This window comes from Strongylocentrotus purpuratus, unplaced genomic scaffold (assembly GCF_000002235.5).
Source record: "Strongylocentrotus purpuratus isolate Spur 01 unplaced genomic scaffold, Spur_5.0 spur5_scaffold_16, whole genome shotgun sequence".
NCBI lineage: Eukaryota > Metazoa > Echinodermata > Echinoidea > Camarodonta > Strongylocentrotidae > Strongylocentrotus > Strongylocentrotus purpuratus.
Genome location: NW_022145601.1, coordinates 4,599,624 through 4,671,712, shown reverse-complemented (window position 1 = coordinate 4,671,712; position 72,089 = coordinate 4,599,624). Strand labels below are relative to the sequence as shown.

Genomic DNA, 72,089 nt, shown 5'->3' with positions numbered 1-72,089 from the left:
CTGAAAGGTTGGATTGTTGTACCTTTCTCTTCCTTGCGACATTCAGTAGGAGAACTGACTATTTGATAGGTGCTATTATTGTGATCAGTTAATGAGTTAAGCTTACATTCAATGGTTCCTAATCTGTCAGGGATGGCAACACAGCTTTGACATAGGGGTTTGTCATAGTCACTGTCAGTGGGCGAGCCACACCAAATGCATTGTGTGTCATCTTTCGTTTCCCCTTCTTTAGAGATTTCTTTGGTCTGTGGATCACACAGGCCTTCAATAAGACTGTCATCGTTTTCAAGATGGCGGTCGTCATCCTCTTCACATTCCATCAACAAATCATCCAATGGCTACTCATCAATATCAGTCACAAGAGCAAAATGTCTGCAAATTTTCCTTTGTACGTTTGGCATAATTCGGGATAATTCATTTTCAATGAAATCAGATTCAATTGTGACCTTCCGAGGTATAATGCTATACGACTGATGAATGTGATATATGGCTATTGTCAAACTTGTCTTCGTGATATACTTAGGCGAGGCGTCAAAAATATCGATACCAGCAGGCTGCCGCCTCACGTATTGGCGCATCGAGGCTGCAATTACGGCCGAAGCCTGGCTGGGGCAATTATTTTTCACTTATTAACCCAGCCGGCTTGCGCCAGGCTGGGATCTGAGGCTCGGTTTCCATTCGAAAGGCGGCAGCCGGCGCATGCTTTTGAATGCCATTTCCTACCGCCAGCGGTAGCCGGCTGAGCTAATTAAAAAAAATGCAGCCAGGACGCACAAGTGCAGTTAGCTGCCGCTGGCTGGTATATTTATTTTTGACGCCTCGCCTTAGGCAACTTATATTTGAAGTTTGTATGACCAGGAATACCTTTACTCGAGTTCATCTTCAGTTGTTTGGCCATTTGATATCACTTTATATCCGTTTAAGGAGAGAAACAGGATTGAGTATATATATTTGTATTTGTATTTATTAACATTTATTTCCTTCTCAACAGCACAATATAAAACACAATGTATATATACATGATATATGTAACAATTATTTCAACATAGAGTATACAGTAATTAATTCAGATACGGAAGGAGGCGAAAACCCGGAAAGCGTAGCTTGAGTTGGGAACGCCCATAATAAATTAACACAGTTACCGAAAGAACATTATAGATATTATTATGAAAATATATATATAACAAAAGTTGATCGATAAGTCATATAGCTATTTCTCACCATTGCAATTTGCCAATATGGGTCGTCATGAGTCCAGTGTTCCATGCCGTGTACACATGGGACTATGGTGGTGTCCAAGGTTCGTACGGAGTATGATCGCACACATAGAAAACATATGTCCTAGCTCAAAAATATTCTCCAAATCACTTCTGGCAGGTATGATGATGATAGTTCACCGATTAGCCAATGTTTGGTCCAGTATAATGCGATAAGATTAACTTTTTAAGCAGGATCCGTTGGTTTGAGGGTTAGAACCGGCGTGCACGTAAATAACTATGATAGGTATTATGAATAGCGATCCTCTACTCCTATTATGAAAGGCGAACCTCATTTCGTATTATGAATAGTGACCCTATTATGAATAGCGAACCTCTATTCCTATTATGAATAGCGAATCCCTACTTCTATTATGAATAGCGACCCTCTGCTCCTATTATGAATAGCGGCCCTCATTTCATATTACAAATAGCAACCCTCTATTCCTATTATGGATAGCGACCCTCATTTCGTATTATGAATAGTGACCCCAATATGAATAGCGAACCTCTATTCCTATTATGAATAGCAAATCCCTACTTATATTATGAATAGCGACCCTCATTTCATATTACAAATAGCAACCCTCTATTCATATTATGGATAGCGACCCTCATTTCGTATTATGAATAGTGACTCTAATATGAATAGCGAACCTCTATTCCTATTATGAATAGCAAATCCCTACTTATATTATGAATAGCGACCCTCTGCTCCTATTGTGAATAGCGACCCTCATTTCGTATTACAAATAGCGACCCTCATTTCGTATTATGAATAGCGACCCTCATTTCATATTATGAATAGCGAATCTCATTTCGTATTGTGAATAGCGAATCTCTACTTCTATTATGAATAGCGACCCCATACTCCTATTATGAATAGCGGCCCTTATTTCATATTATATACCTCATTTTAAGATTCTTTACTAATCCTGTCTTCTGATTGGTTGAAAATGCAGTCATGTTCTTAACCATGCCCGCTAATTGAAATTCATAGTCATTTTTCCCGGCTCTACCGGTTTATATCCATTTTTCATAGCACTTTTTCCATGGCTGTGAAACGTGACGTCATTTTGCTGCGATCCCCATTTTGGTTTACGTGTTACCGTATAAGTTTCTTTTGTGCGATGACCGATGCGCAATACCGTTAACGGTGTTTGAGTGCAATTCGATTTTGGTCGCTGCATTCAGGCGACGAATCTACCGATCCACGCAGCGCAGACGACCGATCGCCATTTTGTGTACTAGTCACAAAAGTTACTGTTCGTGTAAACGTGTTTGGTATTCCCTGTTCTACTGGAGCACAGCTTGTTGGATTTCATACTGTACACAAGTTATTGTTGGTGTTAATATTCATGACTTCAAAGAGATGGAAACCTAAATGGGTGAGTCAACATTTTCCTTTTTCTCGGTATATAAAATATATATTGACTGCTTTTAATATTCGAGGCATAGTTGTTTCTATAGGGTCTCGGGAAACTCACAACCTGCTATGACCCAAGCGCCTTGTGGTCATAGCAGGTTGTGAGTTTCCCTTGACCCTATAGAAACCACTATGCCTCTCAAAGCAGTCAATATATCCTTATTATGAATAGCGAACCTCTACTCCTATTATGAATAGCGACCCTCATTTCATATTATGAATAGCGAATCTCATTTCGTATTGTGAATAGCGAATCTCTACTTCTATTATGATTAGCGACCCTCTATTCCTATTATAAATAGCGAACCTCTTCTGTTATTATGAATAGCGAACCTCTGCTCGTATTATGAATAGCGAACCTCTACTCCTATTGTGAATAGGGACCATATTATGAATAGCGACCCTCATTTTATGTAATATGAATAGCGACCCTCATTTCGTATTATGAATAGCGAACCTCTTCTCGTATTATGAATAGCGACCCTCTACTCCTATTATGAATAGCGACCCTTATGAATAATGAACCTTATGAATAGAGACCCTCAGTACGCATTATGAATAGTGACCCTCATTTCCTATTATGAATAGCGACCCTTAGGAATAACGACCCCGATTTTGCATTATGAATAGCGACCCTCTTCTCATATTATGAATACCGACCCTCTTCTCTGATTATGAATAGCGGTCCTTATGAATAACGAACTTTATGAATAATGACCCTTTTCTCAAATTATGAAAAGCGGTCCTTATGAATAGCGGTCCTTTTGAATAACGGACCTTATGAATAGCGGACCTTATGAATAGCGGTCCTTATGAATAGCGACATTGACCCATTTGTTTTCCCACCTCCTTACGTTTACCAAGCGTATTCGACCGTATGTTTTACTAATATTAAGTGGTCAGTGAAATTAATAGTGCGTCAAGTGATTAACATACAGATTATTATTAATCGTTTATCGACCTCAGACAAGTAAATCTTGATGTCGAAGCAATGCTTGGCAGGTTGGAGCTTTCCTGCGATATTTTTTCCCGCTTTGCAGTTTTAGCAGGTTTTCAACCAATCCTGGGGTAAGGGTCGGGACCTCTTTCGTCTCCGCACTAGCGCCGCGGCGGCTTTTTCGTCGCACTTAGGATGCCAGTTCGAAAGAGGGCGTGCGATTCTTTATGTTGGCCGAACTCGTCCATGGCGAGTGACGATGGGCCGTCCCGGGCTGGGGCGCAATCGATGGTGGTACCGATTACGGGGTTGTCATAGATTAACTATGACAACTCTTCGTCCAAACTCCTTTTCCCCTTTTGGTTTGGGAAATTGTCATTTTTGCATCTTCGCATATATGTGTGTATGTGTATACATATAAAGGTTATTATGTGTATTACACACTGCTGCAAAATACCTTATGGGAAGGTTGTGTTTTTGAGAACACGAATTGGATTATTTTAATTGGCCATTGTATCTTGCAGAGCTCAATATTGATTGGTTTCCGGTTTGGGCCCCGATGATAACAAGCATTCCGTCCAGTCGTTTATTTATAACATGCACCCACCTGTAAATTAGGCATCTGTTCGCCTGTCTAATGCAGTGGAACTGTTTGCCTTCTTTGTATGCAGAGGCGTTATACGTATAGCCTACTTTATGGTACTCACAGTTCCAAATGAGAAAGTTAACTCTGTTCGCCATCTTTAATGCAGGAAACAGTGTCGCCAATTTACGGGATGTGGGGGTTGTACACAAGTTCTTGTCTGCTGGTGGCCCTGATGCAGAGAGTACTTTGGATTGGACAAGCCGGCTCCATCCAGTTTTTTCAGGTGCAGATACTTGTATAAATTGATCAAAGTTTCGAAAGTAATACCCGGGTCCTTCCCTGGGGCGGATTGGAGCAGTGTAACGTTTAAAGTAAGAGTATTCTATATTCAGTTGGGAAAGTTTGTGTCGTAGTTGTCGTTATTGTCATGATGTTGATATTCAGGGTAACAAGATTCCGTCCTCTATTAAATCTCAAGTACCCGCAAAAACGTATTCCGTTTCATTTTGTTACTGTGAATGTAAAATGAGGAGTAACACGTACATGAGCACTTGTCTACATTAATAACCCACAACTTATTATGGCCAGAATTAAACTTATTGAATCTTTGTGCAGTACAAAACGTACAACCATTTGATAAAAAAGGTCTGAAAATCAGACTATTACTTAGATGATTGCAATAACTTAAGTCAATTCGATAACTAATGGTCGTTATTTCCAAATACAAGCAAGTTTCAAGCCTTTTTGTTTTGAGGGAGTTTTTAAATTAGTATTGTCTTTTTAATAAATGCCGTTGGAATTTAACCTTTTCATTTTTTGGCCTGCAAATGGAACATAGTACCTTTAAACGAATTTCAAGATTTTGAGGCAAACTTAAAGTTGATATAGTCCTGTATACGTATTGGTAGTTCGTAATGTTTAGGTTCATATAAAAGAACCTATTACCTAAAACTACAAATCTAGTTTCTTAACGCTGTCACTGAAAACGGGCATTTTTATCAAATGCCACCTCATATCCAAGATATTTGACTACCATTTAATGTATAAGTAGAAAATGCTGTAAACACTTTTTATATCATTAATTTTGGTTAAAAAGCGGATTTTGGCGGACATTTTGTGTGACGTTACTTATCTCAAATTGCTTAATGCTGACAGAGAGCCAGCAATCGAATTCTTTAAATTGATGGTCTAAGGAACTATAATCCCAAAAAAATATATATAGACCCTAAAACAAGGTATATCGAGATTGCTGCCGGACTAAATGGGCGTGGTTAGAGCAAAAACAAAGGACGAGATGAAGAAAGAAAAACAATTGTCATCAATTTTAAATAGTTGGAAGAAAGTCAGTGTTTTTTGAAGCAAAATAAAAGTGTTTTATCCGTCTCTTTACCATGCACATGAAGAATTAATTTCATGCGACTATTTACAAAATTCAAATGTTTTTTCAATATAGAATGCGAAATATTATTTGTAGAATACGTGCCTTTAAAACACACTTCGATATGCTTTTATATCATTATGACATCAAAGTTCATTCTATTTACAGGACTCTTGTTCCTTGTCAGCATAGCCAAACTATTTGTAATATTGATATGAGAGTACTCGCAACTAATACAAATATGTAATTATTTTCTTTAATTTAATATGAAGAAAAAAAAAAGTTACCATATATGTGGAATTTGCAGAATGCAAAATTATTTGCATAACAAAAATCGTTTTGAATAGAAATCATGTAGGTATACCTTTGATTTTGCTGCCTCAGAGGCCACCGTTGAGTAGAACTCATCACTCAGCTTCACTGCGGACAGCTTCAGTGATCGAAGATTTGACATGGAGTAGAGACATCTTGCGTAATGAGAGGATGCAGCAGAACCCAGATCTGCGTCCATGTTTGTTAGCTCCTCAATCTGGTGATGTGAAAGGACAGGTTGAATAGAGTGTATAGTATTATCAAGTATCTAGACGACATGTCTGACTAAAATATTCTTCATGTGATTAATGTAACATTATCCACCTCTACTTGGAATTTTAAAGGAAGGGAAAGAGAAGGAAGAGAGAGAGAGAGAGAGAATGAGAGACCGGGTCATAGACATACTGAGATTCAGAGAGCGATGGAGAGAAAAAGGCACAAAGGGCAAGTGGTGTGGTATTAGAAAGACGAGATGAAGAAAGATGAACAATTGACATCAATTATAGATAGTTGGAAAAGAGAGACCGTGTCTGTCAAAGCAAAATAATAGTGTTTTATCCGTATTTTTACCATGCACATGTAACAAAATTTCCTGCGACTATTGACAACATTATTTTAAAAAAATCAATATGTAGAATGCGAAATACTATTTGTAGAAAACGTGCTCATAAAACACGCTTTGATATGCTATAATATATCTATGACACCAAAGATCATTCTATTAAAAGGTCTTTTTCCCATGTCAGCATAGCCAAACGATATAATATTGATTTGAGAGTGCTCTTAACTAATGAAAATAAATCGAAAAATGTTGTCCATCGCGGAAATAAAATCAATACCGGTACTACTGTTAGTAAAAAGTATAAATTGCGACCGCGCACCAAAATATTTGTCACCTGACGAAGTACAGCAGCAGCGTACGAAACGCCGTGAGATTTCTTTCTTATTACACTTCGCGAGACAACTGGATATTTGTTCAACTCTTAATGAAAATATGTAAAAAAAAAAAAATTCAAATATGAACAAACAGTTATCTTATATGTGGAATTTTTAGAATGCAAACAATTATTTGGACAAAAATCGTTTTGAATAGAAATCATGTTTGGTATACCTTTGATTTTGATGCGTCAGAGGCCATCGTCGAGTAGAAATCATCACTCAGCTTCACATCGTACAGATACAGTGATCGAAGATTTGGCATGGAACAGAGACCTCTCGCGTAATGAGAGGATGCAGAAGAACCCAGATCTGCGTGCCTGTGCGTTAGCTTCTCAATCTGGTGATGAGACAAGACCGGTTGAATAGAGTAAATAATGCTATCAAGTATAGACGACATGTCTAATTTTAATATTTTCTATTGTAAGTAATGTAACATCAGGGAGAGAGAGAGAGAGAGAGAGAGAGGGAGAGAGAGAGAGAGACCTGGTCATAGACAGAGACATACTGAGAGACAGAGATAGATAGAGAGAAAAAAGGCCCAAAGAGCAGGTGATGTGGTAAGGGAAAGGAAAGATGTGATGACGAAAGACAAACAAATGCCATTAATTATAAATAGTAGGGGAAGAGAGACAGTGTCTGTTATGGCAAAATAAAAGTGTTATATCCGTCTCTTTACCATGGACATGTAGAATTAATTTCATGCGACTATTGACAAAATTTAAATAATTGTTCAATATAGAATGTGAAATACTATTTGTAGAATACGTGCTTTTAAAACCCGCTTTTATATGCTTTTATATCATTATGAAACCAAAGTTTATTTCATTGACCAGTCTTTTTTTCCTTGTCAGCATAGCCAAACTATTCATAATATTGATATGAGAGTCCTCGTAATTCATGAAAATGTGTAATTTCTGTTTCCATATGTGGAATTTGAACAATGCAAAATTATTTGCAAAACAAAAATCATTTTGAATATAAATCATGTTTGGCATACCTTTGATTTTGATGCCTCAGGGGCCATCGTTGAGTAAAACTCATCACTCAGCTTCACTTCGTTCAGATACAGTGATCGAAGATTTGGCATGGAGCAGAGACCTCTCGCGTAATGAGAGGATGCATGAGAACCAAGATCTGTGTACTGGTGCATTAGCTTCTTAATCTGGTGATGTGACAAGACAGGTTGAATGGAGGGAATAGTATTATCAAGTAGAGACGACATGTCTAATATCAATATTTTCCATTGTCATTAATGTAACATCATTATTCCTCTACTTGGACTTGTAAAGCAAGGTAAAGAAACAGAAGAGAGTGGGAGAGAGAGACCGGGCCATGGACAGAGACATACTGAGAGAGAGAGAGAGATGAAGAGAAAAAAGACCTAAAAGGCAAGTTGTGTGGTAAGTGAAACGAAAGACGAGATGAAGAAAGACATACAAATGCCATCAATGATAGTAGTTGGAAAAGAAAGACCGTGTCTGTTGAAGCAAAATAAAAGTGTTATATCCTTCCTTTTACCATGCACATGAAGAACTAATTTCCTTTGGCTATTGACAAAATTTACATTTTCAATATATATATATATAATGCGAACAACTCTTTGTAGACTACGTGCTTTTAAAACACGCTATTATATGTTCTTATATCATTATGACACGAAATTTCATTCAATTCACCGGTCTTGTTTTCATTGTCAACATAACCAAACTATTTTCATTAATTTGAGAGTGCTCTTGACTGATACATGTAGATAAAAAGACAAATAAATGTTATGAACTATAGATTATTGGAAAAGAGAGATCAAGCAGAATACAAATATCTGTGTATTTACAATGAACATATACACACACAAAAAATATTTGGGTAATCTTACTCAAATAGGCAAATCAACTTTGACACTATAGTGACACACTTAACTTAATGAATTAACTCATTAAATTGATATTAATAACGCACAGGAATGAGTTTTGTTAATTTGACATTATAGTGACATGGCAAATGAGTATTTTAAATAATTGAGTTATTTTGCCTAATGTTGTGAGTACATCGCTCCAACTCAACTAGTGAGTAATGCTTCAATTACTCAGTCAGTCAGGTTATATCGCCGTTCTTACGGCCCTTTTTCTGCCGCTGGTCCTTCTCGGCCGCGCCGGAGCTCCCGGCAGTGGTGCCGTCACTGGTGCCGGTTACGTTAGCGTCAAAACCATGTATTTCCATGTCGAGAAATACGATTAAAAAAACCTAGATGATTCACAAAAGTACAAAATCGACGTGTAGTAATAAAGACCAAAAAATTAATTATACTTCATACAACATGCTGAAGTAAAATATTCAGATATGACATTTCTCTGAAGGGAGAAAAATAAATGGCTTTTCAGTTTACTTACGACATTATGCACAGCAGAAAAATTCTTTCTCGTTTCCTTATCTTATGAACCTATTTTCAGGTGAATATTTATGTATTCATTAGTTACTATGCTGTATACATGTAGGTATTGATCATAATGCTTGACCTTCTCAATATGCATAACCTGGTACATTGTCAGTTAAATTGATTACTTTTCCAGTTAAACTCTCATTCGTCAATATTGTAGAAGTAAGTTGCACAACAGTACCGTTTCGCATTTGCCAGTTATTAAATAACGAGTGCAGTGGCGGACCTGTCACGGACAGTTGGGATTTTGGACTGATGCCAAATCAATTATGTTTTCCGAGGTTTGGCTGATCAAAATATTTTGTAAGATCATGTGAAGAATAAAACAAGCACATTCTACTATACTATTTACGATGTAATCTATTATTAGCACACCCTCCCCATAATTATTTAATTTAATTAATTGTATGTTGAACAACCTCATAAAATCGACAACATTATTTATATATAATTATATATTTATTGAGGCAATGGTGATCCATGCGTTTCATCGAGAAATTCTCTTTTTGACACTTATTTACGTCGCCGGGGGTGGGGTAGGACGGTGGGCGATTGTTATTTTACCTTCTCCCCCTTGTTAATTTGACAGTTACAGTTATATGATTTCAATATGATAGACTGTTACTTGCTCATCGTGTTCAATGTTGTAATAACACTGGTATACAGCTGTAAATGATGGGTAATTATGTTCAATCATGATCATAATTAAAGACCGCCTTTCCAGTTTTACATAAGAACGGCTTCCAGCATTTTATATTGGGATTTATATTTATCAAGAGATGCAAATCCAGTTGCCTCTTCTCTATAATTTTTAAGTTTGGCTTTTAAATCGTTAGAAAATTTGCGACAAAATACTCAAAACTCAATTATTTGACTACCTTTAATAATTCCTAACCAAACAGAAACAGCCATTCATGTATTCGGTTAGAAATTCATAGAGCTCGGCGCTGCTGCTCCCCTGCACATGAATACATTCATAACATGTTTTACGAATTGGTGCATTCCCCCGAAATCAGAATAATTATCTACTTGGTTAATTAACAATGAGTATCGCCATGAGATAGGAGAGAAGGTGTGAACATTGAGGTCAGACTTTGATTAATTACCTGTGAGGCCAAAAAAAGTTCTTAATGCAAAGTTTCAAATTAGAAAACGTAAATAAGGTATAGGGTAGGTGCAGGGAATCGGAGACCGCAGGGAATTGGAGACCACCAAGCTTAAACCAATCACTGTCTGTTCGTGTTGGCTCCAATATTGCTATAGCGCCATTTTTGGCCTTTAACATCACTACTGCATATATCCAATTCATTTCGAAGACAGACTACAATGTGCTCTTTCTCCGAGGAAATTGGCAAAATTGACCAAGGTAACCAATTGCTCTGATATAAAAACACAATTTTCACTGAATGTTGTGATGTATGCAGATAGTTAGGGGTGGCTCTTAAAAAGTAGTTTTAAAATGAAGTTTATGAAGTGTGGCAACCATCACAAAAAAACTTATGGCCATTGTATGTTCTAAATGGGTGTTGCACAGCACATTATGAAAGGTGTCTGATCAGAAATGTGTGCAGGTAATGGGGGACACCAGGTCCAAGATTTATTATTATTATTATCATTATTCATTTATTGGTATATAATGATCGACCAGCAGCACAAGGCTGAGAGGGTCAATTTACAAAGGAACAGTGATGTAATGTATATACATGTACAATAGTATTACGAAACATAGTAAATAAATCTGTAACATAAAGACAATACAGCAGAATTATATTGTGTTCGTTTATGTACATTACGTGATAGGATGTATTAGCAGAAGATATACAAGAGCAGGGGAAGGTATATGGCTCATGAAAGTGAGAGTGATAAATCGAATGGAGTAGAGAGAGAGGGGGGGTGGGAGAAAAGGGGATGTACAAAGAGAGAAAGAAGGAGAGAGAGAGAGATATATAGAGTGAGAGAGCAGGGAATGGAATGGTCATAATTAAATAAACATATTATTTCCAGTTACATGTAATACATTAATGAAAATTAAGAGAGTCAGATTTCGCGAGACAACAATAATAATCATACAAGTACATGCTAGAAGAGAGGAAAGGGAAGGGTAACAGAAAAAAAGAAGGAGAGAAGTTTGAAGAGAGAGAAAGAGGGAGAGAGAGAGAGATGGGGATCGTTTGTTGTGAATGTCGAGTATGCCGAGGACAGTCAATGACCCGATGCTGGTTGGTTAATTGTCCATGTACAGAAATATTTTTGGCCACATTGTTTTAAAATTGTTTCAAAATTACACTAAGTTCATTGGCTGCATTTATCTCTTTCAAAAAGTGTTTGAACTAACCATAAAAATCAAATTTTCTTTCAAATTGTATTTAAAATGTCTTGATTTGTAACTTTCCCTTATTATCTGCACATGCAGGTAATAAGAGACCTTTGGTGCTGACTGTATTAACCATTGTTATCTTATTAATCAGTTACATGCCCTCAATTTTGTTACCAAATAAAAGAGAAGAAGTTGCTGAAGATAGTACAAAACTTTCTGTATGTGTAACATTTTTCATGTTTATGTAAATTATGTAAATGTGCTTAAGGGTCTCCAGTTCTCTGCACCTACCCTATATACCATTAAAGGGGGGGGGTCGCTATGATGCAAGTTTGATATCATGTAACATGCAAAGTCTTCTAATTTCGGCGAGGGGCCGGTTGGTGTTATTTTTTGGTCAACCCCTTTAAATTTCTTTGATATTGATACGCTTGGTACTATGACGTAATTATAATATATACAATCAAGCCATTATCCAACTACTTTGTAAGTCCTATTGTGTAATATGTACAGGGGACCTAAAAATTGTTTCTTAAAACATATAAATGGCTAAATTTTCATAGTAACTCTCCTCTCCTATGTCTTCTGATTGCAACTCTTTGTTTTCAAATATCAAAATTTCCTGAAAAGAAAAGGGGAACCCCTCTCATACCCTACCTTCACTATAGGCTTATGAAATATCATCTTTCCAAACTGAGGGAAGATGAGTGAAATATTACTGCAAAAAGATGCGGCGATTCCGGGTAGACTATGGGGCATATCTGCATGAAGTTTTGTAAGCGGTCTCCCTTCCCATAAATAATTATTTTTGAAAAACATTTAAATGAGCATTATTTGTATATATAAATAATGAGTTAAAATTCTACAAAACGATGTGACACAATATTTAGATTATGAGGTCGGCTAGAATGAAAAGTTTTACTATTAATAATAATTTGACTGTAAAATAAACAAATGAAAAAAATTGAGCCGTTGTTATAACATATTTAGAAAGGATTGAGAGGACTGAGCCTCCTTCCCCGAAAGTGGAAGTTCGCCCAAAGTAAATGATATTTAACGCTGCCTATCCAATATGAATAAAAAGGATAAGGTACAGTTCTGTAGTTCAAAGCGTGACATTTTTTAAATAAAATATGTAATTAACCAACGGAGTTGCTATACTGTGAAATGTTTATGGAATGGAATATGCGCATTAACTTCTTATTTCAGGAAAGGGCGGATGTACCCCCCCCCCCCCCCTCCCGCCATCAAACGGATTGACACCGGAGCCCTTTCTGGCTCAGCTCCCTCAAAATGTTTGGCTCATTACGTACGCCACTGATTTTGCATGCGTGTGTATGAACTTGCGGAAGGAGAATTGTAAAAGTGTATGGGCGCACTGGCGGCAAGGAAAAGCGTCAACGGAACATTAATTTTCTCCCCATTCAGAGTGAGAAAATGCCCTGCGTCTTACAGTGTGTAAAGTGCAAATATAATCTGTTATCCCTATGGAAAAAGAGTCAATACATATGAACCAAAATAAACAAATCAGATGGAGAAGGACAACAAGAAGAAAAAGATGAAGTGAAAATGATTTCTTCCTATATTGGAGGGTGGCAGATACATTGTATTTAACTGGGGTCAGATTTTCCTTCATGTCCCAAGCGCCGCCACATAGAGACAGAGAGAAAATGACAGAGGATACATATCGATTATACATGTAACTTATGTAAAAATGAAAATGAAGAGAAGGTGGGCGAAGCTGAAGGAAGAGAAGGGGAAGCCCTTCATGATGTTTAGACCTCTCACCTTTGTGAAAAGAAATGACCGAAAAGATAAGTGCAAATAACCAAATTTTGTTCGTGAATGTAATTTACTTTTCTTTACCTTATTAAGCAACAAAAAGCATGCATCCATTAAGAAATAACGATAATTATGATTTAGGATTCATCAACAATAATATAATAATTAGAAACCATGGACTGTGGAGCTGCAGCAGACATTCCTGTGTAGAATTTGTCATCCAGATGCTTGGTTTCAATGGACAACTCTCGTAAGTTCTGCAATGTGAAGAGTCCTACTGCTGCTGCTGCTACATCAGACGATGCTGCGTTAGCTTCGAAGGACTCGCTAACACCCAATGTTTCACGAATCGAGGAACTTCTCCTTACCTGTACAGCAAATGAATTTTAGCACTCACTCTATCAATAATACTTTCAATAATTATAATCAAACATACCATGTTAATGGTTTAATTTGTGCAATTATTTGTATAGCAGGCAATCATTTGTAAAAAGAAAAAAAGACACACCTATACATTTTTTTCTTAGTGTCTTCACCATGGCGCCAGATTCTGACAGCATGTATTATGTAAATAGCATGGACACAAACAGAAATTCTTTATCCTCACGAATTATGGAAAATGATATGAACAGTACAAATCAAATTCAGACTTATCGTCTTTGTTAATTATGTGAAATAAATATACCTGGAAAATGGGTGGCTATTGAAATAGTTATGGAGGCATATTGAATTAATATGATCTTTTTTTTTCTTGTATAGTTTGTTTGGCTGGCCTAAACTTTTCTCTTTTTTTCTCAAAGAGCCGTATATTGTTATTCTCTTCCTTAGTAAGTCCTTTACATTTATATATGAAGAAGAGGCAAATGGTGACACGATTATCGTTCTCATGTTAGACTGATCATACATTTGAATACAGCCCAATATAGTACATACATTATATAATGCCAACATGGCAGTTCTAAATGATTATGGGTCAGAAGGCTGAAACAAAAATAACAGACGGTATGATGCGTAGTTGTTCTTTTGTTTTTAGCCAATTTGCATATGTAATTAATGAAATCTCAACAGATGATAGTATTCCCTCAATATGATAAATTTTACAATTAGATGAATGGAAATTAGATACGTCAATAATTCTATTCACGAAACTTACTACTTCCTTCCCTATTGGTTCAAGTGCGACGAGAAATGCGGCGAATGAAAGACTATAAGGTAACGTAAGATCTGTTTTCGTCTTCAACAGGTTCCTGACGGGATCAATGGCTTCTGAATCATGACATTCAAATGCACACTGAATGATGAACCTCACGTTATGAACTTTCTTGCATAGTGCTTCCAGGACTGACTTTCCTACTTCCCCTCCATGAGCTGCAGTGAAGTACAAGACATATCTGAATTCCTCGTAGTCTTCTAAAAGAGTGGCTGCCAGGATTCTGTTGAATTCTTGACGATCTTCGTGGAACAGCGATGCAAGGTAGAAACTCGCTATGTACTCCTGCAGTAACTTATGAGGGAAAGAAAATTCTTGGATGAATTGCTTTCGCTGACTTTCTCTGATTTGCAAGGGTGCCGGCCTTATTTCCTTGCTAAGAATACCGACCTGGCATGCAATAAGTGCAGCCTCTGTGCATGAGCCCAGCGCCTTTTCATCGAAGATGAGCTGTTTAACCAACAGACCTTGAAACGCGATACAACCAATATCTTTCATAATGTCACTAGCTTTCTTCATGCGGCTTCCATAGCAGTCTTCTAATTCATTTGGTTTTGAAAAGTATTGCTCCTGAAGTGAAAAGACTAGACGCTTTAAGAGTTGCGAGAATGTTTCCATTGTCTGAATATTGTCCCGTTCAAATGGCGTTTTCCACAGGCTACATAGCATACTGCAGAATATTGGGAAGGGTGCCATGTACTCAGAAACCATTTGGTTTGTGTTAATGAAGTTGATAAGGGTCGAAGCAGAATCAGAATCATCTTTGAAATAGTTTTCTATATATGTTGCCATGTCTTTCTTTGTGAAGCCCTTAACCTTACCGAACCTGTAATGGTCATTAATCGCCGTGATGCTCTTGATCTGATCTACTCCAAAAGGACGGGTTGTGATGACGACTGGGGTATCAATGAAACGTTCTCCTCTTACGATCGATACGATAGCGTCATTGCGATTTGGCTTTTTGATGTCGATATGTGCCTCGTCCAGTCCGTCCAATAAGATAAGGACTTTTCTCTGATTTTTCCTGATATATTCATCAACCCTTTCCCCCTTTACTTCCGAATCATCTGGGAAATGGCCCATGACAGTATCCCCGAAGAATCCGCTCTCTTGAATCTCTCGAAATGATTCGAGAAAAAGCAGATTGATTTCTTGAAGAATTTTACCCTCAGCCCAATCAAGAGCTATCTTAGCAAACAGCGTCGATTTCCCTACACCAGCTTCTCCAATGAAAGCTAATCGTGTTACAAAACCTGTCGGTGTGTCAGTTTTGAGGAATTTAAACAACCCATCATAATCTATTGGCTCCTCCTTTTCCCCTCGCAACCCCAACATTAGGACGAGACTGACATAGATGTGTTGAAGCCCTGTCCATGACTCAGGGTTCACAGGCGATGTTTTGATCTGACCAAATTTATTGCGATATCTACTTTTCAGTTGTTCTCTCAACTTCATTATGTCACTTGGCATCGCCTCACCGTCACCTGAGGAAATAGAGAAGAGCAATATTGCAAAAAATTAATGTAAGTAAGAAAAATAAATGCAAACTTGGTTCAAAATTACTGCCGAGTAGGTTGAAATCGTACAGCTGTTTCTGTTTGGGGATAGAGGATAAACCCGGCCTATGGACGCATATCCGTGCGTTTGAACCCCCCCCCCCCCCTTCCTCTAACACCAATGGCGTGAAATATGCAGGTGGTATGCCGGGCTGTCTTTGGCTGCCAAAGTTCTTGTTGTTTATCAGTTGGGTGGGATTCCTCCCTTGGCTTATCAATTCTAGCTGGATATGCCACTGGCTTACATGTCATGTACACCCTGATGTATACTGACACAATCACACAACGCAACATTTAGAAGGAATCTAATACATTTTGGCATAATTTCATTTTAACTATCTTCCGTTTATCGAAATATAATAGATCTTTCAGAAAAATACCTAAATACTGATGAACATGATCTATAATATTTAATTCTGTATAACATTTTATTTCACGTGTTCTAGTAAAATTTATGTGCATAAGATGCTATAATATGCATAAGCCATGCTGTAATATTATGTTGAACCCTATTTCGTGATTCTCTGTGTATTAAATAGTCAACATCAAGCACATCAAGGAAAGAAATATTTCCTATCATTTCATAAATAGTATGAAAATTACAGCACACAAATTAACTTAAATGACACGTAAAAGGACTAAGCTCTTGTGTTAATTATGTGTAACAATTTATTTCACGTTCTTGTAATTATGTGTGCATAAGAATGTTTTTTCAAAATATCAGAGGATACAAATGCAACACTCGTTGAACTAATTTATAATAGAAACTGTTTTTGGGTGTGGATATACAATGTAGTTTGTAAAGGAAAATTGTACTCAAACTAAGGACATAGTTTTCCCATATGATAAGTTATCAAGTTGCTTTACAAGTACTTCCATTTACAATTTCATTTATATAGCGAAACTTACCGCTGCAGCTGCTTGTGAAACATTGTTCTTCCACCTCTAGTAAGCCCACCTTTTTGAGAGCTGCTCTGAGAGTTGGGAGTTGCTCCGATAATTTGACCGTCTCTGCCCAGTTCTGAAGCATCATCACGTTTCCATTACTGGTCTTTTTACCTCCAGCCCAATTCGTCTCCAATGCCCTGTTGATATTAGGATTCTGGACTCCCAGCTCAACTCCAAGTCTCCTTAAATCACAATCTTCTGAAATGGCGTCTGCTACTTTGATGATGACGTCATCGAATCCATTTCTTTGAATTGACGTTTGACCACTATAATACATAAAAAGCATAGAATTAGATCAAATATATATGTAAAGTTATACTACACAGCTGATCAAGACTTCTATTCATTGGATATCATGAATTACTAATCACAAGAGACTAATGTAACGAAACGTCCTGGTAAATTTCCAATTCCTTCATGCTTGATTTTTCATGTCACCATGATGGAGATTCATTATTAAACAGAGTTAACATTTCGTTCATTTCCGTAAAATACCAGTATATGAGCTAGTAGTATTCTTAACTTTAATGACTACATATATTTCAAGACTTCAAAAATACTTATAGTCATGTTAGGTAAATTTCAATCAAAAAGAAATATGAAATATTCGAACTTAACCATTCCTTTACATTAAGATTGAAAAGTATTCTATTTGTTCAACTGCAATGGCGTTCTCTTAGGATATAGAATACGTTCCCTTTGTAATTAGTGCTCTCTTATATACATACACCCTTTCAAATATTGGTGTCTTAATTATTAGTACATGTACATTAATATTGGTACCTGGTCAAGAAATCATTGTAGTAGACCAACTAAACATAAAAAGAGCATTTAGAAAAAGTTTCTAGGTTATTATACTGGAAATGCATGCAGGGTCTGTAAATTTCCGGGAAATACTGGAAAATACTCATAGTATATGCGTACCAATGATATTTTAAAATGGGTTATAAGCGTTTATGGCGCCGATGGCTCTATCTCTCATCCCACTAAATTACATATTTCAATAAGACTTAAAATGTTTCTTACTTGTTATTTTTGAATAACTTCATATACTTCTTAGAACTTAAATCGCTTGTTTGGACATTTTATTCAAATTTAAAAGACATGAATTAGATACATGTTCTCCTGTTAGCTGCCTATGAGCTCTCAATCTCATCGCATTACATAAATGGGTGAAAACCATATTACTCTGAATAGGTTTGTTTGTTAATGTTATGAAAAACAATACACAACAATATGATGTGTGGTGAATTAAGAACCAATGGCATTACGGACCTAGACTAAGATCGACTTTGAGTTGGACTTAATTATGACAGGCCATCTATGCCACTGGTTGCTCCTACTATTTGTCTCTAAAATAGTATCTTTAGATAACATATTTTCCTTCAATCATGAACTATCAACGAATGTAAATTATGTAAATGTATGACCACGATTTATACGTCCGTTCAGAGACCAATGCCAGTATATGGTAAGAGCAAACAGTGGCATGAACAGCTTGCCATAGTTCAGTCTAACTTAAAATCGATCTTCGTCTTTGTGAAACATCCCCAGGCTGGTTATCAGCATAACGGTCCACCAATAATGTATTGGAGCCACATATGATTCTATACGCAGCTGTCATTGCAAGGGATTTTGTCTTTATGGACGATGTTGCTCGAGCACACCTTGCCAAAATTGCCAACCAATACTTGGAATATAACGGGATCGAGCTCATGGAGTAGCAATCAAGAAACCCCTGCATGTAATTCACATCGAACAGCTTTGGGACGACATCAAGCAAACAGTCCAGAATAGAGTCAAAAAGAATATTCTTTTAGGAAATTCTAAAGGCTAAATATGTACTTGCGTGTTAAAGCTTTGATTGGATTGAAGGGAACCGTCGTTTGACTAATGTGAAATGTGAGAGATAGTCTAACAGTAGTAAGCATTCTTTGACCTGTGCAGATTTAACAACTAGAAATGTATCCCGGTGGACTAATGCTTAAGATATCTGTACCTTGTACTTGGTCTGTCATCCTTCGGGGGTTCAGTTTCCGAAAGTTTCCGAAAGGTATCCAGGCTGAGAAGAAATGTCAACGTACACATAGAGAAACATAAATGATAAATAATCACAAACATGGGGTCAACCATATGGTCGTTCAAGATTTGCCAGCATGGGGCACCAGTTCTGAAAAATGACCGGTTCACTAACACTAATTAAATATTATAGCTGTTTTTTTCCTGAGAACCTAATGATGAGTTATTCTATTAAACGTGTTATTAATGATGAACTACAGTACTTAGAATCAAGTCTGCTTGAATTATGTGTTGCTTAGTGGGGCCAGCCTCGGGCAAGCTTTTAGGTTGTCAAGCATAACCTTTGCGTACGAAGTATGCATACCATTTGAATATGTTAATAAACCGGTCTATTCCTGACGAATTTCATTTTTCAGAGACTTGTTATTAACTCTCACTGCGTCTGTCACGTAAATATATGTGACGAGCAGTTGAGGTCCTTTCAAACACACATTGCTTCACCAAAAAAACGTATATTTTAATGTTAATATAATATATATTAACACCCCCCCCCCCCCATACCGTGGATTTTCCACGGGTCTTGCTAGTTATAGATTTTCACGTGACCCGGAAACACGTTTATGATGACGTCATTTAAACACACTTACAAATGATTGTACGTTTATACTTCCCTAGAAACCGTCTTTTTGGAGAAAAAAAAGGCCGATTTAAAACGCGCCTTTGTGTGAAATAACGATCGCCGTTTATCGGTGATTCTACGAAAATGAGAAAGGACGCAACCAAGTTTTGAACAAAAAAACGCGTAACAAAAGTCTTATTCTGGCCTGAAAAAGTTGAGCATAAACGCACCCTTAGGTTTATAGTGATTGGAGATCAAAATGAGCAAGGGTGGTATAAGTAAAACAAACAACACAAAACTCAAAATCGGAAAAAAGGTTGGGTCTACAAGCTACTGCCTAAATACCACTTTTGAATTGTTTTGTACTTTGAAATTTTGAAATCACATAGAAAACATTTTACTTTTTTTGGAAATTATATGTGATAAATGATCTTACTCAGTCATTAGCATTCTGTGACCATTGCAATTTCAACAATTATACATGTATAACGGTGGACTTATTCTTAACATATCTGTACCTCGTACTTGGTCTGTCATCCTTCGGGGGTTCATAAATCTTTTTACTTTTTTTAGAAAGTGTCTTTCCCATCGTGAAGGTGTCCAGGCTGAGGAGAAATAGAGATACATAAATGACACATAGTCACAAACATGGAGTCAACCATATGGCAGTTCAATATTCTCCTGAGGCACAGGTCCTTAAAATTGCTTGGTTTATTATTAAACAAAAATTAAATGTTATACATGTAGATGTTTCTTTCATGGGGACCTAGTGATGAGTTATTCCATTAACGTGTTATTAATAAATGAACTACAGTACTTAGAATCAAGCCTGCTTGAATTATGTGTTGCTTTGTCGGGTCAGCCTCGGGCAAGCTCTTAGGTTGTCAAGCACAGCCTTTGTTTACAAAGTATGCATAACATTTGAATATATGACAGAACCGGTCTATTCCTAAAGAATTTCATTTTTTAGAGACTTGTAAACTCTCACTGTGCCTGTCACATAAATACGTTTTAACAACATCTTTCAATATTTCATAATGTTAAGGATACATTCTACAGAATCGACCATTTCGAGGTTTGTGCCATGTGACAACTTGGTTAAGGGTTAGATAGACTTACGACCCATGAGACCGACATTTTCCTATAATACCTTATGTGATTATTTGTTTTGTTGCTTTTGTTTATATACTAGGATGACATATTTTACCGACGATGTGTATGCGCGTGTATTATAATTGGATGTGCTTTCTCATCTATTGTATAGATATGAAATACCTTATCTGCACTTTACTCGGTCGACTGATCAGAAATATATATGGCAAGGGTGATGTTAATTATCAATTTGATGATTTTGGGTGGAAATACTCTTGCGTTTTTATAATTCTATTAATCTAATTCCCCAACATAATGGTTGAATCAAAACATGCTCTACACTTCCATGGATATCAAAATCTCTATTAAAGCGTATTAACAGAAGAAAAATAGCCCGAGCCAAACGGTTTTTTAATTGATTGTAAATACTGACATTAAAACAAGTTTGACACTCTTTTCAAGAGGGAAATTCTTACACGACTAATTATCATATTTGATATAACATCTAAGTCAATCCTTGTAATTTGATTGGAGGATTGCTGGTCACATGATATTCAAAATATAATCTATTGAACGATTACGTCATTGAGCGTGCATTTTTGGTTACATGCGACCCATGTCATTTGCCGTAGTTGTGATGTCGCACTGCAGCACAACATTTGATGTTATATGAAGGTGGGATATATATTAGATTTTAAATAAAACAAATAATGAATGTTTTTCATTCGTTTAATAATGCAAATAATTGTATTCGTTGAAAGATTAACGTTCTATTGAACTCATAACACATTCATTATTTGTATATATGTTTCATCTTTATTCAGCGTAATAAACAAAGAAGTATAAACATTTGAACCCAGGTCCATGACACAATGTAGTATACAATACACAACTGTGTCACTGGCAGGGTATACAAGACAAGTACAACATGTACAACATAGGAAACATATAAAGCATATATAGAAAGTGGTTAACAACATAATGGAAAGAGAAGTACGAAGTTGAGATTCCTCAACGGTAATAGGCAATCCGATTCTATCTTTGGCGATCTTAAATACCAGTATAAATAGTAGAAATGTAACCATGAATAAGTGCATTATGCTTGATTTTGCGATAATGCACTAGTTTCTCTGGCATGTATTTTATTACCATGATTTTGATAATAATACTAGTTTGTTTTACGAATGTGGGTCATGATATAAACACCATCATTTTGTGGCTTGCTTGTTTTTCTATATACTCGGATAAATATTATTTACACCGAACGTAAAATGATATACATGGAGTATTTAAATACTAAATGGTTTCTTAAAGATAAACATTTTTAGATTTGTTCTTAGTAAAATTGCATGATATATATGTTCATAACATGTATTGCACCGTTGTAAACATCATTCGAGCATTGTCGTATTATAGTTATACATATTTTGAAGAAAAATAATGAAATGAAAGTACCTCTTCTTCGTACATGCACTGTTATTCCTCCTTGTATGATTAATTGTATACAAAATGCAATGACCCTCTAAATAGGATGGGTTCTTCAGCATGTTCAGGGGAGGGGTGACTATTTAAGCACCTGGGAGTCAGAGACTTATATTATTTACACTGAACGAAGAGTGATATACATGGAGTATTTAAATATTAAATGGTTTCTTAAATATAAACATTTTTAGATTTGTTCATAGTAGAATTGCATGATATATAAGTTCATAATAGGTATTGCATCGTTGTAAACATCATTCGAGCATTGTCGTATTATAGTTATACATATTTTGCAGAAAAGTAAATAAATGAAAGTACATCTTCTTCGTACATGCACTGTTATTCCTCCTTGTAAGATTAATTGTATACAAAATGCAACGACCCTCTAAATAGGACGGGTTCTTCAACATGTTCAGGGGAGGGGGTGACTATTTAAGCACCTGGGAGTCAGGGACGGACATGTACCCCGTGTCAGTCCACTGTGGTTCATTTCTGAGCTTGTAGATTCCGTAAGATGTAACTAAGGCTAGTCGGCTAAGCGTCTGACAGACATGCTTAATTTGTTTTGATACCATTATCAGTTTTAACATTCCTTTTAAAGGGATCCGGTTACTTTGTCTCAGATTCTGAAACAAAATTCTGGATTTAGCTCATGATGCAATGATGATTATAAACCTTTAGGTCAGTCAGGAACCCCATGACTTTGCAAGCCGATCGTCTGTCTGATTATCAAGATATTTATGATTGGAATTACGAATTTTGAAAACCGTTCGCCTGACGGTTTTCATAACACTACAGTCTACTGGGGAAAACGAGTATGGTAAAACCGGTCACTCAAAGATTTTTACTTTTTTGAGGCACTGCTTGATCATTTTGAAGCGCAATTTTTTTAGGGCTTCAATATTACACCATATCATAGACACTGATAACACGTAGGGCCGTGTATCTCAGATTTAACATGGTTAAACGATCCTCCTTTTAATGCTGCTCTATTTTCTTCAGAAATGTATCCCCTTGATCCAATTTCTACGCACCATAGTGTACAATTTTATTACATGTTATTCTCAAATGGAACTGTCAACTCAAAGATGAATATTTCTTTTTCATGTGGGCGAAAAAGGACCATGTCAGGGCGGTCTGATGTTGGTAGTATGTTTACGGGAATAGTACTTCTGTTACTTGTCATGCTACCTGGTAAATCGACGTTTACACGTATGCTCTCGTTTGATACCAGTTCAGATGATTGCACTACTTGCCATATGTAGCTCAAAATACTATCATGCCGCCATGTATACCGGCCTTGAGTTAACATCGTTTGACAATGGTTTAATACATGATGTAGGGTTTGCGTATTATTGCAAAGATCATATTTGCCTGTTAGGCGCTTTCCCCATCTTTGTAGATTACGGAATGTAGGGAGTGCATCGATGGAAGCCCTAACGGCAAAACTTAACACTCTTCTGGGAAGATTATATATTATGCTTTTCCATGATATATCGGCATTTTGTTCGTTTAACAGGTTTAGTAATTGCCCTTGAACCACCAGCGTTTGGGTTTTACTGACCCACTTCTTATCCCTTTCTTCCCTGACGTCGGATTTCACTGCCTTTCTCAACATTTTCCAATTGTTATCTGACATTGAACTAACGACCTTTTCTACAACGACGGCCGCTTCTACATTTCCATAGGATTTGTTACTATAACTTAACTCACGATCAAGTTTTGTTCAACAGCAGCCTGGACCCTTGTGTCGGCTCTTGTAAGACCATGAGCTATGCTCATGCAGTGGCATTCAAAATATACCTGTGACAATTGGGGAATATCTAATCCACTTGGACTGTGGATTATTGCAGGCGTAGCTCCGCGTGGGGGAAATTCTAACCACTTTTTCACGTACCTGCTACTGAGAGCATCTAGTTTAAACAATTGAGTTTTGGTGAGGTCGTGTACCGTCAAGAGAAATTTAATAGATGACAAAATGTATTTATCATATATCTTGAGCTTAAGTTCTGGTCTCACAAGAGTTGACTGTACATTTTCAAGCATTATTCGAACCTTGTCATGGATAAGGTCATACGCCCCCTGAGATGTACCTTTAAAGGTAATGAATGAACCTAGAAATTTTTCTGGCGAGTCTTTAACATTGACAAGAACATTTCCATTGATTGTAAAATTCACATCCTTTGGTTTTCCACCCGAGATAGACATCGATTTACATTTGCTAATTTTAAGCTGAAAATTCATGCTCTCTGTAATTTGAGCAATTTCATTCAGGAGCTTTTGATGCTTTCTTTTATCCGTGGTTACCAGAATGAAATCGTCTGCATAGGGGAGTGTAATGTATTTGTGACCATTAAGCATATACCCATGCGTATTCTCGTATTGCTTTAATCGTTCTATAATTGGGTTAAACACCAAAATGAATAATATCGGGGAAAAAGGATCACCTTGAAAAGTTCCTCTTGCAAAACGAAACTTATCCTATCTCCAATCCGGTCCTTGAACATAGCCTGAGAGACGGCTATATAGATTGGTCACGTAGTTGACTATAGGGGGCGGGATTCCGTTTCTCTCGAGGGTATGTATCATCATTTCGTGATTGACTGAACCGAATGCATCCGCTAAGTCAAAAAATGTAATATATGCGCAGTCCGCTTGACATGGCGAGCATGCGCAATAATCTCCCGAAGAAATAAAGTATGATCTACGCATCCGCTTATTCCAGGCAGGAATGCTTTCTGTGTTTCATTGTCAATAAGTTTATTTGCGATAAGATATTCAATAGTTCTATCAGCCAAAATTTGATGAAATAGCTTTGATACACATGATGTCAAGCTAATCATCCTAAAATTTGAAGGGTCGGTGGTATCCCCACCTTTATGAATCAATGATATTCTACAATGAGACCATGTTTCTGGTGGATCTCGGAAGTGGAGTTGCTTTGAGAACAGTGTTGCCAAGAAGTGGTGGGTTGATGGAAGCCTTCGAAGCAGTCCATACAGGATACCGTCATCACCAGGGGCTGACTGTGGTTTCTTCTTCTTTAATAGCGATCTCAAATGTTTCGGCAATACAGGGCTGAGGTCAAACGGGGTAGGTCTGTCGGTCGGAATGAATGGGAACCAATTAAGCTTTGTAACATCCAGTGGCGTGCTGCTAGAATATTTCTGGGGATAATATTGATTGGCATACTCTGCCGAAAAAGAGGGACGTGCAGGATCTGTTGATAAATTCCCCTCTGCGGCTTTCTTTGCAAAAGACCAAAAGTTGTCTTTGATCTGCATCTCTTGGGAACTCGCCGAATTTCCTTCTCGTTTCTTTTCTTCTAGTCGCTTTAGATGGCTAACTGCTTTAATTGCATCATTAAACGCCTTTCTGTCCTCTGCTGTTGCATTTCTCGAGAATGCTTTCTTTCGGAGGGCATTCTTCTTTTTTCGTGCTGCCGCTAGTGTCTTAGGTTCGTGAGATATATATTTATCAGATTGCTTATTTGAAATTTCTGGCACTGATTTGAGAAATTCTGTTAACACTTCCGAAAAAGTATCTCCCGCCTGTTTTGGGTTTATGAGTCCATTACAAAGATCAAAGTGTGCCGGTGCTAGTAGTGACGATAAATCATGATTGAGTTCACGCCATTGGTTTTCATGGATTGTAGGGATTGTAAATTGGCGGCCATTGGTTCCGGTGACATTACATAGCATATATATGCCTAGTAAAGTCATGTAGTACAACATACTGAATGTCATCGCTCCACTGATTGTAAAGAATATATATCCGGCAAGTGACAATGGAGTTTAACGACGAATTGTATAGTTGGCGTGTGTCTACGGCGCAACGTACAATGTTAGGTCTATAGCCTATAGGCCCTATATATAACGTATATGTTTCGTACTCACTCTGTATTATATGCGGTTGAAAATGTCGGAGTTCTTGCCTATTCACGATGGAAATCTCATCACAAACGAATAGAAGTGACAAATATTGCACACTGACATGACTTAAAGTGACAAAAGTGGTAGAAGAAAACCAAGAAGATGGCAAAAATCGCAAATTTTGCAAGAGGGTTAAATCCCCTACCATCTCCTCTGAAAGCGCCCTCTAGCATTATTTGTATATTAGTCTGCCAACGACATTGTGGGTAATTAATTCATTGACTTGAGCGGGAGAGTGCAACCACTTAAGACTGCTTTGATTGTGCTTAAGGTATATGTACGACATTGTCTGACTGGGATTATTTTAATGATTTTTAAAATCAGTATAGCCATTGAAATAATTATGTCATTCATTACCCGACATTTTACGATTCTACAAGTTACCTTGCTCGCTGCCTAACGAATTTTCTTCTGTAGATTGAAAACAACTGTGGTTTAGGGAATGTGTTATGTGTGTTCTGCTTTTCTTTCTGCTTCTTTGTTTAGAGTATATAAAGGATATGGGTTTACGCAAGGACCTTGGCTTTTTCGACACAAAAGAGAGAGAGAGAGAGACAGAGAGAGAGAGACATACAGAAGAGTGACTCTACCTGCAAACCACACAAATCTAGGCCCAGCGGCTGGTGTAAAAGAAGAAAGAAAAACACATTTGAAAGGAATATTCTGAAAAGAAACGTACCTTGATTGAAATCATTGTGTAATGATATTCACGCTGGTAGATTTTACTTAAAAGAAATTATGGTCACTGATTGTAACCTATGGAACATGGGTGCTTGGAAGCTCGAAAAAACTTGTTTGTCGATTAGATTCTAAAGAGAAAATTGCAATGGAAAACGGTTTGGGAACTTGCAGTGTAAGCTTTGTCCAATTTGGGGTATTTTTCAGTTCCGCTTTGATAAAAACATTCCCAAGCTAAAACAATATACGAGAAAATTCAGACAGACATAACCCGAGGAGCGTGGGTGCTTAGAAGCTCAAAAACTTGTTTGTCGATTAGATTCTAAAGAGAAAATTACAATGGAAAACTATTTGAAGTGTAAGCATGTCCAAATTTGGGTATTCCTTCGTACCGTTTTGATACAAACATTCCTTGCTACAATAATATACGAGAATTTATGAAAATGAGATAGCAAAATGTGTATATTGATGGTCATCTTGCGAGTAATAACCATTAACTACTCTCATCGGGCTCTCATCATTCATTTTTCTCTTCATTTTTTGTATGGAGCATTATTGTGGGGGGGGGGGAGAGATGATTGTACAGGCCATCCCCCCCCCACCTGATATATCCCCCACCCCCCCCCCCCCCGGGATCGACACCCATGCCCCAAGGACAACTACCCCCTGGACAACTACCCCCAGACAACTACCGCCTATGACAACTTCCCCATAGGACAACTACCCCTGGACAACTACCCCCAAGACAACTACCCCCTAGGATAGTTGTCCGAGGGGTAGTTGACCTAGGGGATGGTTGTTGTAGGGGGTGGTTGTCTGGGGGGTAGTTGTCCGGGGTAGTTGTCCTAGGGGGTAGTTGTCTGGGGTTACTTGTCCGGGGGTAGTCGTCCTAGAGGGTGGTGGCCCTAGGGGGTCGTTGTCCTAGGGGTAGTTGACTGGGGGTGGTTATCAGGGGGTGGATGTTTAGGGGGTAGGCGTCCTAGAACCAGAGAGATGATATTCATTCTCTCAGCACCCAAAGGAGAAGAATGCAAATTGTATTTATCTATTTTAAATATCTAGATTTGGGCCTATTCAGAAGCCGGGAACACGCCTATCATGCATCATCATGGAACATTGGAATACAAAATCTATGCAAATTATGCAAATTGCCTGACATTTCCCGAATGTGTAAATAGTTCTCTACCGACAAGATGTCATAAATGACCACCATGATTATCAACTACAACAACAACAAACATCAACACATCTTCATCGGAAAGACCTTTCTTAGGTTAAATGAAAAGTCCACTATCCTACCGGGAATTTGGGGGGAATCGTTTCGAGCAAGATGATATTCCAAACGTTACCAGATCCAAAATGACTTATTCTTGCCCAGTTATAGACTTGGTAACCTTAAAGGGACTTTAATAATATTGTTAAGATGAGAGAAAAAGGTGCTAAGGTAGTGTATTCAATGCTAGATGTGCAATTAAAGATAATCTGAAAGTTTGAGTGAAAAGGGACCATTATTTACGATTAAATTGGGGAAAACTGATCTGATTGATTCCTTAATTCTCCCAACTATATTATTACAATTTAATTACATTTTAGGTGAATGTAAATCGTCGCAGAGCAATGAATTGGCTTTATATACCATTCCAGACATGCAAGTGTTGAAAGATTGTGTATAGTCTGTTTTATGACTTATTGTCAAGGAAAAACGGTTGGGAAAATTCAAAAATGGTTGGGAGAATTTACTGCTAATCACTGTTCGAAAGTATTTCACAGTGACACCTTCATAGAAAACTAGAAATATCTTTGTGGTTTGAGAATTTTTTCAGGATTGTTTGCCTGTTAGAGGGTTAGTACAGTAGAAGGAATATAATAAGTAACATTTAATACAAAAATTACATATTTTATACAAAATTAAACATTTTTTTCATCAACCTTCAACAATGCTACCGAGTCATTTTTAAGGTACTATGTCCCATTTGCAGGCCCCAAAAATGAAAAGGTTAATTTCCAACGGAATTTGATAGTAAATACTAATTTAGAACTTCCCTAAAAATAAAAGGGGCTTGAAGATGTCTTTAAGTGGGGAAAAACGACGATTAGTTGTCAAATCGACTTAACAGCTATAGAACCAGTAAGTAATAGTCTGATTTTCAGACCATTGTACCGAATGGTCGTACGTGTTATGCCTCGCAAAGATTCAATCAGTTTAATTTTAGCCGTTACAAGAAGTGGGTTATTGATGTAGACAAATGCTCATTACCCTTTAAAGCTCATTGTATGTATGTTAATACCAAGGAAGAAAAAATCCAGTCAGTCACTCAATAATATAGTGAGTGTCTGACAGTGAGTCTAGCAAGTAAACAGATTTCCTTGCATAATTTGAATATTAGGACACTGCTATTAAACGTTTAAATTTCACAGATAGGACATGCATGACATATATTCATAATTCCTTCAAAGTTTTACAGAATATGATGTTGACTGCAAAAGGGACAGAGTATCTTTAAAGCTTATCTTTACTAGTTTATAGGAGGGATAAGACCACCATGAAAGGTCCCTGGACAGGTACACTTATCTCATCAACTTAGCTCTCAATTAACATAAGAAAAAGAGGATCATGGGGGACCAATGGTCACTGATTAGGCATTAGTTTCTATATAGAGGGAGTAAGTAGCTACAAGTAGTACAGTGTGGCTTTAAGTCTTGCTTAAATGTGGATATGGTCCACCTTCTCAGCATTCTCAAGATACTAAAACATTTATTCAAATTGTTTATGATAATTACTAAGAATTGAGATATACATGGATTGTATATAACTCTATTCTGATGAACTTATGTAGTGGCTATTGGTTGGATCAACAAAATCATACTCACTGTTTGCCTAGATCCTGCTCAATACGAAATAAATCGTGGTATGAGGCGTCGAGTCCTCTCCTCAGAAATATTTATCCAATTATATCCAATAAAAGTAACTGGCAACAAGTGACATGAGAGGTCTCTTCTAAGCAGGCAGCTGGTGCACGTCAGTCGAGCCAAGTGGTCCAAAAACGAAACCAGAGGAAAATTCACACATCAAGAGCTGACAAAACAAACAAAGTAATTCATATCTCTCGCTCAGTGAGTCGGTCCTGATCACAGAACTATAAAATAGGTATTTTACACTTCTTTGGTCCTGATGGGCATTGTGGTGCAAATCTAATCACGTCATATATAGTGGGCGTAGCGGGCATTTCAAACAAATGCAAACCTTGAGTCTCTTCCTAGGTAGAAAGCTTTTCTTTTTGGGGGGCTGGAGGGGGGGGGGGGGGGAGGTGTTTCAAATATATATCATCTGCCAGCTCCTTTGAGTACTTTTCCCACAATTCATTGATTGAAATCTGGTATACTAGCGAATCTAGATCATTCCAAATCTTCGGTTTGCAAATGTAAACATGTTATTTTAGTTATGTGGGTTAACGTTATGTCAGGCTCTGGTTTTCCAGTCACTGTTTTATTTTCTTTTGAATTTTCAAATTCGATTTTCGTTAATATAAGTGCCATACATGTGTTAATATATCGCTATCGTAATCAGAGGAATTTAATACTGAAATCAGGGAAATACAGCTCGACGATAATTTCCCAAAATCATTCTTGAAATCTGAATGAAGCAGATAAAAAGAATAACATATCGAAGCGTATTGCATGCATGCTTAGGTGTGTTTGCGTGTGTTTGTGTGTGTGTGTGTGTGTGTGTGACACTATTTAGAAATGTCAACAAATTCCCTTCAGTAACTTTCCGCATACATACCTGTCTGTGTCAGCGCTCTGTTATGTACCATTCTCATTGGCACCTAAGGATTTACTACTGACAAGTATAAGAACAACCCAAGTTCAAGATACCTGTAAAGTTGGTAAGTTTCTTTGACACCATCGTTTCCTTTCTCTGTCAGTTTCCACTTGTGAGTAGCGCATGTAATACAGCTGTGAGTTTTATTTAGATTATATTGCTTGTTATGAGAAAAATGATTAATACAAATTTCCTCTAAATCAATTATTCGAAAACATAAAATACGCTGTAATTTCCTAGGCGAAACACAGTGTCGATCAGCATGTCTTAATGAGTGTGTCTACATCTATATGACCCATTGGGAAGCAATCGAAGAGGACTACACACGTCGGGATTATCTGTCCAGCAATACAAATATTTCCTTACCCGTAAAGACAATGTTTTCTTTTGAGAATTCACGATAGACCTAATTATATTTTCATGTTACTAAAATGTGAATGTATAGGTTGAAGAACCAAGAAAATTTAAGTTGGCTACGTTTAGGATAACAATAATTTTCCACCATACAGAGTGTATAGTCAAATTCGTCATAAAATTGAATCTAAATGTATATGATGTGAAATAGAAATAGGGCCTAAACATCAAAGTAAAACTATTTACGCATGCATAATAATCATAATGGGTTCTTGTAAAGCGCTCATAACTGTCAGACTCGACACTCCTAGCGCTCTCGATTATTAGCCTGGCTTTAGCAATGATGCCATTACGGTGCTAGAGGAGTTTAAAGGGATCCGGTAACTTTGTCTCAGATTCTGAAACAATATCCTGGATTTAGATCATGCTGCAATGATAATTATAAACCTGTAGGTCAGTCAGGAACCTCATGACTTTTACAGGCCGATCGCCTGTCTGATTATCAAGATATTTATGATTGGAATTACACATTTTGAAAAACCGTTTGCCAAACGGTTTTCATAACACTACAGTCTATTGGGGGAAACGAGTATGGTAAAACCGGTCACTCAAAGGTTTTTACTTTTGTGAGGCACTTCTTGATCATTTTGAAGCGCTATTTTTTAGGGCTTCAATATTACACCATATCACAGACACTGATAACACGTAGGGCCGTGCATCTCAGATTTAACATTGTTAAACGATCCCTTTAAAGTGATCCAAATGTATGGGTTCCTGTCCATTGATATCTGGCAATAGAATTATCATGTTTTTCCAGGCCAATTAACTTTTCGTGCGGTTTACACAATAATATGGACGGGAGTCCCGGACAGTAAGCCCCACATCAATTATTTTGGAATTAATGAATCTCGTTGCGACTTATTTTAGACTGATTAATACATTCCTTATTAAAGTAAAAAAAATCCATTTATATAACCTTTCACTGGCGGATTTAAAGGGCACAAACAGGCTGTACCTCCTTTAAGCCCTATCTCGCATTCCTTGAGTACTTTGTTCTTCTCCATCTTCTCCTTCTTTTTCTTCTTCTCCTTTTTCTACTTTAGTTTTACTATCAGAGATTTGTCTTTCTAAAAAATGTGGCTCTTCTCCTTCTTAATTTTTTTTATTCGACCCTGGATCTTTTAATTACTATCATGATAACTTGTTTGAATAACCGTCAATAAAGCCAATCCGCATACAATGCCGTTAGTATGGTTTCCTACATTGTTCGATGTCTGTGTTTTTCTTGTATAGACCAGATAAGTATTCAAAGAGGGTTTTAATGTCTTTGAACATACGGGTATTTCGATAGTATACTATAGAGATCTATACAATCGTTAAGAGCGGGCTAAATTTTGCCCAATATTGGGTGATGCAGGGAACAAGATTATTCGTCGAGTAAAGGATTAACACAATATATTGGCAACCCTTGCCCACTTCTGGGTACGTTTGACCCGGTAAGTATGTGGAATTATATTCAATATTATCCAACGATCAACATTGGATAAAATGCTTTTCTTTACTGCTTTTATCCGCGTGAGTGCTCAAGCAGAAATCCTTTTCTTTGTGTGTGTGTGTGTATTCCGTGAGAAACCATAGTTCGTCTCTCAGTTCAAAATAAGGACGGCATGAGTCAGTCAGATTCTTGATGAAAATCCTTTTATTTCTATTCATACCCACAACATAAAAGTCCAATTCAGAGTCAATATAAGGTATGCAAATATCGCTGATAGGGGCGGATCCAGCCGGCGGCGAGGGTGGGGGCCCAATTCGTGTGAAAATATTTGGTGGCGAATTAGCCGTCGAATAAGCGGGGGGGGGGATAGGGGGAGCAATTTTTGCTCTCAACCACCCCCCCCCCCCCCACCCCCAATCTTGAGCAAAAAAAAAAGAAAAGGTAAATTTGTGGTTTACTTCTTTTTTTGCCAGGGGTGAGGGCCAACCCCCAGTACCCCCACCCTGGATCCGCAACCGGATCCATGAGTCTGGCCCATTTTTGTTATTATGGAAACTTAGAATTTGTATGGTATGACTTGCACTTCTCATAACGATCAGGTATTTTCTTTTTACACAGTATTACATGTGTGTGGTACATGATGTTACGAATGAGGTCACACGCAAAAACTGTGCAATTCATTCTTTTCGGTAAACAGGCTTGGTGAGCAATGTTAATAATATTTTCGCGACAAATGTTAGACTACACGATAAAAGTAGCAAATAGATGTCAAAGGAGATTGAATGATGTCATTTAATGGGGTGAATTGTTATAGGGGTGAAAGATGGAATTTGGTTACCATAAAATTGACCACAGTAAATAGTGCCGCCATGGCGTAGTGACGTAGAACCGGTGCTGACTTATTAATAAAAAATATGTATCTAATCATGGACAACTTGATATTCTGACAAGGAACGTCACCCCCCCCCCCCCACCCACCCACCTGGCGAAATCGTGCTCAATAAGTTTTAAACCCGTTCACAATTTGTTGAAATTGAATCAACTCTTTGTTAGCCATACAATTAATCTCCCTGTGACACATTGTATTTATCATGGGTAGATTTACCAAAAGTTTCATGATTATTTAACTTTTTCCAGTGCACGAATAATCATCTGAACAGACGTTAAATGAGGTAACCAATACCAGTAGTGGGCATTTTTTCAAATTCATCGTCTTGCACAAAGCAACCCTTCTGTCAACTTGTGCATCATTGTTTTGTGCCACATATTACGTGTGGCAAACGGGTGACCGTGCACATTGACACTCATGGCAAATCAAAGGTTAACGAGTAGTAACACTATTCTTTTGTTAATCCTCTACATTATAGAACTATTCCCCAAAACCCATCCACAATGCAGCAGCGTGTCCCTTTCCTCGCCACTTTGCTGGTCTTGGTACCAGTCGTTTCTGCAGTGGTTACTCTCCGTCCAGTATCCACTATCTACTTACCATACAGCTATAATGAAGGTGAGGGTTTGTATGGCATCGATGAAGGCGCCTCAGAACAGACTGGCTATGATTCGACCAACAAAATTGCCTATTCTGGAGGTAAATGATTTTGTCTTTCTATTTCCTATAATTATTTTGAAATTGTTTACTCTTTTAAGTCTAATTTCATTTCATCTTCATATGCCTTAAAGGTATAGTTTTGGAAACGCCCCCCCCCCCCCTTTCAAAAAATGAAATGGAAGCTCTTATTACCAATCATGTGAAAGAATATGTTTTGAATAATACGTGATGATACAAATTTTGTCGGGAAACCGCCTACTAATTGATATATTTGATAAATTATCATGGCGATCCGGCCTGGATAGATATCGCGAATGCACTTCAACGTTGAACATGTGGGCATATACTTCTGCTTTTTTGCGAATTTAGGTTGAAGTAGTGCCATCTAAACCTCTGAAGGCGATATCTAAACAATATTGAACGGATATTTTGCACCCAAATCCCTTGAACCGCAATGTTACCACTACCGGTCCATATCTTTAATAATCACTGGTTCCAATATTATAACCATCACTATCAAAAATATTATCCATTTTGCTCATTGACAGAGCTACGTGAAGTAACGAAGTCATATTCATGGGCCGACCTTATAGTCCCAGCCTGCTTTACGATATTGGTTGGGGGATTAAGCGACGATTACTGTAAATAGGTCCTTTTATAAGGGTAGATTAATATTTTCTGTCATGATACAGCTACAAGAACCCTATCGCCTTCTTCCTATTGGTTACCCAATGCATTCACAATGCATGTCCCTTTTTTTACAGGTAATAATTATATACACATCACTGATTGGTCAGATGTGACCATACCCACCATTCTCGATCGAATGACCATCGACTTTACATGCAATGACATCGAGACCTGCGGGGACTTTGTCGGGTTTGTCCTGGAAGGCCCTACGAAAGTAGATACTGGAACTCTGCAAATTTACAGTCTTTATGATAAAGCTGCTGGGAACTGGTCTAAACTGCATGAAATACCGAGTGAGAAGAGGATAATTCATATTATCATGAATATCAGATTCCCAGAGATTATTATTTTATTTTTAAACCTGTAGATTTATGGTATCTAATATTAGAGAGAGTCGGGGGATTGAGAGCGAGAAAGAGAGAGAGAGAGTGGGGCGGGGGAGTATAAAGACAAGTGAATATACATGTGCGGTAGATAAGGCTATTAAACATATGTGTGTAAGTGTTTGTTTGTGGAAGGGGTGTTCAATAAAAACAACTATTGGGAAAAGGAATTGTTTGTATGTACAAAACATAGCAGCAGTGTTCATGACAATTAAATACAGTGCGTATTAAGTATGATGATAGCATAAAATTGTAAAATCAGATATTGTTTTGAAGTTTCCCTAACATTTAATGTTTTTCTTATGTTATTTTGAATCTAGTCGGCAGTAAACCCGACATGCTACATTTCTCGCACGATTGTCTCACCATCTTGGTTGCTAATAAGGGAATAGCGAAAGAAAATGCTGACATGACAGAATTGATCAATCCGGAAGGAACGATCTCCATCATTCGACTATCTTCAGACGGCTCCTCCTACAACTCGACTTTACGCAACTTTACTGAGTTCAATGATAGGTATATTCAATTCGATTCAATTTCAACTTAATTTGTATAGTCCTAAGGAAGTTTGCTTACATTCTGTATAAAACTAAGCATGACACATCATACGTAAATATCATAGAAATATAGATATCATCATGATCAAAGCTTAGATAGATATTACACCATGATAAATATGATATACCCAAGTAACCCAATATAGTCTTTTATATTAACATAGTGTGAATACTATGATGCTCTTTACAATGTTATTATTGTTATTATTATTACCTGGGTAACTGGTTTTGAAGCCAGCACCCAGGTGTTCACCATTACACATCCCCAGGAAAGTATTTCGGCCAGTTTGCATTATTATTATGCATGCATGTAGAGCAAAGGCAAGGGCAGTCACATTGGCTTTCCTCAATGGTGTCCATTATATCGTGGGTGGTGAGTGGGAGTGTAGATTAATACACATTGTATCTCCAAAAAGACGTAAGTGCCGTAGCTGAGAATCGAACCGCGAACCAGGTTGAGGGTTCGAATCCCAGCACGCCACCAACGTACTTTGACAAGGCATTTATCCACATTTGCCACTCTCCACCCAGGTGTCAGATCGTTACCCTGTATGGTGTAAAAGTCATTGCAGCTTGCTAAGTAATGTGAGCGTCTGTAAAAAGGCGTCTGGCTGGAATGCTCCCCAGGAAGTGGGGAACGTGCATACATTGTGGTGCGGGCCAGCCTGAATCCGTTGATAGACCGGGACGATATACTGTAAAGTGCTTAGAGATATGGTCGTTGTATTAAGCGCTTTACATATAAACCCTGATTATAATTTGTAATGTTGTTGTCATATCCACTATAAACAACGATGCGTTTTTCGATAGTAAAAAAAAACAATCGCCGACTGTAAGGGTGGCAGGAAAAACTAACTGAGGTGATATCGAGGTTAGTCATGGTAGTGTGCTTGAGCCGAAAGTAGTATAGCTCCCATAATGTCGTCACCCGAGCACTATTACATTGTTTAAAAATGTACATGTATAGTCTATTCATTTGAATCACAATCGTTTTGGATTAGTTGTACACAAAAATGTAATATGAAAAGAAGCATTTGACCTACCATCATTTACATGCCCTTACCCCTCCAATTACCCGTATTTTCCCCGTTGCAGAGCCGATGACTATGTGGCGAGAGGAGTTCGTTATTCTTACCGCGGGCAGCTGGACGGTGTTAATCATACATTCTCACAAAATCTAGAGCCTGAATACATCACCTATAACTATGATGATACCAAAGCCTTCGTTGCCTTGCTGGTGAGTCTCGTAAAGCTAATCTTGAGCTATGCTATGGGAATCGTATGTCGAGAGAACATGGCTATAATTCATTCTGGATTGTTTATCCTGCTGTAGATTGATTGTTTGAACCAGTAAAACAAACAAAAAACTTGCTGGAAATCATCTTCAATAACCTGTGTTAAGCACATTGTGTCGGGCCTACTTACCTTGATTTCATTATATTTCTACGCTCATTACTCAGCCTCTATACCTTTTCTACCAAAATCGTTTGACACATGTCAAATAGTTATTACAAATATTAATATTTGCGAAATTGTAAAGGTACGGATCCTGACCGGCTCTAGCGGCTGCCCCTCTTCGTATGTCAAATGGGCGTATTGTTTCTCACAAGTCCAATATCAATGATTACCTTTACAGAAAAACAATGCAATCACTGTTATAGATTTGACTACTGATGAAGTAGAAGATATCTATCCGCTCGGTGAAAAAAGCTGGAATAACCTCGACCTTGATGCTAGCGACAAAGATGACGGTAAGATCATTGCTTCTTTACAGAAGGCAAAATTTTTTACCTAATTATTTCAGACTTCTTGTATATACCGTGCAAAGAAAGTTAATGATATTTCTCGCTCGTGCACATACAACAATTTATTGAGTGCTTCCCAGCCAAAGGGATGCTCCCTAAAAAATATTTTCATGGCTTTCGGAGAATCGAACATTTATTCAATACAAAAAAAGGAGGTTGTATTTAGATTTGCTTGTGAACCAGCTTTTAAACTAAAGTAGGCAATAGGCAATATTTCAGTATAATGGCAACATATATAATAATGATAATAATAATATGGATATTGATAAAGCGCCGGTATTCGCCAGAATCTCAGACGCTCGTGGCGCTATACACATATTACCCTGTCTGTAGCCGAGCTGTCAAAGTAACTAGCGCTCAGGCATATCAGGAGCCTATTCATACATGGGTAATTCATACTAATACAAATGTATTCATTTAAAATCCCGTAAAATCCTGCCCTCTCTCCGAGATAAATACACCACATTTTTCCTTGAAATTGTTTTCAGGAATAGTTTTCCGACGAAGCAACATCTTCAGTTTCTATCAGCCCGACGGCATCAAGTATTTTGAAGTGGATGGAGTCGGTTATATAATCACAACCAATGAGGGCGGGAGTCTTGATTATGAACTCGGCGAGGAAGAGTGGGGTGAAGCCCAAAGAGGAAACGATTTTACTACGGGTGAATTAATCTCTAATTTCTAGCCAAATGATAATGATAATGATAATGATAATAATGATAATGATAATAATAAGTCCAATCCAAATTTTTTTAAGTTAAACCGAAAATTAGGGGTTTGCCTGTTTCAAGATTTTTAAATGACAAGAACAATGCTTTATATTCAAATGTTTAAAGCTTACATACACAAATAATGTGTAAACCAGTGGTAGGAAGTTTGATATCTTTCTGATGACATCAAAATAATCCTTCATTAATGTTTGATTTCATGCATTATTGTGAAATAATTCATTACTTTTTTCCTTTACGTTTCTTTTTCTCATTTTGTTTACTATTGTTTAATGCTAAAATGAGGAAAGATCCTGAATATAATATTAAACTTTCTCCAGAATAGTTAAGATAATATTATAACAAGTATCAGTTATTTACCAAGCTTGATCCTTTTTAGAAGTCTTGGAAAAAAGGGTGCCTATATATTATAAAAAATTGGTGTATACTAAAGTTTTGCAACCATCAACATCGGACAAGAAGTTGAATCAGCATTGTTGGAATTCAAATTCAATCCAGGAAATGTGAATTTATGGGACTACACAAACATGTGACATGGAAGTTTAGTCCAAAACACTCAACATTTTTCTTGTCATATTTCAAATATGAGGGCAATTTAAGAGTCACTCTGTTTGCGGAAAATATCTTTGCTATTTTTTGACGATAGCATTTTTAAAAATGTGAACGCTCTCAAATTATATCCGACCTTTCCAAGAACTCAACCTTTTCTCTAAATATCTTTTGGACTTGCAGGAGATTTTTCCTCTGCATTTAACACTGAGCTGATAGCGAACGTGAGTGACAATGATATTCTTGGTGAGTTGATATATTCTGCAAGGAAATTCAATTTGAGCTAAAAGTGGTGTCGCTTCAGGAGGCATGGAAGGGCCAGGCCCCCCCCCCTCCCCCATGGAATGATGGAAGAAATTAGAGAAGTCAAACAAAAATAAAGCAAGACAAAAAGGAGAGGGAAGGGGATCGGAAGGGGATAAAGACACCTGTACTATTTCTGCACCACCTTCTCATCAATGGCCTTGTAAATTCGCATTTCGATGTCCAAGAAAGATCGACGACCCCCCCCCCCCCCCCCCCCCCCCACGAACACCACCACCTCCTCCAAAGCGATGGGGAACTCATGGTATGCCAATGATGAACTCGAATAATTTAACACCAAGATGATGCCGTTTCTGGCTCCAAAAAGACTTAATAATGACATTGTGCTGTAATCTAAGGTGTCTGAGAAACACGGTCCCCCATCCAGAAATATTAATTCAACGTTCCGTTCGGACATGAGTATCTTCCGACAGAGGTTGCCTTAAATATTGCATTGTACCTAAGATATTGCAGATTTGTTTTGGTTGGGGAGGGGTATACCTTGAGATCACCATTCCCCCCCCCCCCCCCCCCAACCAGTAACTGGAACAATAATGCTAAAACCATTCATCTATCTATTGTACAAAACAGGACGTCTTATGTTCAGCAAAGTCGACGGTTTGGATGCCACGGGAAAACTCGAGAAGCTTTATTTCTTCGGTGCTCGAGGGTTTTCCATCTTCAAGGCCTCCGACATCACACTCGTCTATGACAGTGGCGACGAGGTGGAGAAGATGATTGCCAAGTTTTATCCTGACGTGTTCAACAGCGACACCAAGCCAGACGATGCCGAAGTCGACAAACCAGACGATTTCTTTGACAAACGCTCCGATAACCAGGTATATGATTATTACTGTCTTACTCAAATTTACCCAGTAAAACAACCGTGAAGACTTTTGATTATGTTCAGATTAAACGTAGAACATCACATATATGTGTGCACATTTCAGAAAGTGATGGCAGGCTATACAAACTGTATGTATGGGTTGATTACAGAAAGGCTTCATGATCTTGTTCTAAAAGCAACTTGAGGGCAATTCAATATCCCATTAATTTGCTAACAGACGTCATGTTCGTATCACTTAATACATCATTTTAATGTTCATACGATTCAATAGATGACTCATACAGTTAATGTAATTATCATAGGTTTGCCATACGTCTCTGCAATCGGGTTGTATAGATTATAATTTCTTTCTGGGTCGTCAACCATGCGGCGTTTTGGAATTCTAGACTGATGGTGAATAAGCAACCGATTTGCCCCTTTGATAAAATGATATTATTGATTCAACACGATCCCAGTTACATTCGAAAAATTATCTCGGGGGCAATTTCAGTTCTCTATTGGATATCCTAAAGAAATCATGTTTGGATTAGGTAATACGTCACTGTAATGTAAAGTGATTTTAAAAGGGGATCAATAAGGTCATTGTCATTACCATAGATTTTATTTCTCGAAAGTCTTTGCAATTGTGTCTTCCCCATCGTAATTTACACCCTTATCCCACTCACACATGTATAGGGTCCCGAGTGTGAATCGGTGGAGATCGGCGAACTCGATGAACGTCGCATCATTTTCGTCGGTGTTGATCGTACAGCGGTCATCCTCATCTACTCTCTCGAATCTGGCGAGGTCGTACCGACGTTCGAAAGCGTGTACCGTGCTGGCGGTCGTAATGATACGTTCCAGAATCTTCTGGACAATCGTAACCTGGGTGACCTTGATCCCGAAGATCTAAAGTAAGGTCACGATTTTGACACTCACGTGAATTTGTTTTTAGTGACTTGTATTAGGCCTATATCCCTAATATATAGGAAACCCACATTGTCGGTAAATTACTCAAGAATTCTAAATTATTTTAGCGATAATTTGTGCATCTTTGGAAAGCACAGGTTTTTGCCCAGATTGATTGAAGTCTCGATTTGAATGATAAGCCTACTTCCTTTAAGAATGAAATTACATTACATCGAAATAATTTAGTTCTGGTTTGTTTGGCTTTTGGTTTGATATGTTGTCCATAATTCTTTTGTATACGATTATATAACACGATCTCAACCACGTCAAAAAAGTATTCAGGGGACATTTGAGTATGGTATATTTATGTTACGTTCGCACGACGTACAAAGCCATTGAAAAATAAGATTAATTGTCAAAGTAATTGCGAAAGTGATCATTGTGTAATATCTTCTTTTCGGATCTTATACCTTCTTAAAATAAATTAAACTTATAAAAAATGTTTCTCACATGTGTTAACTCATTCTTTGTTAAAGATTCATCCCTGCATCTATGAGTGTGACAGGAGTACCCATGTTGATGGTTACGGGTACAGTCAGTGGGACTATATCTCTCTACGAAGTTTATGACGACTCATTCCCTACAGGTTTAGTTGACACCAATACGCAATTTCAAGTATTTCTAAAATGCAGAGATATTGATATATGTACCCTCTATCCTATCTGAAGGTATAGAAGGAGAAAAAAAATTGCTTAGTGGAATATGGCTTCGTCAGTAATATACACTGCACTTTCAATTATTATCATTTTTAGTCTAACATTTCCACAAGGAGCAGAATAATAAATTGAAAGCAATTACACCCCCGTGTCCGAGAATGTCGGATACTATAATGATAGTAATAATAATATTTAAAGAGCTTATAGGGCTCATAATTATAGGTAGGATCCTTTATGTGATTTACATTTCTGTTCACAATAATCCATTATTCATATCAGAACGCAGAATAAATCTCTTTCATGATTTTATTTTTTTGAGGAGAGGGGGTCTCTTTTTACTCCTTGCTTAATTCCCTGCTTCGTCACCTGTCTATTTATCCATTTTTTTTAAAACTCGCAACAATTTTTAATTTCATTTTGTTTATTCTATTCTTTATTGTGCTATAGACGGAATGACAACTGAACCAACGACCACAGGAGGGGGTGACGCCATTGTGCTGTTTTCGCCAATCGTCTGCTGCATCTCTCTGCTGTTCCAAGTTTTACTTCAATAAAATTTAACTTAGACACCGAATATTAGTGGCGTAGCCTAACGGGCACGAGCCCCCTCCCTTATCATATATTCAACGAGAGAAATGAAAAAGAAGAAGGGAAAGGAATGTGAAAAGAATACTTTTAAATCATTCCGCAACTTTTCCTTTACAAGTTAATTCATTTTGTGTAGAACCTAAGAATGTTGTTCATCTCTTTCGTCATATTGGTATAATGTAAATGTAATGAAAATCCGTGGACCTTTCAAAGTCATCAAACAATGTCCGACAATTTTAACAACACCAAATTTCAAGTTAATATTGCTATTTTCAATTAATAAGGATGTGATGTTTCAATGCCAAATCTGAGATGCATGGCCCAACGTGTTATCAGCGTCTGTGATATGGTGTAATAAATAATAATACAATAATAATTTCCCCCTATAGACTGTAGTGTAATAAAAACCGTTGGAAAAACGGTTTTTGAAGTTTCGAATTCCAATCATAAATATTTTGATAATGAGACGGGCGGTCGGCTTTTAAACGTTATGGGATTTCTGACTGACCTAAATGTGTATAATTGAGATTACAGCGTGAGCTAAATCCAGGATTTTGTTTAGAATCTGAGACAAATATAGCCAATCCCTTTGATGCTCTCCAAATATTTCATTAAGTTTGCATTTGATTAGGCCTAGTCTTTCCGGTGTTGGTTTGGAAGTCTGTCAGGTCTAGATATATATCAATCAAACTCTACTGAAATGTATTATACATTATTTTCCTAATGGTTTCATGATAATGAATATTTCACGGTGTATCAACTAGAAGGAAAAAAAGGTCGACCATTTTTTTCTGGAACTATTTACTTTACTTTATTTCCTTTGTTTTTATTTGTTTGCACATTATAATTATACATCAGCTTGATTTGTTGGTAAAGAAACTAAATTATACAAAGAACAATTGAATAAAATATTTGTATACTAATTGCATAATTAAAAAGCACTTTTAAATTAATAATTTCAAGTAATTGTCTTTACATCATGCGAGTAACTATATATGGAGAAACCTACGGAACGACGCCAATCTCCACTCGGTTTGGGGGGGGGGGGAGTGGAGAAAAGGGCGTATGAAGACAAGACAAAGCTAAGACTATATTAGAAAAAAAGGAATGTAGAAGAAAGAGAGGTGATGTAGGGGAGGAAAAGAAGAAAAAAAAGACTTGGGATGGAGAAAGAGATAGAGATAGGGGTAGGGAGACGAAGAGAAAGATAGAGAGACATGAAGAAACAAAAAGATAGAGAGACAGGGGTAGGGAGAAAGAAAAAGAGACATGGAGAGACAGAAAGAGAGAGTGAGGAGAGAGAGAAAGTGGTAGGAAGACAGAGAGAGACAGAGAGAGACAGAGAGAGACAGAGAGAGAAACATAGAGGGAGGAAAAAAAAGATAGAGAGAGAGGGGAGGGAGAGAGGGGGTTGGGGCAGGGGTAGCGAAGCAGAAAAGTCAATATCACAAGCAAAGTTTTAACTTTAAGTAACGTAACAATAGTGTTTGGAGCAAATTATTCAGCGCTTTAGATCTGCAACTACTAGGAAAGACACTATACCAGATCTATTGGATTGGAAATAGATTGAATTAGATTTGAATAGCGATATAAAACGGTCACTTTGCAGGTATCATGTTCGCAGCTATATTCTAAACTCCGGTTAAACTACTTTATAAAACTACAGTTCAGATATGACGCGGTTTACCGTGGCTAACAAATACCACCTCTGGGTTTTTATGCATATATAAATGAATGATAATCAGGCAAAAAAGGGTCCTTTGTGCATTCACTGACGTCTGTTTCATGAGATACAGAAATGTGAAACGTTTTATACGTGACGTCATCATTTAAAAACACGCCGCGGTTTACCGCTGCATATCTGAACAAGGTTCAACAAGGGCATTACAAAGAAGATGTCCACATCTACTACTTTTTCCTTAAGCATTCGTACAGATTTTCGGTCAATTCTTGACTCCTGTGATCTCCGTTATGCGTGTAAGGTGAAAGGGCGTTGCTGACGAACGAAAAACCGATCTTATTCTTCGGATCTGCCCATGCTTTCTGACCGCCTGCACCCTCATGACCGAATCCCATAACCGAACCGTTCTGAAGAGAGCAGAAATGAGGGATATTAAGAGATCAATTGATTATTCGACATGCCATTACATCATGAAAGAAACATTCTGCATCAACTCGGGGGAGGGGGGGGGGTGTTCACACATTTCAGAAGGTGATGGACAAGGCCAGTATAAGTTGATCTTTCGTAAGTCTTTGTGATCTTTGTGCTCTACATTAAAAAGGGTGTACTCAGTTGGAATGATCAAAAGATGAGGGCATTACAAGAGCAACACCTTTTAGGGGAAACTTAAACTATGAGTATGATTGTACTTCCGAACTTTTGTCTTAAAACGACTGTAAAATGCAACTGCTAGATCGATGGCGCACTACAAAATAATCAATGCTGTCTTTAATTTTACTATCATCATTAGTACTCACCATGACATACTTCGTTGTGACCATCCCTAAAGTATGTGATAAGTCAAATCCTAGCACTTCATCCTGTGTTACAGTGCTGGCGTTCATAAATGCATTAATCCTTTCCTTCGATAGCAACTTCAGTTTAGTTTCTGGATCGACGCCACCGGCCGCTAAAATTCCGTAAACCTAAGAATAGAATCAGAAGCCAGGTTTACAGGAGTCCATAAACTTTATCTCTGTGAGGTAGTCTTTTTGGTAAAGACCTTACCGACGCTTTTTTTCATTTCGAAACCTCAATTTTACTTAAAGTCTTACACCGTAAGCAATCTTAACGCATTAACAACGAGCAGCGAGGTCCTCATTCGAAGTTGGGTGCCGACCAAATGATGTTAATCGCCACAATGATAATAATATGAAGATTGTAATCATAACCACCAGGATAATGATGTGACAATGATTAAAAAGATAATGACAGTAACAATTGACATGATGAATCATAACGCTCATTGTAGTAGTTATAACGGAAATTCAATGAATTTGCCCTGCACTACTATTCTTTGGATATTTTTTCGCAATAATATCAATACTATATTAATGATGGGAAAAAAGGAAGGTAATGATGATATTGATAGTAATGATGTTGAAATATCGATCAGAATAATTAAAAGAATAAGAAAAACATCATAATAACAACAATATTGAATCAGGAATAATAATAAGTGTGGGGCCAGTAGGAAGAGTAATATTAATAAAACTCACTTGGTTTTTTTACCCTACGTATAAATACTATTTGATTACTTAATTAATCAATTAATGAATTAATGAATAACAATGATATTATAAGAAGAAGAAGAAGAAGAAGATGATGAAGAAGAAGAAGAAGAAGAAGAAGACGACGAAGAAGATGAAGCATAATATACAATGATAGTTGCATTTATATTTAAACTTATATTTTTCCAGAGGATACAAGGTACTGTCCCTTAGTCAAGGACGAATTCAGATTTGTAGACGTATATCTAACGATCTTTTTCTTCATCTATTAAAGAAGTCGAGTGAAGTACATTTTTTTCCAAAATGCAATGAGTTTGTGGCTGACAAGTATACGGTGTTGAATTCTCTCAGTAATGGGCTAATGTAGTTCATTTACCAGTGGGGTAGCATCATGGGCATGGCACCATTTGGGCTTTTGACATATTAGCTGAGCACACTCATGATGTGGAGGTGTCGTGGTAAAGTGGTTCATTTACTTGACTCTCAATCCAAGGTGTGAGGGTTCAAATCTCAGCCCGGCACTAACGTCCTTTGGCAAGACAGTAATCCACATTGGACACTCTCCATGCAGGTGGAAATGGGTACCTTGCAATCGCTTGGGGTAATAATAATTGCAGGGCCCTCAGGAAGATCAGCATTGAAGCTAATGAGGCTTCCCTGTGTAACTTACAAGGTTATTATTATTATTATAAATATTAGCTTCATGAAGTAAAAAGTGAATCCTACCTTTGCGATGGCTCTGGCTGTCCCAATTCCATTGACAGAGGGCACTTCGACAGCCCGAAGATAGGGACTGTTTAGGGCCATCAGCTAGCCAAAAGAAAGAGGTACATGTACTGATGATACTGATAATAATAATAACGATGAAAACAATAATAATGAAATTAAAGGGACTTGGTAACATTGTTCAGATGAGAGGAAATGGTCATAAGGTAGTGACTTCAATCAGTGGCGAATCTTGGATTTTCCAATGGGGGGGGGGGGGGGGGAAGGGGGGGGGGGCTGGAAATGTGAAAATCGCGCAGACCGTTATTTTCGCTCAACAGGGAAAATCGTGCAGACCGTTGTTTTCGCTCAACCGGGGGAGGGGGTGGGGGCGGGGCGGGGGCGGTAGTGAGCACTAAAAATGAAATCTTTTTTTATTTAATTAGTGTTTTTACTCCAACAGATAATCATATACGAAATCTATAGGGCAATAGACCACATTCTCACTATTTTCATCAAAAGACGTACGATTTTTGTTCCTACTGTATAGGCAACATTGTTCATGCAGTACACTATCATGATACATGCATGTATACATTTTCTTTTCTTACATAGTCCTATAATTATATGAAAACTCTAACATATTCAATAACAGTACATTCAAAATGAAAGGAAAAGTATATCAAGCTTGATTTTGATGCAGTAATAATGAAAAGGATATTTTATTTACGTATGCCCACAAGTGCTGACACTTCATGATGAGTTTTATGAGTTTTTCCCCTCGGGCGCTCAATATTGTCGCTTGAGGGCTGGTTGATTTGTGGTCTGAGGGCCAGTATAAACAAAATTATAACTATGTTGATTGTTCTTGTATCACAAAAGTTCCCCAACCGAATGTTAGTCCCAGACCGCCCCTAAATCCCCCCCTTCAAAAAAAGACGGGGACTGATTACCATTAGCTATAGGCCTAGAGCAACTGTATGAATTGACAAACTACTTACTGTGTTCATGATTGCCCCTTGGTTTTCTTGGATGTTTTTGAAATATGGAGTCGTTAGGAAATGTAATGTCATCTGGCGAATGAGAGGATCGTCGAGTCCCCACAGCCGACCAATCTTTCCTTCAATCAATCTAGCTACTCGATAATTCTGATCAAATGGCAGTCCAATGTGGAAGTCCACTCCTGTCAGACAAACACAACACAACTGACCATGTGTCCACACACAACAAATTCATCGTATAACTATCCCGAAACGGTAGAGTTATACCGTTTCGGGATAGTTATACGATAAAACTGTGTGTGTGTGTGTGTGGACGCTTACTAACGATACGTCGTATTTACGAAACGTCGTATAACGAAACGCGGGTCTGGGCATCGTTTTGAACTAAAACTCGATAAAGAATCACGGAATGTGTTGTGTGTGTATGTAACTAGTATAACTGGTCAACTAGAATGGTATAACTGGGCGGGGCTTAACGTGACCGCGCGCGAAAGGAGACCTGACGTCCCATTTCCGCTTCCGTTTCATGACCGCATTAATTAGCAAACTGCGCACCTATACGGCGTTTCGCTGTAGAGTTTCAGGATTACTTTCTTGTGTGTGTGGACGCCCTGGAATTTATACGATGATTCTTTAAACGACGTTTCTTTTGTGTGGACACCCTGGAATGTATACGATGATTCTTTATACGACGTTTCGTTATAGAGTTTCAGGATAACAAAAATTGTGTGTGGACACGCTGTGAGGCTTGTTCAGAAATGACGCGGTAAACCGCAGCGGTTTATGTATGTGTAAATGAATGACAACTGCGCGGAACTAAGGTCCTACGCGTATTTCAGCTCAGTGTGATGAGATGGGCAATGTGAAGCGCATTACACTTTACGTACTACGTCATCATGTCAAAAAACGCCGCGGTTTTGCCGCGTCATATTTGAGGAGGAGGAGGAGGAGGAGGAGGATGATGGTGATGATAATGATGATGGTGGTGGTGGTGAATGATGGTGATGATGATGGTGGTGGTGATGATGATGGTGGTGGTGGTTATGGTTATGGTGGTGATGATAATGGTGGTGGTGGTGGTGATGATGATGAAGGTGGTGGTGGTGGTGATGATGATGGTGGTGGTGGTGATGATGGTGATGATGATGGTGGTGGTGATGATGATGGTGGTGGTGGTTATGGTTATGGTGGTGATGATAATGGTGGTGGTGGTGGTGATGATGATGAAGGTGGTGGTGGTGGTGATGATGGTGATGGTGTTGGTGGTGAGGGTGGTGGTGGTGATGATGATGATGGTGGTGGTGATGATGGTGATTATGAACATAGTGGTGGTGATGGTGATGATGACGACGATGATGATGATGATGAAAATGATGATCGTCGTGATGATGATGATGATGATGACGACGATGGTGACGACGATAATAATGATAATGTTGATTAGTAACAAGTCCAAAATCATCATCATCATGTATTTATATATAGTTCATTTCAAATCAGACTGAGTGAAATTGTCAGTGTTTTATGAGGGCAGTGATAGACTGAATACTCACTCATTAAAATTAGGTAAGACCGATTCTGATCATATAAAATGATAGCACAACAAACATGATTAAGATCATGATTAGCAAAACCTGATCAAATACGATTATTACGTTTAATACGATTCCGCATAGACAGTATACCTTCCTTCATCTCGTTATGTGTCAAGCAACTAAAAATGACCGCTCTGCGCTACATTTTTTTTCACAGGGGGTCATCATCTTCTTCTTCTTCTTTTTCCAGTTGAGTACCGGTCTCTCAAATATAGTATTTTCATACAAATGGCTTAAAGATTATTCGAGAGTATGAGAAAGTTGCCATGAAGCTATTAAATCAAGATTGATACTGGTAATTTTGCAAAGCTTTTGTGTGACTATATTGTACAAGTCAGTAGTGTCTATATTTTGAGGCGATTGGCACGTGTGTCACACAATGGACTGTGCCAATTGGCATTGGTTACATATATTAGTTTATTTACCAAAAGGTTCTGCGATCTCTTCTGCAAAGAATTGCCCCATGGTGCGGTGTTGCGGGTCGACTCGACGCAGGAGCTCGTTGGTGAGCGGGCCGAAAGTTAGGGCGTGGTAACCATGTTTCTTCCCGTCTATTTCCCACTGAGGCTCAGCTGCTGCCATCAGTTCTCCCCCTCGTGCTACATCCTGCAGGGTGTCGATGGTCATCCCCGGTGGAGCCATGAGGGTCAGGCCGGCCTATCAAGGTCAGTCAATGTTACAAAGATTTCGGCCACAGTCTTCGAAAAGTTTTGTTTAAAGGTAATACAAAGTTTTGGGAAATTTTGAAAATTGGGTGGATAGTGAATCTTTACAATTTTGATATATTTGGATGCCCCTGTGGATGTATTATAAGCACTAAAAAAATTAGCCCCTAAAACACTTCTGTTTTCGAGAAAAATTGAATATAAAAATTTACCGGTGCTCCCGGTAAATTTTGATAAATTTCAAATAGCGCCTATGGCCGTACAATCGTAGCTACGACCATGAAAATCTCAGAATATGTAGTTGAGATATATAATTTCCAAACGAGAATAGCTAATCGGTCGATTTCAGTCAAGAAACATCGTTTCATAGCTAAATTAATATCTTGACCTTGAGAGGGAGCTATACAACATAAAGAGTTTATTATTTATAATTTCATAACTTTAGACTCGATTTCAACCTCGACAACGATCAATGTATATTGTAGGAACGCATATGCTTCCAATATGTTAATTTGAACCAAACTCATGACCCTATACCAAAACTTTGTAATACGTACCTTTAAAATGGTCCAATTTATGCGTTTAGATGAACACTAACGACTTGCTCTTATCAATCACATTTATTTTATTTATTTATTTCTAATCTTTTGACAGGGTAGCCCATCCACCAACAAGTAGTGGTCTTCCATGGGGCCCTGAATAAACATGAACATATTTACATCGTTTATAACGTTTATACAAAACAGTTTTTAAAAAAATACTCATTTGCAAAATAAACATATATCATTAACCTAGTAAACGGTAATGACAATAGGAAAATATTGATTAAGTCGCAGTTATGTGAATAAGTCATGTTAATATGACAAAACATGCACGTAGTGTATGTTCGGCTGAGCCATTCAAAAATTACAACTTTGTTTAAACAATCTCTTACACAACATTAATCTCTGTTTAAACAACATTATTTGATAATCACGTCCATTTTAACAAGAAAATTAATTTGTGTTACGTTTTGTTTTGTTTTGAATAGAGAACAGGACTCTAACAAACCCTACTAAGATCTAACTCATTTAAATTTTTAAAACGTGTTTCAAAATAACAATAATAAAAATAATAATAATTCTGAACTGACCATATGTTCCATGAGTTGTCTGACGGTCACTTTGCCCTTGCCCTTCTGTGCAAACTCTGGCCAGTATAGAGATACTGGTTTATCATAGTCCAAGAGACCCCTGTCCACCAACATGGCGATGCAGATTGATGCTATACCTGTGTGTAGGAATGATAGAATTATTTTATAATGTTTTCTTGTTAAGAGCTAGCACGAGCTGAAATCCCGGGGACAAGGAGGAAGACCCTTTCACGACTTTGGAAAGGGGGCACCATAGCCTAACAAAATATGTACCCAACTATTTTCTCTTTTGTTCTGCCAATCTAGTTTTGGAGGAAAAAAATCATTCTAAAACCCGATGACCCTTTCTTGTCAGAAAAAAGCCCCACAGAGTTCAAATATGCGCCCCCACACGTATTTTAGGAGTGATTTCCACACATGAAAGTAATTCTTTATTGGGTTATGCGAGTATTTGTATGACGTCCAATCATCAGTTCAGCGAACAAATCTACAAAGTGTCCTTTTATTGTGAAGTTAGATATCATGAACTAATCGATGTATCAAAATAATGACAAATTCCATTGAATTGAATATACAGGGGCAATCTTTGCCCATTTTTAGCAATCTCTTATACCTGAGTGCTGTATAATAAGCCATTCCTAATAAGGCAATTTTTGTAAGGTAACCCAATTTAATACATACGCCTTTGGGAATTGCCTCAATTTAAATTATTTCATTCACCTGTTAAGAATAATTGTATTCAATAGTCAGAATGCAAACTGCTAGGTGGGATAAGCCATATTGTTTGTCCTATACCAACAAATATAACACACTTGTATAATTATGCAAAAGCATTCTGCCTATTGAGGTGCAATTATCTTTAACAAGGGAATGAAATCAATCGTATTATGCACTTCACAAAGACGTTTGCATAGCATTTGGTTACATTACGAAAATAGCCTATTGCTTCTCAATGTGTTATCACCACCATTATTGATATATAACTTTTATCTTTAAAGGCATCGCTTAACAATGTCAAATCTCAAGTTTTACCATATACTCATTTTCCCCGATAGACTGTAGTGTTATGAAAACCGTTAGGAAAACGCAAAATTTAATTTCGATTTCCTACCATAAATATCTTGATAATAAGACAGGCGATCGGCTTGTACAAGTCATGGGGTTCCTGACTGACCTACAGGTTCATAATTATCATTATAGCAGAGGTAAATCCAGGATTTTGTGTTTCAGAATCGGAGCAAAAGTTTTGTCAATGTCGATCTGTTGACACAACAAGTGCCATCCGAACAAAGTTCAAATATACCACAGAAGGATCTCAATCTCGGTGATATTGCATCATAATAAATAGCGGAGTCTAAAATCACCCCCTATTATGCGTACTTCTAGAACATTCTCCACAAAACCTGACCCTATTTTTCCGTAAAAACAAGTAAAAGAGAGCTCTAGACATCGCCCTATATGGGATTATCGAGACACATTCACAAACGTACCACACTTTAGGAAAGCAAGTGCATACGCTCTCTCCTGTTTGCGAAAGTTGCAAAAATGTGACCCCCTTTTCGTGAATTGTTTTCCCCTTTAAAAAGACGTACACGTATCCCAAATCCAAAAACATTTCAGCCACGAACATTCCCCGAAAATGACCTGGGGTTGTTTCACCAAAACTAAGATTGACTTTAAGTTGGACTTATCTATGGCAGGCCGTTCATGCCACTGTTTGCTCTCACCAATATGATTGTTAGATATTTTATTATCCTTCAATAATGAATAATCCAAAAATGTTAATTCTGTAGATTTGTGACCATGATGATGTGTAAGTCCTTTGGGAGACCAATGCCAGTTAATGATAAAAGAAAACAGTGGCTTGAGCAGCCTGCCTTAGTTAAGTCTAACTTTAAGTTGATCTTAGTCTTTGTGAAACACCCCAAGGTTTACGCTACATTTCTAATATGCATAAACAGAGTCAATAATAAAGTGATAAGGTCATCCAGTAGACCGACAGCTTAGGGATGAGACCGGCTTTGAAAAAAAGGCGTTTACTTGATCGACAACCCACGAGACCAACATCCCACTAGACCGACAAGCTATCAGACCAACAAGACAAAGAAATTGATACGACAGATGGAAATTGTCGCCGTTGTGAGCTGTCGGTCTCGGGGCCGTTTGTGTGGTGAGCCCCCTGAAATGTGACTTTAACGCTCATGCGACCGACAGTTGTTGGTTTTGTAGACTGTCGGCCCTGACGACCGTCGGTTCTAGTGAGCCATCCGAAAAGGGTACTAAAAGGCCCACGGGACCGATTGGTCTATTATAGTGGGCTTTCGCTCTCGTGGGTTTTCACCGAAGTGACACTACCGGGATCTCACCTTTAGTCGCAGAGAAAACAACCGTCGTTGTGTCTTGACGCCATTCTATGTTGCTCTCTACATCGGCAAATCCTCCCCAGATGTCTATGATCTTCTTGCCTTTATGATACACGGCCAATGCTGATCCTCCGTATCGGGAGTCTGCACCATTTTCAAAATTCTCTCTTTCGACCAAAAGAGAAAGAAAAGGGAATGACTCAGATGTGAGATCAACTAATATCTTTCCTGTGTGTGGTTTGATTGATTAGTTAGCTGATTAGGTTTTTCTTGTGTTTGCTAAGTTTCTGCAGGTAGTATATACGTAATTTAGTAAAATAACGAATTCAAATGTTTAGGTCCATGTTCACTAACCTTGTGGGATTACACGCCCATCCAACATCCTCCCTCCCCCTCTCTCTCTCTCTTTCTCTCTCTCCCTTCTCTTTCTCTTTCTCTCTCTCTCTCCCTTGCATGCATATGTACACTCTAGCAATCGATCATTAACCCCCCTCTAGTAAGTTCAGCCTTCTCCATGCGGGGTTGAATCTCTCTTGGATGAATATCAACTCTACACTATGAGCTAGCAGCAAAGCGAACGAGCAATATTTTGACTCGTGGTTATTATGATGTTTTATACTTCACAGCTAGGCCGGCCCCTATATCAGAAGTAGGAACATCCCGCTAAACCATGCCATGGAAATGAATGCTAAAAGAGTTATGAAATCGTGTACCTCCTCCTTCCCCATATATGTAAACCATATGGGTAAGTGCTGTACAAAACAAATTAAGAACTAGTACAGTGAACATCGCATTCGCGCATTTCAGTAGCGATGCCCATTTCAATTAGTGATTTAAATCCTTAAATACAGTAATACTGCCCAATCAATGCCTTAGTCATATACCACACCTCCAGATTAAGATCACTAAGTTTACAGATGTTTAATTCATACCTGAACTTCGCGAGAACGGGTTCAAACCCCTTGGCAACCTCTCCATGGATGACTATGGGTGGTACCTTCTGGAAATACCCTGGCAGGAAGGCAACAAGGCATGCTGTAACGGCCACCAAGATGGCATTCTGTATCAGCGACATGATTGCGAATGGTTCCAGGCCCTGGAGTTTGTAGAACCAGAGTGAAGATGAATCCGCTTCATGAGCGTGAGTAAGCCAAAATGACCGAGCTTATTACGATGCCCCAGACAAATCGCCAAACGAACTCAACTCAGAGTCCACACCGAGCGATCCTTGTCCATCCGGCGTTATGTTATCTTTTGTTTGGTTTGTAATCGGTCTGGTGTCGGCTTTGTTGATGTGACTCGGGTTTGGAGACGCTCTATAGGTCCAAAGTCCCAACACAACGTACACTGTACATACAAAGTTCGCAAATCGAACTATTGACCGAACGCTGTTTATACAATGATCTTGCAGTTCCTCTACTTCAACATGTGCGCTTCAAATTATTAAAGGGCTATGACTATGACTATCAGATTTTGTTTTTAAACTTTGGATGGCATTTTGTGGTAATGCATGGCATCCATACTTTAACTCTTGCCAAAATACCAAGGATGATTCTTGATAACGTAATAACTGGCATGTTTGAGTTTCAATGTCTCCAAAAAAAAATCCTGCTTTGTGTATACACACCTTATGGGTTTTCATCAAAGTGCCCTTTTTGTTGGTGCACCCCGCCCCGCCCCCTCTCTCTTTAAAGATGCTCCACCACCCCTGAGATACATGTATATCACCAGTGTTTATACATTTATTTTATTGGTTTCTGTATGTAGAAAACAAATCGACATACATACAGTACGTTTTCTATGCCATTAACTTGTAGAAAAATCTAGATAATCAAAAATACATGTATACACGAGTGAGGGGGAATATAGAGAGAGAGAGAGGGAGAGAGAGAGAGAGAGAGAGAGACGTATTAAAAGAGATATAGCGAGAAGAGGGAGAAATAGGGAGAGAGGGGTGGAGAGAAGGGGGATATTTACTTCTTACTTTGCTTTAAAGACTGAGTTTATATATATATATATACATATAGAAGTAAAATATACTGCTTCATTTTACTTCATTCACATTAGAATATATGATATCTTCTTTTCTCCTCATGTTTGCCTTGAACACTCTCTCCCGCAAACTTATACATACACCCCATAGTACATACTCTACCCACATTACACCCGTTCCTTGGCTTTACATTTTTAAATCACCTCCGTCTATAAAGTCTACCCACATACTCCTGTTACTTCGCTTTACATGTTTATCTCACTTCCGTGTATACAACTCCAAGTTTGTCATACTCCATCAAACCATATTATATGTCTCACCCAAGCTACACGTCACCTGCTGTTCTATATTCTACCCATAGAACATTGACAACTTATTATTATTATTATGTACAATTTCAACAGCACCTCACATTGATTCTAATCTACTGTATGCGTACTTGACAAGCAACACAAAAATGTGACAATTGGTAGGCCCAGCTGCAGCAGGCTTCCATTAGGACCCTGGGGCCAGTTTCTCGAAATCGTCATAAGTCTTAGTTCGTGGACATCGCATAGAAATGCATGTTAATTCTTTTACACACGTTTGAACGGGATGTCCGAGAAGTTAGACTTATGACGGTACCGAGAAACGGCCACCTGTTTCATAAAAGCTATTTCTAGACCTGGACGGGCTGTCATATACAATGCCGTATCAATAAACATAATATAAACACAATATAATTCATTGCCATCTTTATTTCGGATAATATTATGCTTTTAATTTTCCAACTCCCTGTCCAAAATATTAATTTTAAAAGATTTTATTCAACTTGCTTTTTTAGTGAGGATAAGGTAATTTCTATTTCTGTATCAGCAAACTTTTACGTTCTTCAATTCTTATCATTATTTGTTCTCGATTCTTCGCGTGCATTTGTAGAGAGCGGACAGCAGGGCACCAGTCCTCGGGTCGTCACGGAGGAAGAAAGGTGACATAGTATTGCTCACAAACCCCATCCCGAGCTGATTCTTGGGGTCAGCGAACCCTATCTGTCCTCTTGCACCGGGATGTCCATACAGTATCTCCCCTTCCTGCATATGAATAATGACGTCATAATAACGATGAGTTCTAGGACCGTATTCTGTGAAGGGTCTTATCTTTTATGTGAGGAAAACGTGATGATAAGTGTCAAATGACAAACTTATATTGCGTGGAACCGATATTTCCATCGGTGCTTGCGCAGTTGTATTTATTAACCCCCATAAAAACTTTACCTGAACGCAACCAGCTTTGCGCAAATGTTTACCTATATGTCGTAAGCTTGATGGGTGGATTCAGACTATGCCACCGGTACCAAGATTTCAGTCAAAATGTTGCCCCCTACTCCTATCCCCCAACACAACCCAAAATGTCAGTCAAATGAAACGCTGTATAAGAGGGGACGCTCTGTAAGTGAGAGCCTGAATTTAACTCGTGTTTATAAAGCCTAATTATTAATGATAATGGATATTTCAATGGCGCACATATCACAAAGTGCTCAAGGCGCTCTAATAGTACCCCGGCTTTGCCAGGCTACCCATTTCGGTGCTTAAATATTTCAAGGAATTCCTTCCTATTGGTCTCCATTGCACACCTGGGTTTAAGAATGGCAAATGTAGATTAATATCTTTACAAAGGAATTAGTTACGCACGCAGCAGGACTCGAACCGCCAACCACATGACCCACAGTCCGAAGACGTATCCGCTAGACCACGACACCTCTACATTTATCATAATCACCCCCCCCCCCTCCTCCTTCCATTTGGATTTTCTGGACCCGCCACTGCAGGTTAGCAGGGTCGTATCCAGAGTTTGATTTTTTTTTATTTATTTTTTTTTTTTTGGGGGGGGGGCACATACATATATTTGATCGACGTCATGGGGAGGGTCTCAAAAAGTTCAACTGATCTTGGAAAGAAATTGGGGGCACGTGCCCCCCCCCCCCCCCCCCCCCCCCGCTCGTGGTTACGGGCCTGCACGTTAGGCCAATACTTACCACTGAGTCAAATACCATGAGGCCTAAGTTAAATGCGATCGGTACGCCAAGCGTCTTGTCAAAAGTGGGCGGGGTCGAGGTGAATAGTTTGCTAAGAATGGGCTTGGTCAGAAGAGTGCGGTTCGTCCAGCTATCCACCCCACCTGCTGCTAGAATACCATATAACTGTAGTAAAGAAACAACCACTCAATAGTTATTGGGGGGGAGGAATGCCGTGCTATTTCCGCCGAAGTTCCTGTCAAGAATAGGCAATAATTACTTTCTAAATAATCGAGAAAAATGAAAGACAAAGGCGATAAACGAAAAGAGGAACATTCGCAATAATTGGTAATAGTTTTAGGATATTAATAAAGACATGAATACTTATTGACGTACTTAGGTGGAAATGACAGGACAGTTCATTTACTTGATTCTCAATCAAAAGGTTCAGAGTTTGAATCCCATCCCGGCTTATCATTAAATGCTGTTAATGTTTTGTTACCTTGGCAACCGATTCTGCAGTGCCTATGCCCAAAGCTGATGGCAGTTCCACTTGTCTGTTGTAGGGGTTGTTTAAAACGGCAATCTGAAAAATAAAACAACAAACAAAAGGCAACGATAACAAATATTACACCGATCAAGTATTGTTCTTCATCATTTGAACCAAAGGAGAAGGAGAAGGAGTGTGTACTGATAGCTCCCGTCTGGTAAAATTCTGACGGCCATTTTCAAGATTTATGTCACGAAATTTGAAAATTAGATGGTGCCTTGGTGTTTTTTATGAGATTTTCGGCAAACTGACACTTTATTTTGTTTGTCACCCCCCCCCCCCCCTTGGGCTATCAGACATTGCTCAGGGCTTAATTTTGTCAAAAGTATAGGGTTATAGGGTTAGGGTTGCAATTGTATTGTAGTTTAGGTTAAGGGTTAGAGTTAGGTACAATGATCGGTCAAGGGTTGAAGTTAGGAATCCGGTTGATGCAGGATTTGTCTCAGAAGCTTGAATCGTACTACCCCTCCCCTTACCATTTACGGTCTAGCGATGCCATTGCATGACTTACGTTTCCAATGCCCGAGTTTTCAATAATACGCGTTAAGAGATCACTTTGCATCATGTGGAGTATTATCTGTCTGTTTGTAGGGCTGCTTATACCTTGAAGCAGATCTGTTATCACGTTTGAACCGCCACCCAACAATCTCGCAGTGCGATAGTTCTCTTCCAAAGGCAGACCAATGTAGAAGTCAAGACCTGTTGGGAAAACATAAGTCAAGTTATACCGAGTCTTCCTTTCTCATCGAAATAAATCTAAAATTATTTATACCGTAAAGACTTTCGAGAAATCAAGCCAAGTGCAATTTCATCACGCTATTTTACATCCCATAGGAATCACGTTCAGATTACGTCATTGCCATGTCCGCTCATTTCAATAGGGACTTTTAGATTTGCACAACGACAACGTGGATTGCTACGATCGACGTCCTGTTAATGCACTGCCTTGAATGGACGTCACACGTATCAGTCCACGCAAATCTAAAAGTTCCTACTATAATGACGGACAACGCTATAGATTAACATTTAAGAGTCATGCAATCATATGTGATCTAGGGGAAGTGTAATCCCATATGGTCATACAACGGACAGCTCTGTTTGCAATTGTCTTAGACATTCATAAAAGTTTCCATCAAAAGAATTAGGGCAAATAATGGTCAGAGTATGGCCTAACCAACTTCAGATAAAAACCGTCGAATCGAACCTAGAATATGTAATCAATACGATACCAATTAGCGTACCCCCCCCCGCCCCTACCACTATCAAATGAGGAAGGTAATTTGAAAGGGAAAAGAAGAAAACAAATATAAACGCCAGATCGGCGGCGGACCGCACACAGATTACACTGTTGCCCATAAAGTTTAAATATTGTTCTCTAACCTCCTTTTTTTTAATGAAACGATTGTGATAATACGATTTCTTTTTCGTTATAGATAAAGTTAATGGGTGGTATTCTCGAAAGCGGCCTAAGTTAAACCTGGCCTAACTTAGTCCGTGGATTAGTTAGGCCAGGCTTAACTTTAGTCCATGGACTAAGTCATTTTCATTTCTCGAAAGGTGGACTAACTGATCCATGGTTTAAACAAGGTTTAGTCCATGGATTTAACTTAGGCCGCTTTCGAGGATACCACCCAATATCTTCTCAGAACTGTATTGATCAATCTGTCTTGGGAATTGATCAATCAGTTCAAAGAATATATAAACGTTATCTGTCGAGAAAATAAATGACATGTTGTCACAATCATTTCATAAAAGGAGGCAAGAAAAAATATTGCAACTTTATTGGCAACATCGTAGATTGCATTAAAGGGCCAAACATTGGTTGTTTTCTAGTTGTTTGGGCGGTGTGAATGAAGATTTATTTTTGATTATCATTGCACTATTACCAAACGGTTGTGCCAGCTCCTCTTTGAAGAATTGACCCATAGTTCTGTGTTTCGGATCGACCCTCCGGAGAAGCTCATTGGTGAGAGGACCGAAGGTGATCGCATGATAACCGTGAGTCTTCCCGTCGACATCCCACAACGGCTCGGTCGATGACATCCGATCACCTGCCTTGGCGACGTCGCTAAGGAGGTCGAAGCTCAAGCCGGGAGGTGCGGCCAATACGAGACCTGCCTTTCATCGAGATGGAGAGACAAAAAGAGAAAGAGCATGAAGAAGAATAAGAACAAGGAGGCGGAGGAGGAGGGAAAAAGGAGACAGAGAGAGATATAAGAGTGCGACGAAGAGAAAGAGAGAAAGATATATGAGAGAGAGAGAGAGAGAGAGAGAGAGAGAGAGAGAGAGAGAAGGAGGGAGGAGGCGATGTAGAAGTTTGTTGAATTCATATGATGATAGAATATTCCTGTTCGGAAAACATAAGCAGCCAAAAAAAAAATGATATTGGATGTTCTGCAGGCCTATAAGAACATGTGAAAACTTCAAAATTACGTCACCCGAAACTATTCACCCAAACTCCCTCTACATTTATCAAAGAGGGCCTGGAATCCATCAGAGGTCTAGATCTTACTTGTCCAGATGTTAATATTACTATGAATAAATAGGTTTAATATGTCAATAAGTTAATAATTAATTAATGATTAATTATTTGAATAAATAAAAAGTTTCATAAACTTATCAATAAAGGAGTGAATGAATGAATGCATTACAATAATTAACTAAAGAAAGAAACAAACAAACAAATAAACAAAAATTCAAACAAATGTATTTACTGATTCATTTAAAAATTTACAAATTTTACCTGATGTTCCAAAAGTTGTCTGACGGTAATATTCCCCTTGCCCTTCTGAGCAAACTCTGGCCAGTATAGAGATACTGGTTTATCATAGTCCAAGAGACCCCTCTCTACCAACATGGCGATGCAGATGGCTGCAACACCTTGATGCAAATATAGAGAAAACATTACAATAAATAAAAAGAGTAGGAGTGTCGTGGTCGAGTGGTTTAAGGCGCTTGACTGGAGATGCAAAGGTCGAGGGTTCAAATCCCGACACGGCACTAATATCCTTTGGCAATATATTAACCTGCACTTGCTACTCTCCACCCAGGTGTTAAATGGGTACCCTGTAGGATGCGACCGTCATTGTTGGTCAAACAGTTTTGAGCGTCATGTAACGCCTGGCTGGAATGCTCCCCAGGGAGTGGAGATTGTGCACTCAGTGTGTGCGGGCAAGCACTGAATCCAATGACCGGGGGTAATAGTATATTTGTAAAGCGCTTAGAGATATTTGTATTAAGCGCTATATAAAAATTAAACATAATTATTATTATTATTATTATTATTATTATTAACCTTTTGTTGAAGAGAAGAAAACTGATATCGTATCTCTTCTCCATTCCTGTCTGCTTTCGAAGTCGGCATAGCCTCCCCAGATGTCTACAACCTTCTCTCCCTTGTAGTAGACTGAAAAGGCCGAACCCCCTTCACGAGGGTTTAAGTTTGTTTCATAGGTTCTCCTGCAATGGGGGAGAAATGGTGATTTGACTCGTAAATGATGATAATGATACTCATGTACTAATTTTACTATTACTAATGCTTTATACTTCTACTACTGCTACTACTACTACTACTACTACAGCTACTACTACTACTACTACTACTCCTACTACTACTTCTACTACTACTGCTGCTGCTACTTATATCAATGATAATGAAAGAATAATAATTATTATTATTAGTATTATCATTATTATCATAATTATAACTATGATGATGATAATAATGATAATATTAACAAAAATAATAATAACTAAAATGAAAGAGATGATAATGATTCATCATATTTTCAAGTATGATGACGACGATTATCATGAAATAAGAGAGAAGAGAGGAGAGAGAGAAAGAATGAGAGACAGACTGACAGACAGACTGACAGACCACGGACAAACAGATCTAGATTTCGTCAATGATGGCAGAAAGAAACAAACATACTAAACATCGACGAGGCAATAGTGACCTTCTTTATGATAAAACGTCATAGAAAGCACAAACAGAAATATACTTGGAGAGAACTCTGGAGGGGCGTTGGAGTTGGAGAAATAGTCAAAGAGGGATTAGGAGAAGGAGAGGGAGGAAGAGGAACAGGAGGTGAAAGCGGAGGGAATGGCGTACGTATTTATAAATTCGGGAAAATGTAATACGACATGTTAAATCAATATAATAGGTTTAGAGTACAGTGTTTACTGCAAACTCTATTTGTGTTTTTCAAAGATTTCTCGCATGCATGAGGTTGTCCTATGCCTTAACTTCGCTCGGTTTCTCTGAGCTTATCATAGGGGCTATGTCCACAGGTTTGGCGGATTTCATAATACAGGCTAGTCCAAAGATATGTATTGATTGATTTCATATATTAATCAATGTTACTCTTGTGTATAATGATATATAACACAATCGCAACTTCTTTCAATAAAGAACATAAACGGCGGCAATATACTTGTTTACTGATACTTTGAACACAGGTTTTTCGTGACGACTGAAAAGTTTGCCATAGGCTTACCCAGCATGGTAACAACAAATGCTGCAAATTTAATTCCACCAATAGAGGTGCCATGGTTATTCATAGCATATGAGTGGGACTGATAACCAGGGGTTAGGGGAAAAAACCTGTAAACATTAAAATACATTAGTAAACTGGGGGTGTTTCACAAAGACTAAGATCGACTTTAATTTCGACTTAACTATGTCAGGCAGTTCATGCCACTGTTTGCTCTTACCATTTACTGGCATTGGTCTCTGAAGGGATGTTTAAATCGTGGTCACAAATCTACAGAATTTACATTTATTGATAGATCATTATTGAAGGACAAAAATAGTATCTAAAGATCATAATTGAGAGACGAATAGTGAGAGCAACCGGTGGCATGAATGGCTTGTCACAATTAAAGATAAACTTTAGTACTGGTAATGCTATTGCATTGTGAAAGAAAAGGTGAGGAATGGATCAGAAAAAAGTTGATCATGTAGCATGTAAGTATTGGTGTGCACTGTAATGTTCTGGAGTCATCAAAATCATAATAAATTTGACCGGGTCTTGGTAAAGTAACAAGCACTGTACACAGAAAGCTATATATGGGACAACACACATGGTGTCGGGGGCTAGTACTACCTTGATTTCCTTGTCTTTCTATGCTCATTACTCAGCCAGTATACATTTTCTTCCAAAATTGTTCGGCACATGTCATTTATTTGTAATCTTAAACATTCAGTTTCGTTTGATTCTGTGAGAATTATTTTTTTTTTTTTTTACCAGAACTGGAGTTTATCTTTAAGTCCAACTTAAAGTCGATTTTAGTCTTTGTGAAACACCGCCAGATCTATTAAAATATTTACGTAATTCGATCATGGCTTATCTTGCGCTCTATAGACTGTTGACTGATTAAGTGCATATAGGCCTTCTTCTAATTGAAGAAAGGTATCAATTAAAAACTCAGAGGCTTGCCATACATAGCAACAGCTAACATATGCAAATTGAATTATATCTGTAGAGATTCCACTAAATATATTTGTTTCGCATGTGGACCCTAATGAAGGGCCATTGGGGAGAGACATTGCATGACATTAAATACATGTAAGTTAAAAACAGGTCTAATGTTCTTCACTATTGTGATCATGAAAGTGTTCTTTCGTATGAATCACACTATACTCTGACTAAAATAAGGAGAAAATCACAATGTGTGTCATATCCTCACCGGAAGGCTTCCTCAACCTCTTCGAATCCTTTTGCTACGAACCCGTCGACGATCACAGGAGGCTGCTGTCGAAAGAAGCCAGGCAACCACAACACCGCCACGGCAGTCACTGCGACTAGGGCCGCGCTTGTCCACAGCGCCATCATACTAATATGTCAACCATTCGGCTTTTACAGATAGATCGTTGTTTTGTAGGATATTTAATCAGAATTTTTCGAGGTACTAGCTATCATCACATGGGCAGATAAACATCGTGTACTAAACGGTAAAACCAATCGAGACGGATGATGTACAAATGTACACAATAATTTTTCATTTCATCATGTTTATGCACCGATGGTTCATCCTTTCATACACTACTGGAAGTATTGTTCTCAAGGGTTAGCTAGAGGGCAAAGTACCAAACGAATTCATGCAGCATATACATCAATTTTGCTGTGATTAATATTTCTATAGGCACGAAGCTATATTGGGAGTTCGATCTCCGCGTGTTCAAAAGATCTGGGGAAATTTGAGGTGATTTTCTGTATAGCACACAAGGTTGTGCGAATCATACCGATGGCCGGATATCTAAATCAATATTGTGGTAACTTAGGGGTCACTGCACTAGCATGTTCAGAAATCTGCAGCATTCACGCCCATGGACCCAGGGGCGGCGGAGCGACTTCCAAAGTGGGGGGGGGGGCACCAACAAAAAAGGGCACTTTCAGGAGAAAAAAGGACACCTTCAAAGGGAAATCTCAAAGCGAAAATATGCAATTTTTTAGACATTGGTATATACCCGTACATTGTGATTACAATATCAGGGTTGATTTTAAACTTGTTCTCGTTATTCATTATACAAGTTATTGCTTAAGCATCATACTTTGCAGTTTGGTGTGATGGTCTGAAGATTCATTTTCGAGCGAGCGAGGAAAAAATTTAAGATATGTGAGGTCGCAGTGCGAAAAAGTACATTTATTAAAGAGGAAAAACCCAATCCTGATGGGGTTATAAGCACATTTTCATAACGGGAAGACTGAAAAATCTTTTGATTAGTAACTTGTTCCTTTTCTTATATAAAAATAAAAAATGAGGGGTCCCCAAGCAAATATGTAGGGTCCCAACTCAATTTTTTAGCTAAATGTGAGACCACATTTACCTAAAGGCGCAATTTAGCGAACTTAATTTAGCTGAAAAGCGCGAAAAATTTGCAAATGGGAGAAGTAAAATCAGGGAGACGTCGTCAAGCTTTCCACCTAGTACATAGACAGGTCTAACCCTATAGCACTAGCAATCACAATAGCCGACAACGTGATGAGATTCATGGAGTTGGATAAGTTCCAGGTAAAATCTCAAACGTGATCTCTTATGTGCTAGTAAATATTTACGCATCTCGCTCGACTAACATTAATAGTCAAGCAAACACCATCAAGCACTTTCGATAAAAATTTGACTTCATACAAATATTGACTGCTTTGAAGGGCACGGTTAAAACTATTGCCCTAGGTGATCTCAAAACTGAACAGTGCCGCGAAACTTTGTCTCGAGAAGAAGTCTCGCAAAATCACCGATGAGCTATAGTTTTTTAACTGTTACCTGAAAAATAATCCGTCAATATTTGGTTTATATACCGCATCCCCCTTGTCAATTGTCAAAAAGTGATATTCTAACGAAAATAATGTTTGCTGTTAAAAGGCCAATTTACACATCCAAAAGTCCTTTTAGAAAAATCGTAGATTTGTTTGGACTGCCATTGACACTACTGGACAAAAAACCTTAAAAAACGGTCGATTTTTGCTCATTCCGATTTGTGGGTAAGAAGTACGTGCGCACGCAAGACTTGTCGCCACTGTGCGTGCGATCGCAAGGGAAGCGAGGAGAGTTACGTTGCCGAAGACCGCAATCGTACCGAGGTTTTGAGAGCGGGAATGAAAGCCCCCATCACACCAAGGAGATACCATCATATCAAACTAGTCTTGTTCTCACTACGATCTGGAACTGTCCTAGATAATCGTAAAACGGGTTGTGATCGGGGTGTAATGTGTAAATAATGTCTATGAACGATCCTAGCTCGTTCATAAACAGACCTCAATACATCCATCTCGTCTGTACCCCGTCCACAGTCAGTTCATAATCAAGTTCAGATCGGGGTAAATTTTCCATTTCCAAGCATTCCAAGCCCGTCCGAAGTCAGTTTAAACATGTTCTTAAAGGGAAATCTTACCCCAATACATAATTATTCTTAAAAGAAAACAAAAAAATCGGAGAAGCAAAATTATAAAGTTTCAATTAAATCTGACTAAACAGATTAAGAAAGTTATGGATTTTTGAAAGTTGTAATCACTATACGTATGGGCAGTTCAAATTGGCTGAAGCGGTAATGTCAAAGTGATGTAGCGCTGGACTACTTTCTCATCTGTTCCAACATAATTTATATAGAATGACTCCAAAAAACTGAAATTAATGATATTTTTGTACACGGCACATGGGAGAGTTATCCACGTCCTATGTCACAATCTACTGACCGAACTGCCAATTTGAGATTAGCATAGACTTAGTGATCTCATTATTTAAACATTCATAACTTCCTTTCTATTTGTCCGATTCATTTCAAACTTTTGCCCTTCTGTTTCTGTTAGTTTCCCGCTGGCATACAAATCAAGTTATTACACGGGTTGAATTGCCCTTTAACTAGTTGTAACTCATTCACAATACGTCCAAACCCATTCTAACTAATTCGCATTTTTTTCTAACTAGTTTGTTAACCAACAACCCAATTCAGAGACAGTTCAACTTGTTCTGTTTACACAAAAAACATTTGTTGTCGCTGGAATAGGAATCATTGTACCTTTACTTTATTTCTTCATGCAGTTTTGGCCCTATATACAGAGAACAGAAACCGTGTACTTCGCTATATCCCTTATAACGCGGAAATATAACAGCAGTGAAAGGGAAGTCATTTGAAACTAGATGGAATTCGACTGCGCGCAGTCGAAAATGATGCCTCCGTCATAGAGCAATTTTACAAACCAAAACAGAAGAAATTTTTCAAATTCAAGTTCAATTGTAATCCATTAACAGGTTCTCAGAATATCGTGATTACAAACAATTTCTCATATACATATATGACCCTTTGAACTTTGACCTCATGATCCTAATATCTACTCAGCTCATTGGCTCTGCAAGATATCCAGAGTTAAATAGTAATCCATCTGTCAGTTCTAATGAGAATGCGTTCACAAGCTATTTTTGCATACATAATGAGCCCATGACCTTGGACCTTATGAACCAAGAATCTACACAGTTCATTGGCTCTGCAAGATACATAAATGATCTAAGTTTGGCAGGAATCCATCAATCTGTTCTAATGATAACGCGATCACAAGCTGTTTTTGCATACATAATGGGCGCTGTGACCTTTGACCTTTGACCTCGTTACCCAAAATCTAATAAGTTCATCGGCTCTGCAAGTAACATACATGACCTAAGTTTGGCAGGAATCCATCAATCGGTTCTTGAGATAACGCGATCACAAGCTGTTTTTGCATACATAATGAGCCCTGTGACCTTTGACCTTTGACCTCGTGACCCCAAAATCTAATCAGTTCATTGGCTCTGCAAGATACATACATGACCAAAGTTTGGCAGGAATCCATCTATCGGTTCTTCAGATAACGCGATCACGAGCCGTTTTGCATACATAATGAGCCCTGTGACCTTTGACCTTTGACCTCGTGACCCCAAAATCTAATCAGTTCATCGACTCTACAAGATACATACATGACCAAAGTTTGGCAGGAATCCATCCATCGGTTCTTCAGATAACGCGATCACGAGCTGTTTTTGCATACATAATGAGCCCTGTGACCTTTGACCTTTGACCTCGTGACCCCAAAATCTAATCAGTTCATCGACTTTGCTAGATACATATATGACCAAAGTTTGGTAGGAATCCATTGATCCGTTCTTCAGATAACGTGATCACGAGAACGGGACGTACGTACAGACGTACGTACAGACGTACGGACGGACGGACGGACGGACGGACAACCCGAAAACATAATGCCTCCGGCTACTTCGTAACGGAGGCATAAAAAATAATGAAATTGTGGTCTTGATGACTGTCTGTTTACACACAAAACATCTGCTATTATCATGTATTGTTGTTTGGCCTTGCGAAAAAGGGAATTATACCGGGTTCAGAGAATTTTAAACACAGCAACAAAGTTAATGGTGGTGCTCGTTCAATAGATTCCGTCACTTCTAAAGAAACTACACTGGTTGCCCATTGAAAAACGTGTTGCAATCTAAATCTCATCATGTTTGAAGTTTGAAGTTTATTTTGTCCACGTTTACATCAAAAACAACTTTGTTTTATATATACAAGCGTATAAGCATAGATTACACACAATTTTAAAGATTTCAAATCAAGTATAATGTACGGAAAATAGGTACAAAGTTTCACAACATATAGATATGACGAGTAAGGTAATACAATGTAAAATGTGGGGAGCCTAAATAAAAAGCACAAAATAATCTTGCTCCATCTTTTACGTCGGATCTAATTCGTGAGCATAATCCAGTACGTACACTACATCAGTTATGGAGACCGATCCTTTGTGGTTTCGGTTTCGGCTCCAGCTCTGTGGAAGTCTCTGTCCTTGACGACTCAGGAATACATCTTCCCTAAATGATTTTAAAGGTATAGATCAGTTTTGGAAATGCCCCCTGTCAAAAAATAAAATGGAAGCTCTTATTACCAATCATGTGAAAGAATATCTTTTGACTAATACGTGATGATACAAATTTTGCCAGGAAACCGCCTACTAATTGATATATTTGGTAAATTATCATATTGATCTGGCCTGGATAGATATCGCGAATGCACTTCAACATTAAACATTTGGACATATATTTCTGCTTTTTGCGAATTTAGGTTGAAGTATTGCCAACTTAACCTCTGAAGGCAATATTTAAACAATATTGAATGTATATTTTGCACCCAAAACCCTTGAACCGCAAGTTTACCACTACCGGTCTATATCTTTAAGAAAGAATTAAAGACACATCTTTTCTTACAGTAGTGTTTCAATTCTTGTTTTAATGTGTCGGTGAGCATGTAGTAAGTTATTTATCCTCTTATAAAAGATGTTGATGTAGATTGTAAAGCATACTCTTTTAATGCATAGTGCATAATTAATTATTCATTTTTATGCACTAAATAAATCGAAAGTTATTATTATTATTATCATTATTATTGTCGTATTTGTTCATCGATTCTACAAAATGAGGGACGTCATTTGTGTTCGCTGGAATAGGAATTATTTAACTTTTACTTGATTTCTGCATGCATTTTTTGCACCATACGGAAAACATGAACCGTTTACTTCGTTCTAACCCTTAAACGCGGAAATACGATAGCAAATTTAAAATGTAATCGAATATTGAGGCACTCGTAAAATATTTCCTGACATCGTAACATAGGCTCGCTCGCCATGATGTATTCCTTATCACATCATGCAGCAAATGTTCTTTTGATAATAGCTGTAGTATGTCACATTGGTGAGTCTAACTCCATCATTTCTGTGTAGTTGTGTTATTACCATGTAACAATCTTCCTATATAATTATGTATGCCATGTGTATATTTAATAATGAATGCGCCATATCTAAATATACTTAATTTCTGTATTTCTGAGGACACGTAATAAAAAGTATTCTTGTCGTATCATTATTCGCTCATGGGTTCAATATTGTTCGTGTTTCTTTAAATAATTGTACTTTAGCGTGTGTATTAATAAGAGTAATCCTGAAGGACTCGTGTACGACTCATGGTCCAGCGACAATTGCTCTAAACGAACTGAATTCCTAACCAAAACTAAACCCAAAACAACCAAACGCTCAACCTCTCCCAAAATCTCAAACAAAGTCCTAATTATCTTTGACTTGGAGTAGTAATAGATTGTTGTTTAACGTGGAGTCCCCAAATTGACAACGACAGCAAATCTTACAAAAAGTACAATTCTTTTATTCATGAAAACGTATCAGGTTTCAAACGCCAAAGTAAAGGAGGTGATTGTTTGCTCTCTATCACACATGGACAATACATTTCGAAAGAGATGATGGATGAGGAACACGAAAGTCAAAAATAAGTATATCTTACTACAGGCCTACAATGCGCAGATCGATGCGCACCTCTTTTCAAGAGCGTGGACCTCGTGGAAATTGCAGATCGCGGCCATTTTGAGGATATTTCCGCGCGTCCGTACTTTTTTTCTTTCTTCTAATCGTTCGAAAACTAGCCAATAAGACTTGCAAACACGAATGACAATTTGAAGATTGAATGATGGATAATCAAAATATGTTCATGAAAGTATTAACTAAATAGGAGAAACAATTTCCATGGCAACCGAAACAAAACCATAATGTTAGGAATCGATTATATGGCAAACATGGTCATTTTGAATCCAGTTAATTTTTGAATAATTTTACGATAAATATTACTGAAAAATTATATGTTATGAAGCGAGCTTGATTTGCTGAATCTAGACGTATGATTATAAATCAAGATTTCTGATTCGACAGCTGTTAACATGGGAATGAATATGCATATTAGATTAGAAGACAGAAACAAAAAGTTACGGACGAGCGGAAAAGTGAAATTTAGGTCACAAATATCCGCGTTCTATAATATTCAGCGATGCATGCGCATACGTTGCGCGATGAGCGATTACTTTATTTATCTATGGACCTACATCCAAAATTCTACGCGTATTTTGAAAAACCATGGCCAATTAGCTCCTAGCGTGTACATCACATATGTTTTTTACTATCACTACGGCCATCAAGATAATGAAAGCTATAATTTTTCATGTGATCTCTTTTTGGACCAATTTGTGTTGCAAGATTGATGATATGTGGGTTGTGGGATAAATAGTGTATTTACTTTCCAATGTTATAGTCCCACGTTAGTTGGTCTAGCCCTAGCCATTAGGTCAGCTTGTTGTCTTCGCCTTATACAAACTGAATCAGATCGATGGCCGTAAGTAAAAAAAAATTTTAAAAAATATATTATACAGAGTGAGTCACAAAAAATGTCCCACTTTTTAAAAGTTGTATTGTTTGAAGTATGAATATTTAATCATTGGTTTCATGATATATTTTGATAGAGTTATCCTCCCAGTATATTTAGGTACCATTTTCATTTGAATCTCTGCATGCATGACTGAACATCAGACAATCTTTACAAGACTCACTTGCGCCAAGTTACTGGGTGATTCATACTTCAAATAATACAACTTTTAAAAAGTGGGACATCTTTTTCTGACTCACTCAAAAATAGAGTGCAAAATCGCTGTTTAAAAAAGTTGGGTAAAGTATTACCCAACCTTGTGCCAAACACCAAGTCCCTTCGAAATTTCATTACACTTGCCATAGTGTCATATCAAAATTCGACTGCGTGCATTTCCGGGGTAAGAAAGTAACGATGCAGATTAATATTTGAACCACGCGTTGGGTAAACACAAGTTTTGACACCTAAACGTTGGTATTATGACACAACTGATGTTAAAAACTATAATTGAAGCGCTAGCGTGGTCGGTCGTTCCGAATTAGCTGTTCATCGAATTAATCGTGTTCAAGATCGACAGAGGATGGACGACTTTGTTCGAAATAGACTACGATCATGCACTTGTGTCTTTCCGCAGCATTTATTTGCACGAATGCGTGTAAATCTTCTCAATATGGACATGAAATTCCTCATAATTCTGGACAACACATTATTCGTATGGAGAATGTCATCCGCGATGCAGTCACCTACTGCGAGCACGCCAAGCGAAAGACTGTCTAGCCAAGAGAGAGAGAGAGAGAGGTCTGCTACTTATACACTACACTACATATAGCATGTACTTTTCCAGCCAACTCCTCGGACAAATTCTCTTTTTTACCCAAATCTGTGTAAAAATAAAAAATCATACAATAAGGTTGGGTTAAAATTTTACCCAACTTTTGGGTAAAAAATTACACAAGAACAAAGTAAACGAGTACCCAGGATGAGTTGGGTAAAAATTACCCAATGTTGTGTCAAAAAGGGAACATGGTTGTCGTTGGGTAACATTTTACCTTTTACATTGGGTCAAATATATTGCACATCAGTTGGGTAAAACATTAAACATTTGCTGTGTAAATTTTTACCCAACCACCCCTGTGTCAAATTTTACCCAACAAACATGCATGTTCCCTTTTTACCCTCGTAAAGTGTAAAATTTTACCCAATATTGGGTATCTTTTTTTTAGAGTGTGTAGAGACACACCCGCACACCCTCACACACGCACCCACATACCCACACACTATTACCATCACGTCTACCTCATGTTGCAGATGATGCAGCTCCTAACTACTTGACGATAATCAGCCGAGGGTTCACGAGCACAGAGATTGGCAATCCATTCTTTGACTGCTACACAGAACCAGGCAATCCAAATGCTGTCAATACCACGGGAAGATATGTTCTCACGAATACATATTATCAGGCCAAACCTGCACCAGATCCAGAGATATTCTTGAGCGAAGATCGAACATCAGTCATCCATCATACAGAGTTGATCTCGATTCAACCTTATGGATCGTATGGTGTTTTCTACTGCGAATCGTCAGTAGATGGAATGAGAACCGTAGTACCGACCATATTTCTGAGATCAGACGGTAAGTCATGGATGTGTAGAGATGTTGTGATCTAGACATTATGAAGTCCCCAACAAGCACATGGTATACGGGGTTCGGATACATGTCATCCCAAGCATTAATTATCATTTGGCAAGACATCTATCCACATTAGTCACTCTCCACGTTATTAATACCTAGCGCGGATCCACGGGGGGGGGGGGGGGCGGGGGGCGTTTAGACGGACCCCCAACCCTGGCAAAAAAGGGGAAAATGTAACCAACATTTTACCTTCACCCCCCCCCCCCCCCCGCTTATTCATCGTCTAATTCGCCCCTAATATTTTCTC

At 38.1% G+C, this 72,089-nt stretch overlaps 3 protein-coding genes across 3 annotated transcripts; 1 reads left to right on the top strand and 2 right to left on the bottom strand.

The window, feature by feature from the left end:
* Positions 1-30,705: 30,705 nt before the first annotated feature.
* LOC753785 (mesenchyme-specific cell surface glycoprotein) lies at positions 30,706-42,474 on the top strand. Its single transcript, XM_030986574.1, has 12 exons — positions 30,706-30,790; positions 33,943-34,163; positions 34,889-35,107; positions 35,518-35,713; positions 36,850-36,991; positions 37,391-37,505; positions 38,048-38,221; positions 39,020-39,082; positions 39,731-39,978; positions 40,662-40,879; positions 41,411-41,520; positions 42,038-42,474. The coding sequence occupies exons 2-12, from the start codon at positions 33,968-33,970 to the stop codon at positions 42,142-42,144; spliced, it is 1,788 nt and encodes a 595-aa protein (XP_030842434.1). The 5' UTR covers positions 30,706-30,790; positions 33,943-33,967; the 3' UTR covers positions 42,145-42,474.
* A 1,254-nt stretch (positions 42,475-43,728) lies between these two features.
* LOC575700 (beta-lactamase domain-containing protein 2) lies at positions 43,729-54,100 on the bottom strand. The gene is made up of 8 exons (XM_030986572.1): positions 53,803-54,100; positions 52,874-53,037; positions 50,508-50,644; positions 49,136-49,367; positions 47,116-47,297; positions 46,136-46,219; positions 44,657-44,824; positions 43,729-44,266 (listed from the first exon to the last, which is right to left on the bottom strand). Exons 1-8 carry the CDS (start codon positions 53,943-53,945, stop codon positions 44,087-44,089), a joined length of 1,290 nt encoding a protein of 429 aa, XP_030842432.1. The 5' UTR covers positions 53,946-54,100; the 3' UTR covers positions 43,729-44,086.
* A 1,539-nt stretch (positions 54,101-55,639) lies between these two features.
* LOC575771 (beta-lactamase domain-containing protein 2) lies at positions 55,640-63,366 on the bottom strand. The gene is made up of 8 exons (XM_776148.4): positions 63,098-63,366; positions 60,702-60,865; positions 60,150-60,286; positions 59,293-59,524; positions 57,918-58,105; positions 57,359-57,442; positions 56,878-57,042; positions 55,640-55,933 (listed from the first exon to the last, which is right to left on the bottom strand). The coding sequence occupies exons 1-8, from the start codon at positions 63,241-63,243 to the stop codon at positions 55,748-55,750; spliced, it is 1,302 nt and encodes a 433-aa protein (XP_781241.2). The 5' UTR covers positions 63,244-63,366; the 3' UTR covers positions 55,640-55,747.
* Between the last annotated feature and the right edge of the window lie 8,723 nt (positions 63,367-72,089).

Bases quoted from the DNA above. Each gene is read 5' to 3' on its own strand.
- LOC753785 (XM_030986574.1), top strand. From the start codon at position 33,968: ATGCAGCAGCGTGTCCCTTTCCTCGCCACTTTGCTGGTCTTGGTACCA. The intron at 35,108-35,517 runs GTGAGAAGAGGA...TTTTGAATCTAG, and splicing joins TAAACTGCATGAAATACCGA to TCGGCAGTAAACCCGACATG. The intron at 41,521-42,037 runs GTTTAGTTGACA...ATTGTGCTATAG, and splicing joins TGACGACTCATTCCCTACAG to ACGGAATGACAACTGAACCA.
- LOC575700 (XM_030986572.1), bottom strand. From the start codon at position 53,945: ATGTCGCTGATACAGAATGCCATCTTGGTGGCCGTTACAGCATGCCTT. The intron at 53,038-53,802 runs GTATGAATTAAA...TTTGGTCGAAAG, and splicing joins CCCGTTCTCGCGAAGTTCAG to AGAGAATTTTGAAAATGGTG. The intron at 46,220-47,115 runs GTAAGTAGTTTG...TCTTTTGGCTAG, and splicing joins AAGGGGCAATCATGAACACA to CTGATGGCCCTAAACAGTCC.
- LOC575771 (XM_776148.4), bottom strand. From the start codon at position 63,243: ATGATGGCGCTGTGGACAAGCGCGGCCCTAGTCGCAGTGACTGCCGTG. The intron at 60,866-63,097 runs GTGAGGATATGA...CCCCCATTGCAG, and splicing joins GAGGTTGAGGAAGCCTTCCG to GAGAACCTATGAAACAAACT. The intron at 57,443-57,917 runs GTAAGTCATGCA...TTTATTTTTCAG, and splicing joins AAAACTCGGGCATTGGAAAC to ATTGCCGTTTTAAACAACCC.